General features: G+C 40.0%; 1 pseudogene; it reads right to left on the bottom strand.

Moving 5' to 3' along the window:
- Positions 1 to 2,135: 2,135 nt before the first annotated feature.
- LOC114685188 lies at positions 2,136 to 54,094 on the bottom strand (annotated as a pseudogene).
- Positions 54,095 to 57,991: the final 3,897 nt, after the last annotated feature.

Below are 57,991 nucleotides of genomic sequence, written 5' to 3'. Positions count from 1 at the left end.
GATCGCTTTCACAGTTCTGCATGTATCCCATCGACTCCCCATTAGTCACTGAACTCTTAAAACTGGTATTGTAACATTACCACAATGTTTTGCGCCAATTTTATAAACTTTACAGTGCAATATGTGTTCCTTTTCTGAGGCAAACCAAAGGTGTATTTCTCAAGGTTCTGCTGCTATCAGCAGCATTGATGGAGGATTTTTTATACATTTGTAATAGATAGAAATAAACCAGTAGCCAGACGGTGGTGGCGCACGCCTTTAATCCCAGCACTCGGGAGGCAGAGGCAGGCAGATCTCTGTGAGTTCGAGGCCAGCCTGGTCTACCAAGTGAGTTCCAGGAGAGGCGCAAAGCTACACAAGAGAAACCCTGTCTCGAAAAATCAAAAAAATAAATAAAATAAAATAAAAAATAAAATAAACCAGAAAAAAAGAAGAAAAAAAAAGTGGTGGAGGAAAAAGTGAACACTGCAAGAATACTCAAAAGGGCTGAGAGTTGCAAACACCAAGAATGGCTTTGCATAGCAAATGGAATAGAACAGCTCTGAACTATAGCTTACTTTTCCTGGTTTGGTCTGACAGAATGATTGAATGCTTTTGTGCAAAAATCAGAGCCTTAAAAACAAGGATTTGGTGAGATTGTAAAATGGTGTGCCACTTTGGCAAAACAGTTTGGTGGTTGGTCAAAATGCAAAACATTGTTACTCTGTTACTCAACAATTCTACCCTTAGGAATATATCCTCAAACTACTGAAAATGTGTACCTATAAAACATGTACATGAAGGTTTACAGCAGTGTGTTGCTAATAGTAAAAAAGTTAAAACAACTCAAATAGCTATCAAATACTGGAGAGAAATAAAATGTGACTTATTCATACAATAGAATATTATTAAGACATAAAAATGAATGAGAAACTGACAGATTAAATGACTTTGGTGAACCTTCATAATTTCATTTGTAGATCTTTCCATTTCTAATTTATAAATACATTTGGGGTTATAAATTATAAATGTACTGCCTCCTGTCAACATTGTATACTTCTATTTGATGATTTCTGTGTCAAACGTTATATGGAAATGTTTCCAAGTATTTTCTGTATTAACTGTGAATGAATAGAACAAAATAAATTGCCTGTGATGGAAAAAAAAGAATTTATACTGTATCAAACTGATAATAGAAAAATAAATAAATTAATAAAAATTTAAAATAAGAAAGAAAAAAAAACATTGATTACAAATGTAGAGCTTCTTTCCAGTATGTGTTTTTATGCATCTGAAAAATACTGAGAATTTCAAAGGCTTTACAACAATAATTACACTCATAGGGTTTCTCTCTAGTTCTAGTGTGGGTTCTTTTATGCCTTTGAAGAGTAAAGAGATGTGCAAAGGCTTTACCACACTGATTACATTCATAGGGTTTCTTCCCAGTATGTTTACTTTTATGTATTTGAAAAGTACTGAGACATAAAAAGGCTTTACCACATTGCTTACATTCATAATGTTTGTACCCAGTATGTGTTCTTTTATGATTATGAAGATTAGTGTATTGTGCAAAGGAGTTACCACAACCATTACATACAAAGGATTTCTTTCCAGTATGTGTTCTTTTATTCCTTTAAAGATGACAATTTAGTGCAAACTGTAGCCAGAATTTTCCTTCCTTGCCCACAGTCAGGACGAATCTTTGTCAGGCGCCAGTCCCACAGCCGCTCAGACCCAACGAAGTAAACACAGAGACTTATATTGCTTACAAACTGTATGGCCATGGCAGACTTCTTGCTAACTGTTCTTATAGCTTAAATTAACCCATTTCCACAAATCTATACCCTGACACACGGCTCATGGCTTACCGGCATCTTTTCATGCTGCTTGTCATCGTGGCAGCTGGCAGTGAGTCCTTCTGCCTTCCTGTTATTTTATTTCTCCTCTCTGTTAGTCCCGCCTATACTTCTTGCCTAGCCACAGGCCAATCAGTGTTTTTTTATTGACCAATCAGAGCAACTTGACATATAGACCATCCCCCAGCACAGCCAAGTGCAGACCATCTCAGACACCTGCACTCAGACCAGTGGTCCCAATCATCCTCTATGCGGACCTACTGGGTAAAGCCACAAGGAACCCGGGAGCAGGCTCCACAGGACATACAGAACATCCCACAGCAGCAAAGGCTTTACCACATTGATTACATTCATAGGGTTTCTCTCCAGTGTGGGTTCGTTCATGTATTTGGAGACTATTATGATCTGCAAAGGCTTCACCATGCTGATTACATCATACAGTTTCCTTCCAGCATGGTTTCTTTCATGTATTCAGAGATGATAGTGGTCTGTAAAGGTTTTATGACACTGAATAAGTTCATAAGATGTCTCTCCAGTGTGTTCTTTTATGCCTTTTTAGACGACTGTAATCTGCAAAGGCTTTACCACATTGCTTACATTCATAGGGTTTCTCTCCAGTATGTGTTCTTTTATGCACTTGAAGATTATTATGCCTAGCAAAGGCTTTACCACATTGATAACATACATAGGACTTCTCTCCAGTATGTGTTCTTTTATGGCTTTGAAGATTACTGTTTTGTGCAAAGGCTTTACCACAATAATTACATTCATACGATTTCTCTCCAGTATGGGTTACTTTATGTTTTCGGAGAGTACTGTCGTCTGCAAATGTTTTATCACACTGATTACATTCATAGGGTTTCTCTCCAGTATGTGTTCTTTCATGTCTTTGAAGAGTACTGGCATGCGCAAAGGCTTTACCACATTGATTACATTCATAGGGTTTCTCTCCAGTGTGTGTTCTTTTGTGCACTTGAAGACTTTGTTGACAAACAAAGGTTTTACCACATTGAGTGCATTCATAGGGTTCTTTCCAGTGTGTGTTGTTTTATGCATTTGAAGACTTCTGTACCATACAAAGGCTTTACCACACTGAGTACATTCATAGGGTTTCTCTCCAGTGTGTGTTGTTTTATGCATTTGAAGACTTTTCTGCCATGCAAAGGTTTTACCACACTTATTACATTCATAGGATTTCTCTCCAGTATGGGTTATTTTATGTACTCTGAGAGTACTGTCATCTGCAAAGGTTTTACCACACTGATTACATTCATAGGGTTTCTCTCCAGTGTGTGCTCTTTTATGTCTTTGAAGATGACTGTCTCGAGCAAAGGCTTTACCACATTGATTACATTCATGGGGTTTCTCCCCAGTATGTATTCTTTTATGAATTTGAAGATTACTGTATTGTGCAAAGGCTTTACCACAATCATTACATTTAAATGGTTTCTTTCCAGTATGCGTTCTTTTATGTCTTTGAAGATTACTGTATCGTGCAAAGGCTTTACCACATTGATTACATTCATAGGGTTTCTCTCCAGTGTGTGTTCTTTCATGCATTTGAAGATTTTTTTGACATGCTAAGACTTTACCACATTGAATGCATTCATAGTGTTTCTCTCCAGTGTATGTTTTTCTATGCATTTGAAGATGACTATAATTTGCAAAGGCTCTAACACATTGATTGCATTCATAAGGATTCTCATTAGTATTTGTTCTTTTATGCCGTTGAACAGTACTGGGATATGCAAAGGTGTTAAAACATTGAGCATGTACAGAAGGTCTCTTTCCAGTTTGACTTCTTTCTTGCCTATAAGGATAATGAGACATGTAAAAGCTTTATCACATTTAATACACTGTTGAATCTTTATGTCTGTATGAAATAATTTTACAATATGGAATAAGACCATCAGGTTTTACCACTGTGTTTACACTCATGTTTTTTCCCTTCATTAATGGTTGTTTTGCATCATTGATGGTAAGATCATTTACTACAAGGTTCACATTTACAGAATCTTTTTTCTATATAAGATTTTTCACATATTTGTAGAGAACTGGAAAAACTCAGAGCTTTACTACCCTTATTACATTTATCAATTTTCCTGTACTGTGAGTCACACTACATTTGCTAAGTAAACTAGGACAAACAAATATTTACACAGTCCTAGTATTCACAGGACATTTGTGCAGTGTCTGATAATGCATTAACAATGAAACTGCAAACCAACTATTTTTATACTTGAATCAAATTCAACAAGTGTACTCAAACCAGGAACTGCTATATATCTTCTAATTTTTCTGAGAGAGATATATGTCATGTCTTTCCATATGCCTGTGCTCATATGGCTTATATCCAGAGTCATATATGATATACCTAGTAACAGAAGTAATAAATAAAAAATTTCCACAGTGAATTCAGTTTTTATTTTCTGTCCTCATAGACATGTGGAACAGGGATTAAGATTTCTACACAACAACTGCCCCTTGACTCCTGACTCTAACTGCCCCTCTCACTAAACAGCACAGTCACAACAAGTATGTGAGTAATGTCAGCTTTACTATGAACTGTTTGCTTATTAGAAGGTTATGGAGATATGCTTATCACATCTTCAATGTGTATCCATTTTGTAAAATGAGTGGTATAAAATAAATGGAGTGACAGATGCTATGGGATGTCTTTCTGTATGCTGTGAATTTTTGTTGCTCCCATGGCTAGTAAATAATGTTCTTCTGGCACATGGCAAAGGAGCTTAGAGGCAAGTGGGGAAATCCAAGTAGAGAGATAGGAAGAAAGTGGAGAGAGGCCAGTCACCACTGAAGGAACAACATGCCAGCAGACAGGTAAGCCACAGAACAAGTGGCAAAACATAGATTAAGAGAAATGGATTAATTTTAGCTATAAGAGCTAGCTAGCCAGAAGCCTGCCATAGATCATGCAATTGGTAATTAATATTAAGCCTCTGAAGAGTCATGTGGCTGGGTGGTACTGGAGAAATTCTCCAGCTACAGACAGATCTACACCATAGCTCTAATGTTGCTATGATTCAAATTGTGATATCACCGAAGGCATTGTTTCCTTGACTTCTTTCTTAAAAGAATGGCCTGTAAATGCAATTAACCCAGGCTACTTTTTTTTTTTTGGTTGAAGATGTTTAATGACTGTTTCTATTTCCTTAGGGGTTATTGGTCTATTTAAATAGTTTATCTGATCTTGATTTTACTTTGGTATTGGGTACCTATCCAGAAAATCATCCATTTCTTTCAGATTTTCCAATTTTGTGGAGTACAGGTTTTTGAAGTATGACCTGATGATTCTCTGGATTTCTTCATTGTCTGTTGTTATGTCTCCCTTTTCATTTCTGATTTTGTTCATTTGGATGCTCTCTCTCTCTGCCTTGCTACTCTGAAAAGTAGCAAGTGAATACCTAAATAAAGATAACTTTTAAATTAGATGATACAAAAATTGATTAATTATGTACAGTTGTAGATGATGACTTATTTTTCTCAGAGAATGTATCCTACTTGTTATAACCAATCAAGGCATAGAATGGCCTGAGTCTATAACACTGGGATTGATAGGCAAAACATGATGAGAGAGTGATTGACAAATAAACCAGGTTTTGCTCTAACAAAAATGCAAATCACCTACCTAAAATTGAAATATGTGGTTTTGTGAGAATTTAATAATTATCAATGCACTTTAAGTGGTGCTTATTCATGCTTTACTTTTATCTAAAACCTCCAGGACATATTATAACTTACTTAGTGAAACAACTGTATTAGCTTCCATATGAAAATTACCTTTTATGTCTTCTAGAACTTTCACAATATTTTTCAATATTATGGTCCTCCCAACTGTATCCTAAAATATAATAACAGAAAATGTATGTTATATTATTGACCATTGTGCAAAATTTTAGTTACTATCCTCAGTGAACCTTAGAACCATGCCTGATTTATTCACATCATTCTTCTTCTTTCTCAATCAAATTATAGAAGAACATCAATAACCAGGGAACTGTTGTTCCCTTATTTTAAAATATGAAGGAAAATTTAGTCTTACCTATAGTAGTGAGGTGCCTGTAGGTCTCAAGCATCACATCTTTGTAGAGATTCTTCTGGGAAGGATCCAGCAAAGTCCACTCTTCCCGTGTGAAATCAATATGTATGTCATCATAGGTCACTGCATTCTAAAATATGCCATATATGTGTACAACAGAAAACAGAATACATTGTAAATGTATACTTTGACACTATAGTCATATAATTCTGGTCCTCCCCACACTTATTTCATGACGTAGACATTATAATGTAATCACCAAGTCACTTTAGAAGGATACAGAATAGGAGGTTCCCCTCTGTCATTTCTGTAACCTTTGCAAGAGAAAGGACTATTAACAAGCATAGAGAGACAAGTAAACAGATCAACAGTACAGAGTACACATGAGAGAAACTTTATGAGCAATTACTAACTAAAAAAAAATGAAAGAAAAATAAGGTGGACAAATTGGGTGCATGGCCTCATGCCTTTAACCCCAACATTCAGAAGGCAGAGGCAGGTATATCTGCCTCTGGGGTTAATGCCAGCCTAGTCTATGCAATAAGGTCCAGGACAGCCAGAAGTACATATTGAGACCATGTCTCTCATGCAAAAATCAGTCAAACAAACAAAAATGAAAGAATTCAGAAGTTTTCACTGAAGTTCCTACAAAGAGTTACATATTCCTTCCAGTTCTGTATTGATCTTCAGAAACCTGAAGTGTGTCAATTAAAACTGTAATATCAATAATATTTTACTAAAAGGAACTATGTGTTTATACAGTTACAAAAAGTCAGACAAAAACATTAGCAATATATGTTGATCATAAATAATCAACACAGGGCAGAAGATAGCTCAGTAGTAAAGAGCTCTTGATGTCCTTTGTATATAGGTGGGCACAACTACCAGTACTTACATGGGTGATCAAAACTATCCACTGTTTCAAGTTAAGAATTTCTGAGACTATCTTTTGATCACTAGGAGGACCAGGTACCCATGTGGTGCATATCACAACTATTACATACATGGTGTATATTGATACATACTGGAAAATACTCATATTCATTTAAATTTTCAAAACAAACAACAAGCAGGAAGATGGTCATGCACCTGCAATCCAAAGACCCAAAAGGCTCAGGCAGTATTAATGTCATGAATACATGCAATTATGAAAAACAGAATGAACCCTCTGCAAATTTTAAAATTCAAACTATGGGTGAACCTCACTACAACATCATATGCCCAACAAAAACCTACATTCCCAGCCCATCACCCAATAACAGAAAAACAAAAAAATCCAGGAATGTGGACCAACTGTTTATTCCTAGATCTTTGGAGTCAGAGTCAAAGGTATCTCTGAATTTGAGACCAGCCTAGTGAACAGAGGTGTACTTCTAGAACAGCAAAGGCTATAATGACAAAACTTGTCTTCAAAAAACAAAGAAAATCATTAAAATATCAGGCTAACAAACCGCCTTAGCATTGAATACCAAATATTTCTACTGTATCTTATGCAATTTAGAGATAGAGTCAATATGGTGATGAAGGCATAAAGCTGGCTGATTAGTTTCAACCACAACACAGCAGACAAAAGAAACAGGAAATGAGTTGAGGATATAGATACTCTTATCATATCCACAATGAGGAATTTCATCCAGAAGGTCTCCTCCTACTAATGTTTTTATAATCAATGGGAAGAAAGACACCAAGGAGAGACACATGTTCCAATACATCATCCTATCTGGGAGGTTTATCATTCAATCAACTACATTCCGTCTCAGGTCACTATAGGCTCATGGTCATCTATGAAGAAAATGCATTTACTCACTTCCTTGATTGTCATAGTCTACAACAGTGCTAACACTGTTCAAATGTCCAAAGTCTCTTCTGACACCCAAGACAATCATTGACAGGGACATCTTATAAAATCAGAAAACAGGTTACATTTTTCCATTATACAATGACACAGAATACTATTTACATTTCAAAAGAGATAATTTGAGACATAGTAAGGGAAGATTGAACCAAAGCAAGACTGAAGAACGGAAGTACAAAGATAAAATTTTGTATCTCTGTCTCAGAAGCATGGGGCTTCAATTTCAAAGGGCTTACATGGCCCTATCCCTGAAACTTCACATAAATCTCTTCCTTTGGTTACTGCTATTCCCTATATGCAGCTAAGTCTCCATGGAAGATATCTCATAGATTAGGTAACTCAATATATTGTGATCCCAAAATGCAACCCAGGCTGTTGTGTAATATTTTAAGATATGTTATACTCTTTGTGCTGTGGAACTTTAGTTTTAATGATGCAAAGATGTGTTGCATTCTTTTATGTTGCATTTGTTTAACTCTTGAGTCTGTGATACTTCTAAAGCCTTTCTAAAATACATGACTGGTTTAATAAAGAGCTGAACCACTAATAGCTTGGCAGGAAAGGATAGGTGAGGGTAGCAGGCAGAGAGAATAAATGGGAGGAGAAATCTGGGAGGATAAAGGAAGGAGGAGCAAGAACAGGAGAGGACACCAGGGGCCAACCACCCAGCTATGCAGCAAGCCACAGAGTAAGAAGTAAAGAAAGGTATACAGAATAGAGGAAGATAAAAGCCCATGGGCAAATGTCAATGGGATAATTTAAGTTAAGAAAAGCTGGCTAGAAACAAGCCACGCTAAGGCCCAGCAAGTATGAGAAAAAAATTAAGCCTCCATTTGTGTGATTTTTTTTTGACAGCTATGTGGCAGACTCCCAAAGAATAAAGAGTAGAAAAACCACCAACAATACCAGGCTTTAATCCTCACAGCTGCATGCAATGAAATCTTAGTCTACTCACTGGGTTTCTGACTCTACCAAATATAGATGCCTGCAACAATGCTGGACAGTGAACATAGACTAAGAATCTATGGCCTGGCTGGGCAGTGGTGTTGCATGCCTTTAATCCCAACACTTGGGAGGCAGAGGCAGGTGAATCTTTGTGAGGTCGAGGCCAGTCTGGTCTATGGAGCAAGATCCAAGAAAGGTGCAAACTACACAGAGAAACCCTGTCTCAATCCGCCCCCCCCCCTGCAAAAGAATCTATGGCCTTAAATTTTGAATTTTTCTTGTTTCCAGGACCAGCACATGATGGGTGATCCTGCAAAGTTTGATTTCATAAATGGGATGGACATTAACATGCTTGGTTCAGCAGGTTTTGTATGAAGTTGCTTCCTGGGACTAGGAATCATTTTGCTTACTCCTTATAAATTGAAGGTTTAGCTAGGGGGAGTCTTACGCTTAGGTCATCTTGCTAGGCTTCCATTCCATAGCAAGGGCCTTGTCTATAAATGGTGATAAACTCCTTGAAAATTCCTGCCTGTTTCAGTGCTTGACTGCCCTTTGAACTTACCTTTTCATTTTCATTTACCTGTTGTTTTCTTTTCACTGTAGACATGAATGAGTCATTACTATTAACCACCCAACAGATTCAATATTCCATTTTAGGAATTAGCCCATTAATTTTTATCTCTGCCTTACTAAATTTCCAGGGTATAAGCAAAATAAGAAAGACTTTGAAGCCAAAACATGACATAAATGATCTTTAGCCTAATTTTCTGTGATGTCTATCTATTTCCAATAGATTGAAATTCTATGATCTCAAACTACACTTACTGCCATTCCTCTTAGCATTCCCATTTTCTGGTCCTAGAAGAACAGTCAATTAAGTTCTGTGTACAACTTTCTATGGTTTTTGCCACCTAATATCTTGATATCTTCCACATTCTTCCAAAAAGACAACACTCCAGGTTCTACCTAGCAACAAAATAACTTTTTTGTTCCCTTTCTCATGTTATAACTTGCTTTTATCCTGCTGTGATTGAATCCTCTAACAAAAAACATCTCAGGCAATGAATGTGTTTTATTTGGCTGATTGTCAGATCACACTCCATCATTTTGGGAGATTAGGATAGAAATTGAAGCTAACAATGCAAGGCAAAACCCATGGGTCAAGATTGTTCCTGGCTTTCTCTCTTGCCCAGTCAGTGTCTCATGCTCAGTTAGCTCCACTTTGTAGCCCAGGCACACTTTCTTAGGGATATTGTCATCCTAGGTGAAGGAGCCTTCACATGCCAGCCTAAGTGAAGGACCTTCTAACATCAATCATCAATCAACACAATCTCTAACAGACATGACAGTATCGGGCTATTATGGGATAAAGCCACTATGTACATAGTTGAGGAAGTGTCTTTGTTGTAGGATAGAGACATATTTTTGGGTATATGTCCAAGAGTGATATAGCTGGGTGTTAAGGGAGATGGACTCCTATTTTCTGATGATTGCATGACTTCTGCAGTAGCTATACAAGTTTGCACTTGCAACAGCAATGAATCTCCTTCCTCTATGTCCTTGCCAGCATTAGCTGTCACTTGTCTTTTTGATCTTAACCATTTTGACAGATATAAGAAGAAATCTCGGGCTGGAGAGATGGCTCAGTGGTTAAGAGCACTGGCTGTTCTTCCAGAGGTCCTGAGTTCAATTCCCAGCAACCACATGGTGGCTCACAACCATCTGTAATGAGATTTGGTGCTCTCTTCTGGCCTGCAGACATACATGCAGGCAGATCACTGTATACATAATGAATAAATAAATCTTTTTTTTAAAAAAAAGAAGAAACCTCAAAGTAGTTTTGATATGGATCTCCCCAATGCCTAAGGATATTGAACATTTTTTTCAAGTGCTTCACAACCACTTTAGATTCCTCTACTGAGAATTCTGTTTAGAGCTGTAGCCCCATATAATTGGATTATTTGGTTTGTTGTTGCCTAGTTTCTTGAGTTCTTTATTATCCTGAGTGAGGCAACCCAGACGCACATAGACAAACATGGTATGTACTCATTTATAAGTGGATATTAGTAGTTAAGTAAAGTACAATCACAGTAATCACAGTTAATCACAGTACAATCTGTAGATGCAGAGAGGCTAAGTAACAAAACATCTCTAGGGGAGATGCATGGCTCTCCCCTAGGAAGGAAATAGAGGAAAGAGATTGTGTGTGCACTGGAGGCAGGTTGGGATGGGAACAGGAAGGATCAGGTGAGTAAGGAATGGACAGAATGGGAGAAGACAATGAGAGATGACTGCAATAGGAGATCTCTTAGCAGTAGATATGGAAACAGTGCAGCAAAATCTTCCTGGAAACTATTAGGATGACCCTAGTGAGGATTCCTAGTAATTAAGAATATGGAAGCTGAACCAGCCATCATGGTGGGATTGGGACACCAAGCCAGCCACAAAACATTAGATCCACACTTTTCCTGCCTGCTACATATGCTAGGGCAATGGTGGCTGAGAGATTCTGTAGTGGCCAACCAATGACTGACCTATCTTCAAGCCCATGCTCTGAGAGGAAGCTCATGTGTGACACTACATGGAAGGCCAGGAACCAAAACTTGGATGACTCAGAGAACTAGGGTAGTACCAAATACATGTGATCAAGCAAAAAAAAAAAATCAATGAAATGATTCATAACTATATTCTGCTATAATCATAGACTTGTGCCTATCACATTTGTCATTGAAGAGGATTCCTGCAGTGGCTGATGGGAGCACATGCAGAGATCCCTACTCAAACATTACTTTGAACTCTGAGAATCCTGTGCAAGGAGTGGTGAACTTGTTGGATCCAGAGTGGTTGAGGAAACCAGGAGAATATGACCCAAAGAATCAACAAAACAGGTTCATAGGGCTCAGAGAAACTGAAGTGTCAATTGTGGAGAATGCATGTCTCTATCTCAGGTTCTCTGCATAAGTGCTATGGTTCTTTAGCTTGCAATGTTTATGGAGTCCTAATTGTAGGAGTGATGGTGTTCTGGCTCGTTTGTTAAGCGATTGTGACTCTTTTTCCTTTTATTGGGTTACTTTGTCCAGCCTTGATAGGAGGGCTTTGTGCATAATATTATTGCGTCTTGTTCTGATGTGTTTGTTTAATATCCCTGTGAGGTCTGCTCTTTTCTGAAGGGCAACAGAGTAGCAGTGATCTGAGGAAATGGGGATTGTGGAAGAGGGCACTAGAGGAAGTGAGGCAAGGTAGGTGGGAGTGAGGATATATTGTATGATAGAAGAATAAATGCAAAGAAAAAAATGAAAATTCATTAAGTCTAAGTTCAATGATCCTCACAATCTGTAACAGCCCAAACTGTGCAAATGTCCAAAGTCTTTTCTGACCTTGACTGTCAAATCTTGTAAAATCAAAGAAACAAATGAAGGACTTTCCAACATCACAATGTCACAGGATATATTCCATTTAGAAAAAGAGGAATATTCTGTATTCCAGCTCCCAAATAAGGCAGACATCCCTGCTGATGCCATGGCACACCAGCCAGAATAACAGGTAGGCAGGCCACTAGCCCATAAAATTTCTACACTCCCTACATTTCCACAGACACAATCCCATTACAAGCCTCCAGCTTTACTACCCCAATCACGTGGATATCTAATACTCAAGTACAGCCAATCATCTAGTGAATAGTAGGCAAACTGAGCAAGCCATGTCCTACCCAAATCACATGGATATCTTATATTCAAGTACAAGTCAATCATCTAGTAGAATAGGAAGGCAAACAGGCAAAGCCTCCCTGCTGGACAAGAGGCCATGCCAGCCATCAGAATTCCACATAGGCTGCTCACCTGTGGATCTCTACCTTTCTTTCAATAACTCCAAACACTATCCCCAATACCACTTCCTCCAAATCTATGCTTTGAATCCTCCACCTTGGGTGGAAACTACTTGCTCAAACAAAAGACACACCATCTGACAGATGTCCATGTAGGCCACCTGTCCACAGACCTCCCCACTCTCTCAGTCCTCCCTCTACACTAACAAACTCTCACCCTCTTCCCTTTTTGTAAACCTCAAACTTGGGCAGATACTCTCTGCAAGAAAAAAGGGCCACACCTACTGCAAGATTTCAGCACCCAACTTGGGTTTAGAATCCCTATTCATCCAGAGACCACATAGACCAGAAGAACAGAGGGCAGGAACCAAACACCCATCTAACAAAGACAAACTGAGAAATTGGCACCTAAACCCCCATTCACCTCAAACCCAGATACCTGGACAGCATCCTACGAACACAATCAACAATAGCAAGAGCAATATATCACTACCAGATGCTGTGGGATGTTCTGTATGTCCTGTGGGAGCCCTTCTTGGGTTCCTTGTGGCATTACCCAGCAGGTCCGTATAGAGGATGATTAGGACCATGGGCCTGAGTGCAGGTGTTTGAGATGGTCTGCACTTGGCTGTGCTGGGGGGATGGTCTGTATGTCAAGTTGTTCTGATTGGTTAATAAATAAAACCTGATCGGCCGTGGCTAGGCAGGAAAGATAGGGGGGACTAGCAGAGAGGAGAAATAAAAGGACAAAGGCAGAAAGAGACGCTGCTGCTGCAGCCGCCACAATGACCAGAGATGCTGCAGCCGCCGCCATGACCAGAGACACTGCAGCCGCCACCATGACTAGCAGCCTGTGAAGACGCCGATAAGCCACCAGCCACGTGGCGAGGTATAGATTTGTAGAAATGGATTAATTTAAGATAAAGGAACAGTTAGCAAGAAGCCTGCCACGGCCATACAGTTTATAAGCAAAATAAGTCTCTGTGTTTACTTGGTTGGGTCTGAGCGGCTGTGGGACTGGCGGGGCAGAGATTTGTCCTGACTGTAGGCAAGGCAGGAAAACTCCAGCTACAACCAGATTCCAGCTATCCTACTACTGCAAGCCCTGAATATTCTAACACAGTTAAAGCACAATTAAGTTAAGACAAATTTCATAAAGATGATAGAAGTCCTTAAACAGGAGGTGAGTGAATCCGTTAAACAAAGCAGGGAAAGGATAAATGAAATATTGGAGAAAATTAACAAATCCCTTAAAGAAAACAAAAAGCAAACAAACAAGCAAACAGTTGATGGAAATGAATGAATCTGTTCAAGACCTGAAAATGGAAGTAAAATCAATGAAAAACAATGCAAACTGAAGGAATTCTAGAAATGAAAATCCAGGTATTTGAACAGGAACTACAGAGGCAAGCTTCACCAAAATAAATAAATAAATAAATAAATAAATAAATAAATAAATAAATAAATATGGGGCTGGAGAGATGGCTCAGTGGTTAAGAACACTGGCTGTTCTTCCAGAGGTCCTGAGTTCAATTCCCAGCAACCACATGGTGGCTCACAAGCATCTGTAATGAGATCCGGTGCCCTCTTCTGGCCTGCAAGGATACATGCAGACATTACACTGTATAGTAAATAAATAAATCTTTAAAAAAGTAAATAAATAAATAAAATAAAAAATATCAGACATGGAACAGAGAATTTCAGGCTTTGGGTATATGATAGAAAAGATGGATAAATTGATGAAAGAAAATGTTAAATCTAAAAATTTCCTGAAACATAACATCTAGGAAATTTGGAACACTATTAAAAGAACAAACCTAAGAATGATAGGGACAAGAAATAGAAAAATCTCAGCTCAAATTCCAGAAATGTCATCAAAAAAATTCATAGTGAAAATTTTTTCTAACTAAAAGAAGATCACAGGAGAACATAGCCTACAAAATCACTAAGCATGGCTCATAGGCACTCACAGAGTTGGAAACAGCAATCACAGAGTCTGCAGGGGTCTGCACCAGGTCCTCTTCATGTGTTACCATTGTGTAGCTTGGTGTTTTTGTGCAACTCCTAGATGTGGGGGTGAGGGGGGTTGTCTCTGACTCTTTTGCCTGCTCTTGAAACACTTTCTTCCTACTGGGTTGCCTCATCCAGCCTTGATATGATGGCTTTGTACCTAGTGTTACTGTAACTTGTTACTCAGGGTTCTTTCGGTATCTCTGGGATATCTTCTCTATTTTGAAGGAAAATGGAGGAGGAGTGGAGCTGGTGAAAAGGGGAGCAGTGGAGAGAATTGGGAGGAGTGGAAGGAAGACAAAATGAAGTTGGGGTGTATTGTATGAGAGAAGAAAAAATTTTAAAAAGAAAGAATGAAATGTGGACACAGTGAGAGAAGACAAGAAATCTTGTAGCTCTGTTTTAGACAGGAGACGCTTCCTTCTCAAAGGGTTTGTTTGCTGTATCCATGAAAATTGCTACTTCTACTCCCTTATGCAGCTCTTCTTAGCAGATGTCTTTTAGCTTGAGCATCTCAACATCCTGTCATCTCAAAATACAATACTGGCTTCAACTTCACAGGTCCATGCAATGAACTCTCAAAGTACCCTCACTGGGTTTCACAAACATAAGTGGGTGCCACAATGCTGAACTGAAACCACAGAGGAAGAATCTATGACCTATACATTTTTCATCTTTCCTTTTTCCAGAACCAGTACAACATGGGTTATCCCTCCAAATTTAGCTTCTAAGTTGTGATGGATGCTACCATGCTTGGACCAGGGTTAGAGCAGGTTCTGTATGAAGTTACTTCTTTGGATTAGGAAACAAGTTGCCTGTTCCTTCCATATATTGAAGGCTTAGATGGATGGAGTCTTATCTTATGGTACCTTCCTAGGCTTCAAGTACCAACAAGGGCCTTCTCTTTAACAGTGTTAAACTTCTTAAAATTTCCTGCCTCTGCTTCATCACAGCATGGCCAGTTGAACCTATCTAGTGCTGTGTTTCTCTACAAAAATGACTTTTCATTTCTTTCTGCACCACTTGTTTCTTTTCCACTGTAGACCTGAATAAGTTTCAGCAATAAACACCCAACAGAATCAATATTTTGTCCAGGAAATCATACAATTATGTTTTTATTCTGTCTTACTCAATTTCTCAGGGAATGGAGAAAATAGGAATTATTTGTGGACAAAATATTATACACATGACCTCTAGCTAAACTTTTCCTGGAGTCTATTTTCCACTGAAATATTATGACTTCAAGGTCCACTGTCTGTACTACTTTCAACACTTCCATATTCCTAGTCCTATAAGAATAGCTGATTAAGCTCTGTGTGCAGCTTTCTGTGGCATTTCCCATCCAAAGTCCTAATGTCTTCCACATTCCTCCAATAAACAACATTCCCACATTTTACCCAGCAACAAAATCACTTTTGGTGTACCACATTTTGATCTAACTTGCTTGTTTCTTGTTGTGATTAAGTTATCTAACCAAATGCATCTCAGGACATGATCAGGTTTATTTGGCTGATACTGCCAGATCACAACCCACAACTATGGGAGCTTAGGACAGAAACTCAAGCTAGGAACTGATTGATGTAGGCAAACACCACAAGGAAACTGTTTATTGCGATTCTCTCTTACTTGGTCACTGTCTCATCCTAAGCTAGATCCATCTCAGGGCCACTTGCTTGGAATATTGAAACTTCAGTGGAAAAGCATTTCCACATCAATCATCAATCGACACAATTTCTCACAAACATAATAATTAGCAATTCTGATCTGGGCAAAGCATCAATTGATGATGCTCTAGGCTACATAATGTTGACAGTTAAAGCTAATTAAGACAGGACACAATAATATATGAGAAGGTTTTAAAAACACAAAACAATTATACTAACCTATCAATCACTTAAGCAGCAAAAACCCAAAACATGAAGATAGTAGTAGCAACTTGGAAACACAAATATGTCAAGAAATGAGGAGAAGTGAGCCTCTAAGATCAAGAAGAGGAATCTAAAACTCTATCTCCACAGAAACTTCCCAAGCCAACAAAAGCTCAAGGAACTCATAACATTATATAGTAAAATTTCAGGCTTTAGACAGATAGTTCAGCCTCAATTTGCTATGCATAAGTGTTGTAGGTTATTTTGCTTTTTGGGGTACCCACCACCCAGCTCCCAAATATATTACACATGAAGGTTTAACTATAATTATAAATGCCCATCCTTCATTTGGCTTGTTTCTTACCAGCTTCTTATAATTTATCCCATCTATCTTTTGTTTTTGTGCTTTTACCTGTCTCTTCTGTAAATTTTACTTTCATTCTTACTCCTTGGCTGCCTGTGTGGCTGTGTGGTCTGGCCCCTAGCATGCTCCTAAACTTTTTCTCTTACTCTTTCTTCTTTTCCTCACACACTTTTTCTTCTATTTATTCTCTCTGCCTGAGATCCCTGTCTATCCTTTCTCCTCCCTCACTATTGGCCATTTGTGTGTTTATTAGATCATAAGGTAATTTAGACAGGCAAAGTATCACTGCTTCACAGAGTAACACAAATGCACCGCAAAAGAATGCAACACATCTTTCCATCATTAAACAAATGTTCCACAGCAAAAACACCTTAAAAAATATACTACAATGAGTGAGGAAATGAAAACTTTTTCAAACCAAATGCAAGATAACAGATTTTTAAAGAAGCAGTATGTGATTTGTTTTATACACTTAAAGCTCTAATTGTTTTATGAGTCACAAGAACTTTTGAAAACAAGTTTATCCCCAGATTCTGTATGTATTTGTGGGTGAGAGAGAATGTCTTCCCTGTATAAACAAGTGACAGAGAAGAAAAAAGGGGATCAGAATCTTTGGATCTAGAGTGCCAGGTGGTTATGAGCCTCCCAACTTATATATTGGTATATGAACTCAGATCATCCTCAAGAAGAATACATGCTGTGACAAATGCCCAGCCAAAGAATACTTTTTATGCAATAAAATAAAGGTCTTTCATGAATTAACAACAAAAGCTAAGTAAGCCAAGAACTAAATAAATGATCCATGGAAACATGATGCATCAACATTAACCGGTTATATATGGTAAATTTGCAGCATGAATTGAATACAATCCAAATAGAATTCTCAACAATTTATCATAGGATTCCTGATTCCAATGCTACACGTAAAGTGGAAGCACTCAGAATGCTCAATAGGATTATGAAAATATAATACACAGAGTGATGCCATGCGATTTCTATATTTACCACAAAGCTACAATAATCAAGAATGTGTACAACATCTGTAAAAGAATAAAGGAGACAGAAAGAGCCAAGAAAAAATCAGAAAAGTATAGTCAACTTTTAATCAAAAGACCAAAGGAAATTCAGCCAGGAAATGCGTGATCTTGACCAATGTTACTCAACTACCTATAATTGTATGTGTATAAAAATTAACATAGACTACACAACTCCCACAAAATTAACTCAAAGTGACCCCTAAAGTGTTATGTTCTGGACAATCCAGCTACTGATATTTCTTTCAAACACAGAGGCCCCAAATGATAGAGCTCTCTTGACAAATGGAGGTAATTTCATGCTATAGCTGTGCAAACTCTCATGTCTCCTTGTGGGTATCAGGCAAACCCAGTGCCACTGATGCCAAATCACAAAACAGTGTAGAAGAACAATTCAATGTTTATGTTCTGGTACATGAGTTATGGCATATGATGTAGAATATGCCCTATTCACCTGCCCAACATTATGCAAACTTGAAATATTTCTACAGGTAAGAAATTGCTTTCCCCACCGGAACTGGAATTCCCTGAATCAGGTAGCAACAGGTGTCAGAAAATTTAAAACATTCTAATCACATACTGCTGAAGGATGACCCCCAACACTTCTTTCTACCAGTTGTTAAACCATCTGTAACTTTTATGAGACAAACATGAAAGTTGAGTGCAATGCTCAGAACTTGTAGAAAACAAGACCTTCAGTTTTCCAATCTGTCTTCTCACTGCACACTAAAATAAAAGCAAAGCCGATGTGTGCACACCAGGCACATATATTACAAGTATCACAGTTTCCCATAGGCAGCATGGTAGAACCTCCCCTCTGCTAAGAATCCACATTCAGGGAGTCTCAGAGAAGGGCCACTGCCCAGGTCACCATATGGACCAACAGAATCACATCTGGCTCATGATCCATCCCAGTCATAGAAGCTCTATCTGCTCAGCAGAACTGCTCCTCTTGGTCCTGGGCCTGTGTTCCCCACACTCACCATGGCATGGCTTGTGGTCTCCCTTATACCTCCCTACATCAGAGCTAGAAGAGAATCCTAGAAAGAACCTACAAGCTACCTAGAACTGGTACTCCTAATTGCTAAGCCTTTCCAGGCTCCCGTATTAGCTAAGGTCACCCAGCTGGGACTCAGGACAGTAGCAGCTCCCCAATTGGGTAATCAAAGATCAAATGACACAGACATCACAGGCCCTCCCAGCTCTGCCCTTCCACCCTAGGGACAAGACAGGACCCTAATCTGGGAAATTTGTTATTTAGTAGAAATTCTTCCAGTCTCCCAGAGCAATTTCTGTTCCTCTTGCAAGGCACACAGTACTTTGTGCACAAATTTGAATACACACCAACTGCCTGGTTGAGTCAACCCTTTGCTTCATAGCTCAAAGTCCTGTGGCCAAACATAGGTCTCACTGAAAAAGTAACCATTCTTACTGTGTAAATGTTGTTAAAGAAAAACAGTTCGGGAATTAAAAAAACAATGAGTCATCAATGGTAGGGCTTATAGGAAGGAAGGAGACTGCCAGCATGATACAGTCATAAACTCAAAGAATTATTCTGAAAACTTGAAACAGATTTGATGGCCATGTGTCCCAGAGATTAATAATTAGTATGAGATCCACACAAAGATCACGCACATCTTTTATTTTTCCCTGAGGATATACATCTTAAACAAGGAAAATAACAGTCTATTAGATGGGGCCACAACATTTTACACAGGTCTTCTATATTGGTTGAATCACTGGAACTACAGTAATTTCATTTCACTATAAAGTCAATCCTTTATCCAGATTATTGTATGCTCTGGTCTATGGTCCCCAAGAAATGGCCAGTGAGGACATTTATGGATCATCTAAAATTGATTGCATGACTCCACATTGATAATCTCGACTACTGTGGAAGCAGGAAAGCTCTCACCTTCTGTCCTTCCCCTGCATTTCTGCACTTTCCCTACATCAGTTTTAAAGTTGATGAGTGAACTTAATTCTTGCACAGGTCCCTCTTCATTTGTTATGTCCCCCAAAAGACAGAGAGACTGGTGGACATTCATTAATTACCTGGTCCATTTTTACTTCCCACTGGGCTGACAAGGCCCAGTCTGGAAGGAGTTGCAGGATGGTCTTTCCAGCACTGGGCAGCAGAGGCAGGATTAACTGTTCAATGAAATTCACAATTAAGTAGCATGAGTCAAGCATATACTACAGGAGACATTCTTCTGCACATAAATCAATAATTTACAGCACTTAAAAGAAAAGGATGGAGAAACATTAGATAACAGAAACAAGTAGAGATAAGAGCAGTAATGCACTTGAAGAAAATGTTAAAAAATAATACCAATAAGTGATATTTTAAAATGATAAAAATAATGTATTTTTAAGATTAAAAACTTAGGTATATTGACTGCAAAAAAAAGACCTTCTTTAGTGGAGGGAATGTTATATAAGAGATAGATTGATTATACACATATTCACTTATGGGCTGCTGAGATCTCCAAACTTACAGTCAATGGCCTTTTCCTAAAATCTCTGAGCTGACATAATGGTGTCAAGCAGGATTGAGTATATCTACATAGGAGTGTTGCCTAATTGAAAATTTCAATTTTGGAATTTGACCTTTGCAGCATAGTGGTTCCAAGCCCTGACTTCCACCAGAAGCACAGATCTATCCCAAATGGGCTGAGGATATGTGTCAAATTCAACAGCAAGTCTCTTGCTAATATAAACCAATGGATTTTGTTTTAAAAGGACACATACAAATTCAGAAGGAGGCTAATTGGACAGTGATGCACAGGAGGAACATAGGATAACTCGAGAACATTATAAACAAAGTCTACAGTGGCCTTGGGATTGAAATCCACAGCTCTATGTGTGCAAAGAATTGTGTTCTTAGGATCTGAAACAAGCACTCCCCAAGGGCCCTTTCCCAGACCTTTCCCAGCTCCCAAGCATATTCCTGGATTTAGAATAGGAGCTTTGTTTCTTCCTTATATATCAGGGTTTTAGAGAAACCTCCCAAGGTCTAGGAACATTGCAAAACTCAGAGAGACCTAGTTTCTCAAGTATCTTCTGGGATTTCTGCACTTTGCATATGACATTTAGGTGTAAGATCCATTTGGAGTTAATTGGTGGAGGTTTTAAGTGGCATCTCTTTTGTTGCAAAGCGTTCCACTACTAAGCTATGATACAGAAGGATAGAATAGGGGATATAAAGGATTTACCAATGCTTAGGAGATGGTAAGCCACAGAATGTTTAACCAAAGAATAGGAGAATTGGTAAAAACCCAAGGGATTTCACTCCACAGTGTTACAATTAAGTCTACATGAGATGTTATTTAGACAGCCAATCTCACTGTATTTTCTCCATAAAATGATGTTGTGTAGATTGAGATGTTATACCTTGGCTCCAAATGATGCTAAATACCCTTTATCTCCCTATTCAGAAGGCACATGGGAAGGGCATCACGCTGAATTTTGGCTGATGAAACAGCTATGAAGGGGTCTGAAAGCTGGCTGTGGGTTCTTCACTCTGGAGACCAACACTAGAGGTCAAAGGGGAACATCTAAAAGATGGGGGCTACTGTGATCCCATCAAGAATGTCTTGTGGACTTTGAACAGTTAATTTTTTCCAGTCACTCGTAAAAGAATTCCTCACCAGCCTGTATCTGAGAGTTTGGAATTTACAAGAGGCCCACTGGAAGGATATCCAGGTTTCAGGATACAGCCACCTGGTACCCCAAGTTCAGATGGAATAAGCCAGATCAGTCATTGCTCCAATTCCATAATGGCAGTTAGGATTACCTCACCAGGAGGAGAGGAGGTAAAAATGGACTAGGCAGTTTAGAGTAAAAAGACCCCAAAGGAAACTGACCAGTTGCTTTCTTGACTAAGAGCCAGAAGTGTCATTGGGACTCTTAGCAGTTTCATACTTGCCAGAGGCCAAAGATGCTGAATTTATTTTGGGAGTTCTGATCTCTGATGCTAGGTGATCCTAGGGGCTAAGAAGGAGTAAAATTAAATGTAGTAAAGAAGGTCTGTTAAGACAGAAAAAGAGCCTTGATCAAGAGAATAGGATCCTGTCTTGAGCACAGACCTCACATTTCAATGGGGACAAGGAATCTGCTCTATAGAACCCCAAAAATGGCCACTCTGGACATTTATACATCACCTACAACCAATTAACTAATTGCATATTGGTAATCCAAACTGCAGAGAAAACTAGAAAATTTTAATGCTCCCTACTGTCCCTCACTTTCTGTACTGTGACCAGCTTATAATGTGTGGACAACAAATTTACATTCTTACACAAGAGTATAGCCTCTCCCCAATAAAGGCCTGGGCTGCATTAGGACACTCATTCCTCTGTCTCTTTTTCTTTCTAGATGACCAGTCAAGGCCCAGCCTGGAATGACTGACACACTTGGACTTGGAGGCAGGAAAGAGAAGGTGGAAATGATACAATTATAATCCCCCCAAAACAATGTTAAAAGTTGAAACAGGCTTTAGGACCATGTGCTCCAGAGACTAGAGATTTGTATTTGAGCACACCAAGGTTTACTCAGACCATTTCTTTCAGGCTGTACAAATCTTAAACCTAGAAAATAACAGTCCTGTAAGGCAGGGCCACACCATTTTATACAGATCTTCTATTTTGGTTGAACTAGGGTAACTGCAGCAATTTGGTTTCATAAAAGTTCAGTTCCTTATCCAGATTCTTGATTGCCTGTTCTGTGGCCACTCAGGACACTTACTGATCATCTAAGATTGATTAATCCAGTACTCTTTGCTAATGTCAGCTACTGTCACATCAGGAAAGTGTTCACCCTCTTTCTTGCCCATCCATTTCTGTGCTGTGACTACACCTGCTTTAAAGTTCTTCAGTGAACTCAATTATTGCACAGGTCTCTCTTCATTTGTAAGTCCCCCAATAAAAGCCAGAGAGATTGGAGGATTCTCATTCAATGGTCTCTTTTTCCTTCTCACTGACCAATCAAGGCCCAGACTAGAAGGAGCGGCTGGACTGTCTTCCCAGCCGTCAGCAGCAGAGACAGGATTAAATGATCAAAGCAATTTCCAATTACATAGTGTGAGGCGTGAGGAAGCTACAGGAGAACCTGCTCTAAACAGCAATAAATAACCAATAGCACCTGAGAAAAATGGAAAGAAATTCCTAATGTCTGGGAAGAACTGGAGAATAAAACAAATAAGAGATTAGAGCAGTGATGCATTTAAAAGAAAATCAAATTTAAAAAGTGAAACCAGTAATTGACATTTCCCGGTAGAGCAAATGACATTAATAAAATACTGTTTGAGCTTGCCCCTATGTGCAACGTTAGCTACTGAAATCTGTATGTAACCTGACACATAGCTACAGCCACTGGCCTGCACCTCAACACTCTGGGCTGACTCCACTGTAGCAACCAGAATTGCACACATCTGCAAAGGAGAGCCACCTACTTAGAAATTAGATGTTAATTAACCTCCCCAAATTGTACACCCATTAATCTGGTCTGCCTTCATTCACATGACATGAATTAATATATGCTGTGAAATGAAAAAACAATCACTAACCCTGCCACAATCAGGTCCTTTTCCTTAACGGTAACGCCAGCAGCTGATTGCCTACCCTGTTTCCCCCTGCAGTCTACACAATAAGCTATTCCTCCAATTTTGATCTGAAGGCAGAAGCCATACTCGACATGCAAATCCTTTTCCTGTGACTGCAATGGAGAGGTGACCTCAGGACTCAAAAGGGTAATTTTAAAACTCAGTGGTGGTACAGGCTGTTAATTTAGAATTTAGTTGTTTTAGTCAAGAGGAAAGGAAGTTCCTGGCCCTGGGGAACAATAGGCTGGGATCAAGGACGCCTGAGTCAACACAGGAGAACTTGTCTCAGAAACATTTTCTAAAATGCTGGAGGGACAGATGTTCTAGAATTAATATGCCTTCCCAGAAGAATTCACTCCACACACTTAAATGATTAATAAACAAAAATCTCTTTAATAACTGCATGCATCAACTCTGGCTAATGCTCAAGGAGCAGCCAGCTTAGAACAAATTTTGTATCCCATATATGATAACATCCTTTATCTTTTTTAGTCTCTTTTAGGATCAGGACCCAGGTTATACTTTGAACAATTTAAAGAGGGACAGGAGACTACAAGTCCAGCCACTTTGGCAGATGACCTACAGAGAAAAAGCTATCTTTTGGATAATTCATTATGACCTATAGTTAAAAGATGTGTCAATACATTTAAAAGATATATCATTGCCTTTAATTCTCACCTATACAAGGAGCAGAGAACACAAATACAAGAAACATCAAAGAAAAGTCAGCTCTCGCCAGGCATCAGTGGTGCATGCCTTTAATCCCAGCACTTGGGAGGCAGAGCCAGGTGGATCTCTGTGAGTTCCAGGCCAGCCTGGTCTATAGAGTGAGATCCAGGACAGGCACTAAAACTACACAATGAAACCCTGTCTCAAAAACAATCCAGGCAGTGAGACCGGGTCCTGTGCTCATTGCATGAGTTGGCTGTTTGAAACCTGGAGCTTATGCAGGGACGCTTGACTCAGCCTGGGAGGAGGGGATTGGACCTGCCTGGACTGAGTCTACCAGGTGGATCTCAGTCCTTGGGGGAGTCTTTGCCCTGGAGGAGGTGGGAATGGGGGGTGGTGTGGGCGGAAGGGGAGGGGCACGGGAGGGGGGAGAACAGGGGAATCCGTGGCTGATATGTAGAACTAAATTATATTGTAAAATAAAATGAAATTAAATTAAAAAAATAGAAGTAAACAGCAAAAAAAGAAAAAAAAAAGAAAAAAACCCTTCTTTAAAATGTGACTGGAGAGCTGGCTCAGCGGTTAAGGAAGGGCACTTACTGCTCTTTCAAAGGATCCAGGTTCAATTCTCAGCACCCACAAGGCAGCTCACAACTGTCTGTAACTCCATTTCCAAGGGATCTGACACTCTCACAACAGACATACATGCAGGCAAAACACAAATGCATATAAAATAAAATAATTTTTAAAAAAGTCAGCTCTCAGCATTGTATATGCTGTTCTTAGGTGAACAGTCCTGCTGAACTATTTTAACCTCAGAATAAGCCTGCTTTTTGCCTCTGAGCATGCAGCCTCAGACCAAGGCTGTCATAAAGGACCAGAAGGACTTCATTATAACTGGCCCTGCCTGCTGTCTGTTTCAGGGCTCTGACATCCCTGTAGAGAATTCCATTTTTTTAAAGATTTATTTGTTTATTATGTACACAGTTTTCTGCCCACATGTATGTCTGCACATCAGAAGAGGGCAACAGATCTCCTTATAGATGGTTGTGAGTCACCATGTGGTTGCTGGGACTGAACTCAGGAACTTTGAAAAAGCAGTCAGTTCTCAACATCTGAGCCATCTCTCCAGGCACCAAGAATACCATTTTTTAAGCTTTATTTTATTTTATATAAATGGGTGTTTGCCTCCTGGCATCTGTGTGCAGTATCTATAGAGGCCAGAAGAGGGTATCAGATCCCTTGCAACTGGAGTTACCATGGTTTCTGGGAATTGAACCTATGTCCTCTGTAGCAACACCCAATGCTCTTAACTGCTAAGCTATCTCTCTAGGTGGCTTCTTTACTAAAAATGTATTTTCATACACTTTAATTAAAATGTATTACATAAATTTCCTCCTAACTTGTCTTCTCCCCATCCCTTCCCAAACTCTTCCCTTCTAATTTCTTCCTGGTTAAGCATGTGTGAATATGTAGGCACAAATACATAAATGAAACCTGCTGAGTCCATTTGTATTGGTTGTGTGTATATGTTTTCAGGGCTGAATACATTAAATTGGATATGCAATTAGGGATCTCATCCCTGTCTAACATTAATTCTCCCACCTAAGGAGAATGCCACTCTTTAAAAATCAACAAGAGCTGGGCGGTAGTGGTGCATGCCTGTAATTCCAGCATTCGGGAGGCAGAACCAGGCGGATCTCTGTGAGTTCGAGGCCAGCCTAGTCTCCAAAGTGAGTTCCAGGAAAGGCACAAAGCTACACAGAGAAACCCTGTCTCGAGAGAGAAAAAAAAAAAAAAAAAAGCTGGGCGGTGGTGGTGCACGCCTTTAAACCCAGTACTTGGGAGGCAGAGCCAGATGAATCTTTGTGAGTTCGAGTCCAGCCTGGTCTACACAGTGAGATCCAGGACAGGCACCAAAGCTATGCAGAGAAACCCTGTCTCGAAAAAAAAACAAAAAAAAAAAAAAAAGAAGAAGAGAGAGAAAAAAAGCAACAAGAGTCAAACCCCAATGTGATCTGGGCTGCCTTGGACAGAGATCATTATCTTTTTCTTTGGTTTTTTTGAGACAGGGTTTCTCTGTGTAGCTTTGTGCCTTTCCTGGAACTCACTTTGGAGACCAGGCTATCCTCGAACTCACAGAGATCCACCTGCCTCTGCCTCCCAAGTGCTGGGATTAAAGACATGCACCACCACTGCCCGGCAGGGAACATTATCAAGAATAGAAAACATTGGCCAGGCAGTGGTGGTGCACACCTTTAATCCCAGCACTCAGGAGGCAGAGCCAGGCAGATCTCTGTGAGTTCAAGGCCAGCTTGGTCTACAGAGCAAGATCTAGGACAGGCACCAAAATTATACAGAGAATCCCTGTCTTGAAAAAACAAAACAACAACAACAACAACAAAAAAAGAATAGAAAACATTACCAAAAATAGAAAACTTGGGGTGGTAAATACCTCAGCTAACAATTGATGGAGCCATGGCTCTGAAGTTCTGGTGCTACAGCAAAGTTTATGGACACTGTCCTGAACCAATCACAGTCTCCCTTGGTTCTATGGTTCTCCCACCATACGCCATTTATCATTTTCCTCTTAGATGATTTTGAAAGCCTTAAATTCCTACCTCTACTTTCTAAGTACCCAGATTACAGGCTTGTGCCACCATGCCTAACTTAGGTGGCTTCAACAACTTCATTTGGTGAGGCATTAGATTGATGGGATGAGTAACATGATGAGTTACACTTAACTATGTTCAAAAGACTACTTATCTCTGTGAGCCTGGGTTTCACCCCAAGTTTTGTTCTAACTCATTTGTTTCTTGCTGTTAAATTTTCCAACCAAAAGCATCTTAGGTAATGAACAGTTTTATTTGGCTGAAATTGCCAGATAACAACCCATCACTGTGGGAGCTTAGGATAGAAACTCAAGTTAGCAGCTGAAGGCAAAATCCATGGGAAAACATTGTTACTAGCTTTCTCTCATGCTTGGTCACAGTCTTGTGCCCAGCTAGCTCTTTTATCCAGCCTAGGCCCACTTGCTAATGGTTATTGCCATGCTCAATGGAAGAGCCTTCCTACATTTTCATCAATCAACAAAATTTCTCACAGACATAGTAACTAACAATTCTCATCTGGGGACACCCTCAACTGATGTCCCCTCAGATGACTCTAGGCCTTATCATTTTGACAGCCATACCCAATTAAGACACAGAGACAATAATATCTCAGAAGGTTTTAGAAACCCAAAACTAATGTATTAACCATATCAATCACTTAATCAGAAAAAAATCAAATATGAAGATAGCAACAACCCATATGCCTAAAAATAAGGATAGGCAAGACTCTAAGTTAAAGAAAAGAAATCTAAAACTGTCTCTCCAAGGAAAGTTCACATATGGAAAAAAAAACCCTCAAGGAACTCATAACATAATATAGAAAATTTTAATTCATAAATTGGTAAAGATCCATCATTTTCCAGAGAAACAACAATATCATTAGATGGCAATAATCTGGTTTGTGTTCATTTACATGATATTGATTAAAAGATGCTTGGATATGATAAAATCACTCCTCCTCCCACAATCAGGACCTTATTCATAATGGTGACTCCAGCAGTTGATCACCTGCCCTATTTCCCCCTGCAGTGTACAAAATAAACTATTCCTCCTAGTCTGATCGGAATGTAGAAGCCTAGCTCCACATGCAAATTCTTTTCCTGTGACTGCAATGGAGAGTCTAGTATATGACTCAGATGGAAAAATTTAAAACTCTGAGGTGGTACAGTCATTTAATTTAAGAATGTTGAAGGTGTAAAATAGAGGACAGCAAGGTCGTTACCCAGGAGAGCAACAGGCTGGAATCAAGGCCACCTGAGTCAACATAGGAGAACTTATCTCAGAAACATTTTTTTCTAAAAGGCAGCTGTTCTAGAATTAATATGCCATCTAAGGGAGAAATTACACCACAAACATACAAGATTTATAAGAATCACTTTACTGATACTATGCAAACCTAGCGCTCAAAGAAAAGACAGCCTAGACAGATTTTGCATTCTACACATGCTATCATCCTTAACTTTCTTTTAGGTTCAGGCTCAAGGTTGCACTTTGAACAATTTAAATATGAAGAGGAGATCACAAGTCTCACCACTTAGCAGATGGGAAACTGAAGGAGCAAAGATATTCCCATAATTACTTCTTAAGTACACCAGTGACCTGATACAACAGGTCATTCTTCAGTGACAGGGTCATGAGGTGAAGGTGCCAAGGGATGAGAAAGATAGGAAAAGTAGAAAGTAAAAAAAGCCAAAAGCTCATTTGGAGAGGTCTTGCACAAGTAAGATTCTTATGAAGAATAGCATCCTGGATGCTATTTCCAGTGTGGGGGAGGGAATGGAAGGAAATGGATGACTTCTACGAAGCCAGCAGAAACTATCAATGGGACAAAATCAGGAGGAGGCTAATCAAACAATACTGCATAAGGGGATCACAGATTATCACAAGAACATTACTAAGCCCACAGTCGCCTTGGGATTGATAATCATATTCCTATGTGGTGGGAAGAGTTGGGGGTCTCAAGATCTGAAGCAACCCGTCCAAACAGCCCTGGCTCCAGACCATTACCAGTTCTCCCAAACATATTCCTGGCTTTAGAGAAGGGACCTGTTTTATTGTCAATACTTCAGATCCTTAGGGAAAGCTCCCAAGGCCTAGCAAGGCTGTTATTTGCTCTCCCAAGAATGCTGCTACTGTCTACCTGAGGGCCTAAATTAAATTTCGTTTGATTAGGTCAGTCCTTATCACAATAATGTTTTATTTTTCAAATAGTTGTGACCTGGTGTCATATTGCCCATCTCTTAGAATGATTCTTTTCTGAAGAAGAAAACTGGAATTTTATGACATAAAATGCCTTAAGTTTGGTTGTGATCCCATAATGCCTCCTTGAGCAGTGTGTTTGAGACCTGTTGCTTGATATAAGGATGTGCCTATTGGCTGGTTGTAAAGTCAAATTTCAGGACAATCCTGATGAATAAATGTATATAATAACATCCTAATCTCTAACCGTCCTGGTTAAAAATACTCTTCTGGTGGAAGCTCCACCTCAGCCCCTGGCACCCTGACATCCCTATACCCAAAGAGTCTGAAATGTTCTGGTGGAAGGTCCACCTCAACTCCCCTCCCCCATCTCTTTCAGCAAACCCTTCTTCTCGAAGTCTGCCAAACATGGCTTCTCCCCTGAAGATGCTCAAGACCACACCCATACGGTTTTTGAACTGCATTCCAGACACATGGTTTTCTGGTCACTCATCCCTATCTCCTCTCTGGAGGACCAGAGAATCACTGGAAATGCTTCCAGGGATTTTTCTAGTTAGGTCTGATTTTGTTTGATTTGGATTGCTGCATTGGCAGAGAGTCTTATCAGGGCGCAAAAACTTTTCCTATATTACTTATCTTTTTTAGAGGTAGCTTTCACTCAACTAAATTGTACTTTTGGAGCCTTATTAACTCCTAAGCATTGGCAAATGCTTTATATCACCAATTCTACTCTTCCATATCACAGCTTCATAGTGGAGTGCTAATTAACACATGAGGTGGTTTTTACAACCTCCACAAAATTAACTATAAGTGCATTTTATAAGTAAATGTTAAATTCAAAGTGGCCAATGTCTAAAAGATATTGGAGAAACAAGGCCTGTCCAAATTTCGTCACCAGCCTTCCATGGATTCACCAAAAGCATATGGACCTTGAGTACAAAGGTGTTTCTACAAGCAGCTTCCTGCTCCCAGAGCTCTCCACAAATGCAGCAAAGATAAAGAGGCAGGCACCTGCACCCAGGGAGGTGCAAGGAACACATGAGACCTCACAAGACACTGAATTGGCCACTGGGTTCCATTAAACCCTAGTGAAGACCAGGAACACCTGTCTCTGAGCTCACCAGTTGCCCTTCCCTATCTGGGGACAGATGGCACTCCCTCTCCATCTAGTGGCTTCCCAGTTCACCGAGGCTCCCTTCACAGCTCCCTGCAGCAGTGCTCACAGAACAGCACACAAAGCCATTGGTGCCTGTTCTGCTACAAAGTCAAGCCTGCTGCATGTCACCCAGAAGAGCCCTGGACCACTGCTCACAGGCAGGTCAGACTGGAGTCCCTAATTGGCTTCTGGGGCCTGAGTGACGAGAGTACCTCCCTGAGGGTTACAGTGTGCTTACAGAACACAGCAGAGTGGTTCCTGGCTCAGTCTTCCACAAGGGAACAATGCCTTTTCCAAAGCCACAGAGATTTGCATTTCAATAGCATTTCTCCCTGGCTCCAAAAGCTGACCCTGTTAGCTTCCTACACTCTGCAGGCACTTCCCCTTCCTCTCCTGGACACAAGGTGGTTAGATTACACAGCCAATGAACAATGTGGAGTGGAGCAAGTCTCCTCTCCCCCAGCTGGAAGAGTGTCCAGAATATTAACAATTGAAGAGAGATTTTAGGACGCAACAGAAGATGTTTGTTCTGTGCCTTCACATTGAGGAGAGGTGAACTGAAGAACTTTTTACCTAGCTAGTTGTCACAAGGACTTCAGAAAACCAGGAGAGAAAAGCAGAAACCAGATCAGTCTTTCTCCCACCAAAAGGCTGGATGATAGCTCCATTGCTTTAGGAGTTTTTTTCTGAAATTCATTTCAATCTCTTTCCAATTTAATAGTAAGAAGTGAAGTCTTCAAAATAAGTTGAATACTTAGAGAGAAATCGAGCAAGGAAGAATGCATCTATGAACAGTATTGTTAACTAGCACAATTTCCTCAGTGGGCGGGTGAAAAACAACAAAACACAGCAGTATTAGTCAAGGGACATTCTTAACTCAAAGTCATGCAGGAACAAATATAAATTATGAAAATGATAGAAAGAAATGCCTCTGGCATGTTCATCTTGTAACCACAAAGTCTTAGCTGAAAATCAAGGAAATGGCACAGTGAAATTATATTGCTTTGGTGTCTATAATACCTGAGAATCATGATGTTTTACCTAAAAGACAGATGTATCAATGCCACAATTTTGAGGCACAAAAAAAGTCAGTGAACACAAACATAGAAAACATCAAGGAAAAGCCAGCTATCAGCACTGTGGTCACCGCTCTTACTTGGATGGCTCTGCTGAGCAATTTTGAGCTCAAAACAAGGCTGAATTTGCCTTTGTGCAGGCTGTCTCAGAAGGCCACAGCTTCTTCCATGCAAAGCAAGGAGTTCATTTTAACTATCCCTGGCTGCTGGTTCCCCTAGGCCTGTGGCATCACTGAAGAGAATTCCACTCTTTTCTTTTTTTTAAATGCTACTTTTAATTTTAGTTTTGTGAGTGTTTTGCCTACATATGTCTGTGCACGGTACCTATAGAGTCCAGAAGAAGTCAGGGGATGCCTGGGACTGGAGTTACAGCAAATGGTTAGCTACCATGTGGGTTCTAGGACTAGAAACTGGGTCCCTATAACAATATGCAGTGTTATTAATTGCTGAGCCATCTCTCTAGCCCCCCTTTATAATTAACATTTATTTTACACATTTTATTTAAAAGATATTATACCACATTACCCATTTTATCTTCACTCCATCCCCGGTGAAATACTTCCCTTCCAACTTCTTCCCTGTAAGTTATATATGAATGAGCATGCTGAAATATATGAAGACAACCTGTTGAGTCTGTTTTTTGCTGGTCGTATGTATGTATACGGTTACAGGGCTGATGATGTAATAGAGAGCAGTAAAGAAATTATACATTAGTGACACAGAAGAGGACTCAAACTTGTATTGGAAGTATGTTACAGGAGGAGGTGTTAGTTATTTAGTGGCACTCTTACCCTGTGAGGAAATGCCACGAAACACGACAGAATCCACTAACAAGAGTTTTATTAAGATAGGAAAGAGAGACAGATGTAACAGGCCTGTGAAAAGACACATGAATAAAAATGAAGCTGGAAACATGGCGCCCGGCTTATAAAGGCTGGGCTGTGCCCCTGTGCGAGCGCGCGCGCGCGCACACACACACAGGCCCATGTGGCTATTCCACACATGCGTGTAGATCACATGGTTGCACTGCATGCTTTACGCAACCACGCAAAGCCACAGGATCCTGGTCACACGAGACGTTTTGACCCGGAAATGGCTAGGCAGAAGTGTCTAGGTCCACAGGGCATGCACAATCATGCCCAACCATGAGGGCACATTGTGAATCCCTATCAGGAGGTATTGCAGATGTCCATGAATTGATATCCAGGTTCTTTTCATTTTGAGCAGCAAACAGAGCAGTGGAGTAGTCTCATTTCTATTAAACTGATAAAATAACCTGACCCAAAGTAACTTTGGCGAAAAACATTCATTTGACTTATAATTTTATTGTACATCCCTATCAAACAAGACATTTCCATCCATGGTCCCCAAAATCTTATGTTAATCATAACACAAAACACTTTCAACTTCTTAGATCCCATAGTCTTTAAAAATTCCAACATTGAAGGAGTCTATAGTTTCTTGAATATATTCTATGGGTAAAAATGAGTAACAGCCCACTCTTTTCAAAAACAAAAGAACAAGAGCATAGCAAATTTTGGTTGAGATATTGTGCACCCCAATAAACTTATCTGGTGGTCAGAGAATAGAACAGCCACCATGTTAAACATAGGTTTAGGCAGTGGTAGCACATGCCTTTATTCCTAGCATTCCAGAGGCAGAGATCCATCTAGATCTCTGAGTTCAAAGCCACACTGAAAACAGCCAGGTGTGGTGACACATGCCTTTAATCCCAGGAAGTGATGGCAGAAAGCAGAAAGGTATAGAAGGCATGAGGACGAGGAACTAGAGGATTCTTAAAGCTTTTAGGCCTTTACCAGCAGTTCAGCTGAAATCTATTCCAGTGAGGATGTAGAGGCTTCCAGTTTGAGGAAACAAGATCAGCTGAGAAGCTGGCAAGGTGAGGTTAGATGTAGCTTGTTCTGTTTTTCTGATCTTTCAGCGCTCACCCCAATACCTGGCTCCGGAGTGATTTTATTAAGACCTTTTAAGATGTGTGCTACAGCAAACAATTCCATTTAAGGAAACTAAAATCTAACAGCTTCATGTATCATATTGTGCAAATTCTGAGACTCTTAATCATATTCTGGTCTTTCATGGGAAAGCTCCAGGTTTCAGGCTTTGCCAACCCTATAACACACAGCTTTCCTACCATGCCAGTTCTATTCCACACCTAGAGCTGTACTTGGTTATCTCATGGTTTTAGAATCTACCTGAAGGTGTTCACTATAAGCAGTGTCCTCTCTGCAAGTGTTTCAAATCCGTTACAGGGTCAGCAGCTTTCCATGGCCCTTCAATCTTGGATTGGCAGTCAAGACACTGAAACAGAAGAACCCCAGCAAACTCCCAAATGGTCTGGGCTCTATCCACATAACAACCAAGGGTAGTTTCTATTCCTGCAGCTTACTGAATTTTGATTCTACTATTAACCTGACAACTTACTGAATTTGAGAGGATGCAAAGGGGGGAAAGGAGACCCAGTAGACAGGAGTAGACTTGAAGGAGATGGGAAAGGATGGGAAGAGACAGAAGAGGACCTGAGTGGCCTGGACACTGGAACTGCTACCAGGTCACTGAATTCTACTATCAGATCCCTGGAGACCCTACCATCTGAGTCACCCAGTCATGATCTCCTGGAGATGGTGTACTGGGTGGAGCCTGAAGAACTGCTCCTGTTCCCAGCCTTATAATTAATGTTTGTTTCTCAAACCTCCTTGGCTTACCCTCTGTCAAGTGGTAAGTACACTGGGATTTGAGCACGGAAAAGGCAGAAAGATGTCTCCTCCCCATCCCCAAGCCCCATGCATCCTGAGACCCTACCACTGTAGAAACGTTGTGATCTTGGATTTCAAGGCAACTGCCATGATGTTGGGATTCACAGGCCTCATGGAAGAAGATACCCTAGGGGGTGAGATTGTCTAGAGGCCCATGGGCTTGCTCTGGTCTGGTGAAGACAAGGGACAGTTGTGTTGTGGGAATTCTGCCATTCAGCCCAATGACCATTTGGATGGATTGTTATGGCTTTGTGGGCATGGTATTCTCAAGGATACATGACACCTTAATAACTGTGTTTCAGAGGTCACAAGCTCTTTTGGGTGTTTGGAGCAGGGGCAAGCTATGAAGAAACATGGCTTGCAGTTTGGTTCCTATCACCCTTGGGCAGAACGGCAGGTAAATGACAGCTGGATCAGCAGCAGTGTCTACCTTGTTGTGTGTTGTGAGAGTACTTTATAGATCTCAGTCCTTAGTAAATATTACCTGGCCTTTTGCCTCCGTGTCCCACATTACAGCTGCCTGGGCCCATCATAGTCTCAGCTGTTCCTGCAGACAGGCCTCCATAACCCTTTGTGTAATCAGTCCTTGGATGATGTTGAATCTTTAGAACTCCAGCCTTTTCCTTGGATGTTTTGTGAGCAGGGGATTGGGGCACCATGACAGGTTTGGGTGACTTCTTATACAACTTTACTGAGTGTCATGGTATGAACATGTGGACACACAAAACATAAAATTTTAAAAGTGAGTAAAAAGGTTTATAAAATGTAACCACAGTTCAGCGGTGGTGGCTCACACCTTTAAACCCAGCACTCTGGAGGCAGAGCCTGGCAGTTCTCTGTGAGTTCAAGGCCAGCCTGTTCTACAGAGTGAGATCCAGGACAGGCACCAAAACAACACAGAGAAACCCTGTCTCAAGAAAACCAAAAAAAAAAAAAGCAACCACAGTGGCAAGTAATGGTGTTTCATCACATGGTACCCACAGTCAGGAACCAGAGAGTGATAAATGTTGATCCATAATCAAGTAACAAGACCATGGAATGAAATGGTGATATCACTTCTGGAAGGGAGAAGAGTCTTCTCATTGCAATGAACTTAATTGCAAGCTAATCTCTCATAAGCAAAACCCAGAGAATAACATGATGTAGATAAGCCCTCAAAGGTGTGCCTGGAGGAGTGTCACTTGGCTGATTCTATGGTGACATTTTATTTGTGTTGAAATGTGATTTTATTTGTATGTTAATAAATAAAGTTGCCTGGGGGTCAGAGCTAGAAGCAAGCCATATCAGAAGTCTGGCAGTGGTAGCATATGCCCTTAATCCTGATCACATGACAGGCAGATCTCTGTGTGTTTGAGGACAGCACCAGTATAAAGACACACGCCTTTAATCTCAATACCAACCATAGAAGACCTGGAGGTCTGTATAGACAGGCAGTGATAAAGAGGTCATGTGGTTGGGTTTACAACCAATGAGAAGGCAGAACAGAAAGTCAATAAAATGACAGATACATAGGAAGTAGCTTTTTCTCAGGGGAAGGATGGCAGTGGCAGCAAAGAGTAAGGAGGCGGTTTTAAGTCTTAGCTCTTAGCTACTGCTCTGACCTCTTGGGCTTTTTACTCTGCATTTGGCTTGTGTTCCTTATTTAATAAGACCATTACATTGACATGATTCTAGATCTTATCAGGTTGAAAATCAATATTAACCATCACACAAAACTAATAGTATTTGCTGTGTAGATAGAAAAGACATTCCTTTTTTTTAGTGGTATATCAAGTATCAATGAGCCATGTTTGAGGCCAAAGTATATAAAACCTTTTGAGTATGGACTTATTCCTTCCCCAGATGTAAGCAACAATTTTCTGAGGATTGCCAGGGCAGAATTATGAACCTCATGTAGAGTAAGGCACAGTGCAGAACTCTTCTGACCCATGCTTTTACCTTGTTAAATTAGAATCCCTCCCAAACCTCCTCAGGAACTAACTGATAATCTTGTTACCAAAGAAAAGGAGAGGAAGGCCAGGTGGTGGTGGTGGTGGTGGTGGTGGTGGTGGTGGTGGTGGTGGTGGTGCACGCCTTTAATCCCAGCACTCGGGAGGCAGAGCCAGGCGGATCTCTGTGAGTTCGAGACCAGCCTGGGCTACCAAGTGAGTTCCAGGAAAGGCGCAAAGCTACACAGAGAAACCCTGTCTCGAAGAACCAAAAAAAAAAAAAACATAGAGGGGCTCCCCATGAACTCACTGAAATGGAACTTACAGAGTAACCAGAACTGTAACAATGCTCTTTATCAATTCTTAAGTGTGGCTCTCCTTCACAAGACCACACTTTCCCACTATTCTTTCTTTCTCCTAATATCTGTGCTAAAACTACGATGAGCATCTCTTTTTACCTTGGTGTCATCACAGGAGGCAGAGGCAGATGGACCTCTGCAAGTTCCAGGCTAGACTATCTACCACATAGTGAGTTCGATAGGATTAGAAAGTGAGACTGTAACTGAAAACAGACTTACTGCAAAAAGCTCTACTTAATAAACTTTAGTGTTGTGAAAATGGTATAACAGAAAAACTACTCACCTTGCAATTATCCCTTTACTTTTACATTATAAAGACAGTTGCAACAGTGCGTGCCTATAATCCAGTGCTTTAAGGCAAGATAAAAGGCAGGCAGAAGAAATCCTGCAAGCCTATTTACATGTGATAGCAAACTAGTGGCTCGGTCTCAAACACACTGAAGGGAAAGGACCAGCACCCAAAATTGTTCTCTGACTTTTACACTCAAGCCATGACACACATGCACCTTCCCACACATAAGTAAGCACATACATACCAACAGTCATAAGTAAATAAATAATAAAATTACAATGGGATGATATGGCAAACACCTTTTCTTCCAATACTTGAGTGGCAGAGGCGGCAGAGTTCTGGGAGTTTGAGGCCAACCTCATTCACATTCTGAGATCAAGGATAGCCAGAGATACATAGAGAGAGCCTGTCTCAAAATAAAATTGCAACTCTGATTTGTATTGACTCATCCTGAAATCCTTTTCCAAAATTCACTCAAGTGTTCCAGTTTGAACCTCAGCATGGGTCCTGAGGTTCAGCACAATGTCTTTTAAAGTCATTTCAGGTGTCAGCCACTGGTCCCTGTCAAATCATTCACAGAAATTAAATTAGCAAACAAGGATAGCCAGGCAGATCTCCTTGAATTCAAGCCAGTTTGGTCTACATAGGGAATGTGATAGCAAGACATTTCTCAATAAAACACACACACTCACAAATAAAGTTGAATATAATTTTGTTTTCTTGTTTGAGACATTAGAAATCTCCAGCTAGCCTAAAACTCACACTATATATTATAATGAATAATATATATTGAATATTTATAAATATTCCAGTAAACATTTCATTCTATACTATTGGCTGAATATTCAAAGCAGGACAATTTTCTATATAAGAGGGAGATTCCAAACAATTGCCTTTAAAAAAATTATATATACAGTGTTCTGTCTGCATGTATGCTTACTCACCAAAAGAGGGCAATTATACTGAAGAGAAGATCTCATTATACATGGTTGTGAGCCACAATTTGGTTGGTGGGAATTGAACTCAGGACTTCTGAAAGAGCAACCAGCAGCCAAAGCTCTTAACCTCTGAGCCATCACTGCAGCCCCTAATTGTCTTTATATTTACAAAAATTTTATGAACTGGAAGTGGAAAAAATTTTATATTGTTTACATTTCCAGGTTGTTTTCCTTCATACAATCAGTACATGAATCCATTGTCCATCTTTTCTTAAACTTCTTCTTAACTTTTTTTTATTTAGAAACATTTTAACTACTTTATTTGCAAGTTGAGGTTTTTGCAGTTTGTTTTAATGCTAAGACTCCATCTGTGGAAGGTGAAATAACATCCATTAAAGTAAATATTCCAACTACCAGTAAGCCAATGAATTTTTAAGAATATTTTTCTAAAATAGTTAGAAATTTTCCAAGTATTGTATTGAATTTTTTAGAATACCACTTTATTTTTAATTTTACTGGGATCAAAAAATAAAAGAATGTTTTGACACACAATTGTGCTATTATTTATTGTATTATCAACACAATGAGTTAAATAGCTGTTATTGCATGTTACATGAAATTAAGAATAACTACAGTGGATTACTAGAATTTCTATTAATAACACATGAGCAACTATACAAGCCTATGCATAATATGATTCTATCAAAAATAAAATTAGCAGTGTTTCTCATAATATTTCCTCTCTAAAGGGTAATGAAGCATGTACTGCTTTAGTTAGGGTTTTTATTCCTATGAAGAGACACCATGACCATGGCAATTCTAATAGCATAAAATCATTTCATTGAGGTGGCTTATATTTTCAGAGGTTTTGTTCATTATCATCATGGTGCAACATGGTGGTGTGCAGGCAGACATGGTGCTGGAGAAGGATCTGGGCATTGTATGTCTTGACACACAGGCAACAGGAAATGGTCTTGGACACTGGACATGGCTTGAGCCTATAATGAGACCAAAAATCCCACCCCCACAGTGACACACCTCCTCCAACAAGGTCATACCTACTGCAACACAGCTATACCTCGGTAATAGTGCCACTCCCTATGAGCTTATGGGGGGTCAATTACTTCCAGACTATCACAGATATGAATTATTACTGTTCACAAGGAAGTATCATATGTCCTCCCATATGAGGAAACAGTGAACCCATACTGCTGAGAAAGACTAAAAGTATAAGTTCATTCCCACATCACAATTTATTAGACCATGAAATATTTGGCCGGGCCCACCTAAGGCCCCATGATAGATTACATGAGGTATTCAGCTTCCATTAACCCAATGTGGGAATAATGACAAGGTTGCTCCTTGTCCTTGAATTGGATAGCAAGGCTAGTGATTCCCTTCTTTAATACCAGGTATGCTTTCTGAGATGCCTGTTTTAGTAACTTTGCTTCCAATAACTTATAGTGATATTTTATTTGTACTAAAATGTTACTTGTATGTTAATAAATAAAGTTGCCTGGGGGTCAGAGCTATTAGCAAGCCATAGGAAAGCTGGGCAGTGGTGGTGCATGCCTATAATCCCAGCACTTGGTAGGCAGAGCTAAGTCGATCTCTGTGTGTTCAAGGATACAGCCAGCATTGGAGACACACACCTTTAATCTCAATACCAACCAAAGAAGACCTGGAGGTCTGTACAGACAGACAGTGATGAGGCGGTCATGTGGTTGGGTTTACAACCAATGAGAAGGCAGAACAGAAAGTCTTTATAAAGACAGACACACAGGAAGTAGGTCTCTTTCAGAGAGGTAGGACCACCGCGAGAGGAAGGGTAAGGTTTTTAGCTCTTAGCTCTGACCTCTTGGCTTTCTTCTTTGCATTGGTTCTGTGTTTCTTATTTAATAAGATGATTGGTTACATCTACAATAACTTTTACAGGTTAAACTTTTACTTCTCCCATTTCTTGAGGTGCATAATGAAAAGCCAAATCATTACTAATTCCAAGGCAGCTTGATGTCTTATTTGGTATTCATGGTCAACCATATATGTGAATCAGAAGCTTAAGTGTATAAAGCACAGTAAAAAATGAATTAGCATGTGAAAATAGCTTAGTCAGTAACAACACTATACCCAAGCCTGTACCTGATAAGCAGAACCCAGTGACATCACTCACTCAAGAGAAGCAAACACAGTCCTAGAAGCCCATGACACCCACTGGACAGTATATATGCTGAAACCACAAGCAATGCTCTTCTCTGTACATCTGGAGAGACATAACCTTGATCTGCTCAGCATCTGGAAAGTCTCCCCCAGGATCCTGACACTCAGATGTCTGTTAGAGACTAGACCTGACCTTCAGCTAACATACTTAGTGCAGGTGAGTGGCCTTGAGGAAGGAGGCTTAGGACCTCAATTAGGAATTGAGAGTGTGAACCTTGTATGATGACCATCAGCATAATAAAATACAACTTTTGTCACACTAATTACACAAATATGCCTTCTTGCTTATGACATTACTCTTTCCCCCACTTCCTTTCCAGATTTGTTGTCAGTTGTTTGCCAGTTCTTTGTTATTCTGCCTGCAATTACCACAACTCTTACCAAGAGACCAAAACCACAATCTATGGAAACAGCAGCAATTCATAATATTAATAAGATCCACAATTCTAATAATAAACAATATAACTATTTTTTAAAATACAAAATAGTAAATGCCTCAAAACAACAGTTATGAGTTTGTTTGCCTTAAAATGCTTCCAGTTTTACCATGGAGCTCACCTATGAGGATCACCCATCCTTTCCCAGGAGTATTTGTCAGAAGGCAATGGGGTATCCCATGAGAAGCTCTGTAAAGCAGCTGGTCACCAGGAATTCTTTGGAAGGCATTTGGGCTCAAGGAAGGGTTTGAAGACTGGCTTAAAGGCTAAAAACTCAGAAAGCAACTTACTGTGCTTTATACAATTAAGCTTCTGATTCACATATATGGTTGACCATGAATTCAACACATATTCTAAGTTTTCTTTAAATACTAATACTGTTCTTGAAAGTTTCCTTGTGTGCATATGTGTGTGTGGTATGTGGTTTAGGTGATGTGTCTATTTGTTTTTGTTGAATATGTTTGTGTCTTTATGTTTTTGTGTGTATGTATGTATTTGTGTTAGTATGTATGCTTGTGTGTGTGTGTTTGAGTAGTGTGTGTGTGATGTGTATGTTGTGTGTACATTTGTGTATATAAAACAGAGAGAGAGGTGTGTGATATGGGTGTCTGTTTGATATGTGAGTACGCATAGATGCCAGAAGTCATATGTGTGGTGATATTGTGTTCCCCAATATATTGTATATCCCAATGAACTTATCTGGCATCAGAGAACAGAACAGCCACTAGATATAGAGGCCAGAAAATGGTGGCACACATGCCTTTAATCCTTGCATTCCAAAGGCAAAGATCCGTCTGTGAGTTTAAAGCCACACCGGAAATAGCCAGGCATGGTAACAAGAGCCTTTAATCCCAGGAAGTGATGGCAAGAAACATAAAGATATATAAGGTGTGAGGACCAGGAACTAGAGCCTGGTTAAGCTTTTAGGCTTTTGAGCAGCAGTTCAGCTGAGATCCATTTTGGATGAGGACTCAGAGGCTTCCAGTCTGAGGAAACAGGATCATCTGAGGAACTGGCAAGGTGAGGTAGCTGTGGCTTGTTCTCCTTCTCTGATCTTCCAGCATTCACCCCAATACCTGGCTCCAGGTTTGTTTGTATTAATAAGACCTTTTGAGATTTGTGCTTTACACAGGTAGTATCCAGTGGAGAATTTTCAATAGAGGACTTCGTTCTTTCTACCATGGGTTCCCAGGAAAAAGCTTATTGCACTTGAACAACAAAGTGCTTTGACATGATGAGTCACCTCACAATCTTACAAATACATATAAATAAGCTTAATAAAATAATTGCTGATACCTAAAGTCAGTGCAAAAATAGTGTTGTGTATAATTATTTTTTCAAATATAGAATTAGTAACTCAGGTTCACTATTGAGCCATCTTAGGTCACTTTCATGTATAGATGTAATTCTGATGGTCCTATTAAATAAGAAACACAGAGCCAAATGCAGAGTTAAAAGCCCTAGGGTCAGAGCACTAGCAAATAGCCTTTAGCTTACCAGCTGCTGCTGTCCTTCCCCTGAGAAAAGAGACCTACTTCCTATGTGTCTGTATTTTTATTGACTTGCTGTTCTGCCTTCTCATTGCTTGTAAACCCAATCACATGACCTCCTTGTCACTACCTGTCTATACAGACCTCTAAGTCTCTGTGGTTGGTATTGAAATTAAAGGCGTGTGTCTCCATGCAGGCTGTGTCCTTGAACACACAAAGATTCTGCCTTTCATTTGATCGGGATTAAGGGTGTGTGCTACCACTGCCAGACTTCTGCTAAATGGCTTGCTATTAGCTCTGATCCCCAGGCAACTTTATTTATTAACATACAAATAAAATCACTTTTTAGCACAAATAAAATATCACAATATTTCCCCTTTCTATTCTAATAAGAAGAAAAAAGAAAAAGGTTATAACTAAGAAAAACTATATACAAAAAGTACAATAACTACATACAATATATACAAGCAATAAATACCTAAATAATGTCTAGTCCATTTGCATTTGACAAATTCAGAGAAAATAATTCCATTATCTATCCTATTTGGGTAAGTCCAAAATGTACCTGATTCATTTTCTATCCTAACATATTATTAACAGAACTATCTTATAATGTCTTTCAAATTTATACACTTATACCTCTTTAGTGAGTTTCTTTTCTGAAATTCTTAACGAGGAAAACTATAAGTATCTAATCTTCAACTGTAAGTATTTAATCTTCAACTCCCTCAGATACCCAAGAAGGAAATAATATTACCTAAAAAAATAAAAACAGGAAGTGCATGCAAGCGGCTTCCAAAAAAATGTGTGTTGATAAAAATAGCCAGCTGCCTGGACAGTCACCTGAGGTTTCTCTGCAACACTGGGGCATCATCTTCAGCCTATAGGCTTAGTGTATCTGACAGACTCATTTGTGAAGTAGGATGAACACAAGGCCTACACTTCGACCTCACATTGGGTGAGAGCAGTCCATGTGCCAGAAACACCTGAATTCCACTAGTGTCCTGTCATGATTCAGGATTTTAAATTCTGGAATTTGTTGATTTTTTTTTAATTTAGCTGTCCATTCTTCTTGGCTTGTGTATGGCTTCATCTTGGCATCCCATTCTTCTCCACATCCCATTCTTCTCAGCTTGTGAGTGGCTTCAATTCTTTAATTAAATGCCAGTCTACCATTGAGAGGTTAGACTCCATCAGCTTAGTTAATCTTTCAAGAATAACTGTTTTGGCTATTGTTCTACTGCAGCCCAGAAGCCATCGGTCCACTGCCTGTTCAGCTGCCTTCAAAGAAAAGGGGCTCTGTACCTTTTCCAGATTTCAAGGGCCACTTCAGGGATGGTGCCATATTGTCCTGGCCTCAGAGGATGCCTGTTGCTAAAGCCACAACCACACTTGTCTTGGCAAGAGTTGGTAGTCCTTTGTTTCGTGTCCTGTCTGTCCTGTTTGTCAGCAGTCAATTCGAGGATACTTTGTTGTCCAGTGGCTAACTTTTGCCACAGTGTAAATTAACTCCATATGCAGTTTCTTCAATGCCCATATTTTCTCTGAAGTACATTGGTACTGCCAGGAGCCGATATATCTCATAATCATTAAAAAAGAAAAAATTTCTAAGTTATTAAAACATTTTAAATGCCATATTCTGTAGATCTCTGAAAGGTTTGAAGATGACCTGTCTATCTAAAATATATGTGTTTGATCTTGAAAACATACTTAATATGACTACCAGTTCGAGTGTAGTGTCTAACTACTAACTTTCATTTCTTTATATCCTAATAGTTAGTAATAATAACATTCAAGGATCAGCAAATTGCATTACATTGTTAAATGAATTGTATAAGAACAATATCTTGAACAAGATTAGAAATATATGTATGGCATTTTCTAACAATATTAATCTCAATATATATAATTTGTATACAATATACAAAAATCCAATCCAAAGTAAAGTATTTAAAACTAGTAATTGTCTTTTAAAAGTAGATTCAATAATCTATCTTTTTATCTATTTTACATCTATATCTTCTCTTTATTTTTCCAAGTAGATTCAATAATCCACTCTCTATTCTATCATTTCTATATATCTTTTTTTTAAAAAAAAAACAAGAACCTTAAATCTAGACTCCTTTGCTTAGCCCTTTTCTTAGCCCTTGACAACAACTTGTAACCAACTTGCCTAAACAATGAAAATTATCCAAGACCCAAAACCCATCAAAAGACCAAAAAACCACCTGTCCCACACCATCTCTTTGGGAATGTGGGTGTCATATTCTTAAAATTGCTTCCTGCTGGATATGGGCAAAGGCATCTTTATTCTGAAAAGAAAAATTTTGGGTTAATTGTCAAATTCTAGGAAAGGTAGATATATCTTGTGGGCTCCTGTCATCTTTTTGTAGATTTCAAAGTCGGCGTTAGGCATGGTCATGGTTCCCTGCAGATTCATGAGTGGGGAGATTTTAGTGCTTAAAATAATTTTATCTAAAGCAATAGTGTATACAATTCCCCAAATTCACTATATCCACTAGTCTATGCAGTTGGTAAAACAACAGTTTGAAACTTTTTCAGTGGTAACATTAGCTAGATGCCTTTGCCACAGGACACAGTTGACAATTTAAGAGGCATACAAATTATAATACCATTGTTTGGCATAGACAGGTGACAGGGAAGTCCTTAGACTTTAAAAAATACAGAATACATGCAATAGCAAATAACCCCTTAAGTGTGAAGATTCCACATGATGCCAAGTAAAGAGTTGCTTCTTTGGTGAAACTGTCCAGAGCTACAAATTATAAATACCAACATTAAATCATTTTTATTTAAAATTCCATTTTCAGGTCTCCATCTCCTAACTGGTATGAGTCAGGGTAACTCAGATGATGTTGAATAATCTGGAGTAAGCTCTTATTGCATTCCTGACAAACAGCCAAATTTGGTTACCATTATTCCACATTTGTTGAGTTTTTGTTTTAAAATCCCCTATATCATGCCCAGCCCTTAATTGTGTGAATGGCACAATGGATGTGACCAAATGCCCTCAGTCTCTGCAGACTCTGTTTCATAGCTCTCACTGACAGAACCACTTTCAATTCCAAGTCTACAAGAAGCAGTAAACCTAGCCCTTCTGATATAACACTAACTTTTTACAACTTATAAATCCAGCACTCTCAACCTGTGAGGAGAGCTGACATGTATAAGTGGCCTCCCTTGGCCAGATAGTAAAACAACAAAACAATTCCATTCAGGATTGTAAGGGCAGGCTTAAGACTTTCAAGTTCTTTGCAGCAAGAAAAAAATCACATCTGAGGTACCATTTCTTGTTCCAACTTTCTTCTCTGTTGCTGTGTGCTGCAGGCCGCAGGAATATATCATAAGAACTCAGCTGGTTATGGCAAAGTCACTACCTGGAGGAATCAGGGAATTCCTCCAGAGGAAGCCAAATCCCAAGGAGTTTTTGGTGTTACTTGGCTTGTTATATATCAGCTGTATTCTGTTATGAAAATCATGTGTGCCTTCATAGCTTTCCCAATTGACTTTTCCCTAAGAAGGGCTAACTGTGGACTGATCACTCTCTGGACATACACATTTCAGGTATTTGGAGAACTGCCTCAGGAAAGGCCTTCTCTGGAATCAGATATCTCCCTTGGCCACTTTCAAGGACTAGCAGTAATAACAGTCCACATGCAAGTCTCCTGCTTTAAGACAAATTCCACAAGGAGACACCACCTAGGCCAGGTGAATGTTCAGTAATAGCTTAACACAATTTAGCTCAGACCCTCCTTTTTACAGACTTACTAACTTTATAGAGCTCTAACTCCTTATCTAACCACTTCTAGGAATATTTGGATAACCTTCTGTGCTGACAGCTATGCTCAGCCAGAACCCCAGTTCAAGCCCCCCTGTAATTATCATCATTGGCAGCATCCAGCCAGGTCCATACCCAGATGGAGGAATGTACTTTATCAGAGATACCTCTGTACTTTCTAAGAACAGACTTAAGCATCCAGGCTAACTGTTTGAGAAGGCTTGGCGGATGTGCCAATTAAGCTTTACTTTTTCCTTTCCCAAACCTTACCTCTAGTTCCAGATCTCCCTTTAACCATCCAGCTGTACAGGTGGCCTAGTGACCGAGCACACTTTTCCCCACCCTGTAGAAAAATGGCAGATAGCTTGGACAGATATGAGTCACAGGAAAAAAAAAGACAGTTTTATTTTCTCCATTGATCTAGCAACTTACAGATTCTTAACATTTTCTATCTATCATGTTTAAGATTATAGTTGAGCACATAAGAGCCCTCTTCTTAGATATTACCTGAATTTAGCCTTTAGTTAATTCAGCTCCCCATGGGTCACTTCCCTTTGGGGTTGCAAATGATAACTAGCAGTTATTGCCTCCCTATGTGATTCTTATCACCCCTCCATTTGACCCTGGAAGCCTGGCTTTGCACTGCTAAGGGATTACTGCTTGTAAGTGTATATACATCAGACATCCAGGACAGAGAAGAGAAAAGAGAAGAGAAAAGAGAATGGAAGAGCTAGATGGGTAAGAACTTGAGAGGAACAAGAGAGAGAAAAAGATGGGAGAGGAGATGATATGGGAAGGAACAAGATGGATGAAAACCTCGAAGGGGCAGAACTAGATGAAGGAATTAAGACAGAACCTAGAGGGGATCGCAGACAAGTGTAGAGAGAAATCAGGCTAAAAATGATCTAAATATGAGAGCAGAATATGAGCTTTTAACTGACACAAAATAATAAAGTATATGACTAAGGAGTTTCATGTACATAGATTCATTTCTTCTCATCAAAGATTAATTATCAGCTGGTTTGTAGATTCTTCCCAGACCCTGGGAGGGGACTATTGAGGGACTGGACCCCCATAGTCCCTAAAAGCTGTGATTAAATTATCTTACCAAAAGCAACTCAGGTAATAAACACGTTTCTTTAATTGATCCCCCTAGGTCACAGTCCATCATTATGGGAGCTTAGGATAAAAACTCAAGCTAATAAAAGGCAGAACATGAGGAAACATTGCTTCTTATCATTCTCTCTTGCTTTGTAACTGTCTTGTACTAAACTAGCTTTCTTATTTAGCCCAGGCCCACTTGGTTAGAGATATTGACAACTCAGTGAAAGAGATTTCAAATGTCAGTCATAACCAACACAATTTCTCTCAGACACAGCAATCAGATATTCCTATGAAGGCACATCCTAAATTGATGTTCCCTCAGATGACTCTAGGCTATGTCATGTTGACAACTCATACTAATTAGGAAAAAGAGACAATAATCTATGAGAAGGTTTTCAAGATCTAAAGCCAATATATGAATTATATCCAGTCACTTAAGCAGCAAAAACCCAAACATGAAAATAGCAAAAACTGGAAAACAGATATGCCAGGAAATGGGATGAGGCAAGCCTCTAAGATCAAGAAGAGAAAACTAAAACTAGCTCTCCACAGATAATTCCCAAACCAACAAAAGTCAAGGAAATCATAACAAGAAATTTTCTGAATACAAAATTAGTGAAGATCAATCATTTTCCAGAGAAACAACAATAATATAAATAGATGAAAATAAAACTAATAGCATAGATGGCACCACTGAAAACAATGAGACAAAAGGACATACCTATAAAAATATATCATGGACCCTTAAATGAAAACGACTAGATTCTAATCAAAATCAAGCGATAAGAAATCACTGGCCAAAACTCATCCTGTACAGAGTTCTCTCCTTTGCCAATAATAGAAAATGGGTTGTGTGAGGAGGGTATTCCACCAGAATTGGAGAGATTCGCTTACAGCCTTCTGAGTTAGACAGGTTTTCTGTATTTTGCGCTTTCTGAGTCACTTGTAGAGGTGCCTCGAACTCACAGAGTCTCTGCTCTACTCCAGTGCTGGATTAGCTGCCCACCGCGCACCTTCTGAGGTTTTTAACATTGTAGGAAATAATTTTGACCACTAAAAGCATCTCATTCTTTTTTGATAAAGAAAAGGATGTCAGCTAGGATCCCTTAGACAACATTTTGTTTCCTGTGATTGATGATTGACTGTAAGTCTGCATCAAAGTGAGGAAATAAAAACTTTAAAATAAAATGCAAGACAACAGATTGTTAATAAATCAGTATACACCTAAAGCAACTTGATTTGCTCCAATTGCTTTATAAGTCACAAGCACTTTTGAAAACAAGTTTATTGCTATTTTTGCACATGTTTGTACATGAGAGACCATGTTTTCCACATGTATACAGAATATGGAATAGTAGACAGTTATGAGCATCTCAACTTGAGTGTGGTATCTGAACTCAGGTCATCTCCAAAAAGACTATGTGCTGAGGTACCTGCTAAAATGTTTTATCCAATAAACCAAAAGTCAGTCACAAATTAACAATAACAAGAACAACAAAACCTAAACAAATAAAGAGGCAAATAAATAATCCTTGGAAACAGGCACCATCAAAATTAAAATGTTGTGTGTGGTAAATTTGCAGCATAAAGTGAATACAATCCAACAACAGTGCCCAACAATTTATAAGAGGAATGCTGATTATAAAGCTACATTCACAGTGGAAACACTCAGAATGATCAGTGGAATTATGAAAAATTGTACACAGATTGACTTAATATGACTTCTATACTTAAAATAATGCTACAACAATCAAGAATGTGAATAATATTTGTGAAAGAATCCTGGAGATAGGGAGAAAAAGCCAAGAACAAAGGAAGGAAAATATAGTCAACTATTAATCCAAATGATCTTGACCAATGTTACCCAGCTACCTATGATTCTATGTGTATAGAAATTAGACAAACACAGAGTTCATACCTTTCATGAAATTAACACAAAATGACCCTTAAACTGTTGTTTCTGACTCTCCAGCTACTGATATTTTTTCTACATACTGGGTCCCCATGCTCTAGAGCTCTCTCTGCAAATGGAGGTGATCACCTGCTGTGGCTCTGTAGCCCTTATGCCTTCTTTTGGTTTCAGGTAAACAAAGCCCCACTGATGCCCAATCTCAAAATGACAGTAGAATAATTTAAAGTCGGCTTCCTATCATGTGGATTATGATAAAAGATGTGGATTCTGCCCTATCTACATGCTCAACAAGATGCACACCTAAGAAACCTCTGCAGCTGGGAAGCTCGTTTTGTCTCTTGGAAGTAAACAACACTGAAACACACCTTTACAGCTGATGGTGGCAGAAAGAAGCATTCTAATCATGTATTGCAGAATGACAATCCACATCACCATCTTCCTACCAGTTTCTAAACTATTTCAAACATTTATGAGGCAATCTTGAAAGTGCAATGTAATAATCAGAAGTTCTAGAAACCAGATTTTCAGTTTTCCAATCTGTCTTCCCACTGCATACCAAAAACATCCCTATGTGTACACACTGGACAGTGATATTACAAGCATCATATCCAAACAGCCAGGACTGCAAGAGTCTCTCCCTATCCAGGAAATCCATACACAGGTAGGCTCAGAGGACAAGGATGTTTGCCCAGGTCACCACATGGGTGAGCAGAACCACAGTCTGGCTCATCCAAACCCCAGCAGAAATGTCAGCTCAGCAGACCTTCTCTGAACACCCTACACTCACCATGGTATAGCTTGTCTTCTTTGCAACTCATTACAACAGACACAGAGGAGAAGGCTAGAAAGAACCTACCAGCTACCTGCCACTAGTACCCCTCATTGCTAAGCCTTCCCAGAGTCCGTGAAAGGCTAGGGCCACCCATCTGGGCGTCAGAATATTAGCAGGTACCCTGCTGGTTGATCGGAGATAAAATGACTCAGACAACACAGTCCTTCCAGCTCTGCCCTTCAACTCAATAGATAGGACCCTAGTCTAGAAAGAATGTATTTTATTAGACATTCTTCAACTCTGCTAGAGTGCATCCTGTTCCTCATCCAAAGCCAAGTGTTCTTTGTATGACATTCCTGTACACACTCAATGTGAAGTGCAGCCTACCCATTGCCTCCTAGCTGGGAGTACTGCAGCCAAACATAGGTCACATTCACACAGTAAATCTTGTTACTGTGTGGCTATTGTTACAGGCCATGAATTAGAAAAAGGTGAGAAATCATAGTGGGGAAAAAGGAAAGAGAACATGGATATGATGTAGTTATAATCTCAAAAAATATTTTGAAAAATTTAAACAGGCTTTATGGCCATGTGCTCCACAGTCTAGCAATATGTATTAGAGGACAATTTCTCAAGCCTTTTATCTAAGAGACTACATCTAAAACCAGAAAAACAACAGTCCTGTTAAGCAGGGCCACATTTGACTCAGATTTATCTTGATTGAACTACTATAACTATAGCAATTTGGTTTCATGATAGTCAGTCTTTTATCCAGATTCTTGATTGCCCTTGTCTGTGGAGCCCAAGAAATGGCCAATCAGGACATTTACAGAGCATCTAAAATTGATTTCCTAATTCCACATTGCTAATCTCAAGTAATGTTGAAGTAGGAAAGCTCTCAACCACCATCTTGCCTCTCCCTTTCTGCACTGTGACTCTACCAGCTTCAAAGTTGGTCTTATGCACTCAATTCTTGCACAGGTCCCTCTTCATTTATAAGTCCCCACTAAAGGCCACACAAATTGGAGGTCACTCATTAACTGGTTTAGTTTTCCTTCTCACTGATCAGTCAAGGCAAAGATGGAAGAGGTTGTGGGACTGTCTACCCAGCACTGGGCAGCAGAGGCAGGATTAGGTGTTCAAAGCAATTCTCAGTTACATAGAATGAGGAAAGACTCAATTACCTAGCAGGAGGCAATGATATTTCAAGCTCATGGTTTCCCATGCCCAGATTGAAAAGCCTTCCCCTCCCCAGGGAATCCATACTCAACAAAGCTCAGAGGCCAAGGGACATTACACAGGTCACCACAGGGACAAACAGAACCTCAATCTGGCTCATGATCCATCACAGACCAAGCACCTCTGACAGCTCGGCCAACCTGCTCTTCCTGGTCTGGGGACCATGGTATGCTAGTGGTCTTCCTTACAGCTCCCTACAACAGAACAAGAAAAGAATCCTGAAAAGAACCTGTAAACTACCTCCTATTGGGACTCCTGATTGCTAAGCCTTCTCAGAGTCCCTCATTAGCTAGGACCACCCAGCTGGGCTTCAGGACACTAGCAGTTCCCCTACTGGGTAAACAGAGATCTAATGACTCAGAGAGCAAAAACTCCAGGTTGGTCCTTCCACACTATGGCTGGCTGCACAGGACCCTAATCTGAAAAAATTTGTAGTTTAGGAAAACCTTCTAATCTCCCAGAACCCTTTCTGTTCCTCTTCCAAGGCACAGGGTCCTATGTGTGCACATTCCATTACACACTCAATGTCCAGTGTAGCCAGCCCTGTACTTCATAGCTGGGAGATGCTTCAACCAAACAAACATAGGTCACATTCAAAAACTATCTGAAGTTAAACAAAAAGAGGCCATGGATTAAAACACAAGGCTCTATGGGAGGGGTTGGAGGCAGGAAATAATACAGTGGAAATAATATAATTATAATCCCAAATAATTCTGGTAAAAAGTTACAACACGCTTTATGGCCATGTGCTCCAGAGACTAGGGTTTGTGTTAGAGCAAACCAAGTACTACTCACATCATTTCTCTCTGGGTATACATCTTAAACCTGGAAAACACAGTCATATTAGGCAGGGACACATCATTTTATCAGGTTCTTCTACTTAGGTTGAACTGGTATAACTATAGTCATTTGGTTTTATGAAAATTCAGTTCTGGGGGCTGGAGAGATGACTCAGAGGATAAGAGTAGTGGCTGTTCTTTCAGAGGTCCTGGTCCTGAGTTAAATTCCCAGCAACTACATGGTGGCCCAACTATCTATAATGAGATCTGGTGCCCTCTTCTGGTGGGCAGACAGAACACTGTATACATAATAAATAAATAAATCTTAAAAAGAAAGAAAGAAAATTTAGTTTTTTATCCAGAGTCTAGATTGCTATGCCTATGAACTCAAGAAATAGCTGGTCAAAATATTTTTTGATCATCTAAAATGGATTACCTAACTACTCATTGCTAACGTCAACTACAGTCATAGTAGGAAAGCTTTCATGTTCTTTCTCACCCATCCCTTTCTCTGTTGTGACTACACCTGCTTTACAGATGGCCAGTGAACTCAATTCTTACACAGGCCCCACTTCATTTGTAAATTCACAAGAAAATTGAGAGAAGTTGAAGGATGCTCATTCACTGCTCTATTATTGACTTTGCACCAACCAGTCAACGTTCAGCTGAGAAGGAGTTCAGGACTGTCTTTCCACCACTGGGCAGCAGAGGCAAGAGTAGGTGTTCAAAGCATTTCTCATTATATAGTGTGAGGCAAGCCTGAACTACAAGAGACACTCATTTAAACCTGTGCTTCTCAACCTACCTAATGCTGTGGCCCTTCAATATACTTCCTCATGGTGTGGTAAACCCCAAATATAAAATGATTTTTCACTCCTAGTTCATAACTATATTTTTGCTACTGTTAGGAATTAAAGTATAGATATCTGTCTGTGCTTTCTGAAAGTCTTTGGCTTTCTGAGAGGGTCATTTGATCTCCCAATGGGAGCCAAGATCCCCAATGTTGGGGAACACTGCTCTATACTGATATAAACAAATAGATTAAAAAAATAAAGAGCATTAAGAAAAAATGGAATGAAATTCTGAAACTGAGAAACATTCATAAATAGAAAAAAATTACAGTACTGCATTTAAAGAAAATGAATTTTTAAAATGATACCAATAATTCATATTTTATAAAGATAAAAATAATTGGAAGGGCAATTAGGTATACTGATGATGAAAGGGAGGAGGTAATACCCTGGTAGAGAGAATACCATTAAGAAGAGACTGTATGACTTTGTCCCATGTAAAGTATTAGCCACTGAGTGTTCCAAGCTAACACATGGAATTACAGTCAATGGCCTGTGTCTCAAACATCTGAGTCAACTGTGTCAGCCAGGATTGCACATATCTACATAGGAGAGTTCTCTAATTGGAAACTGAATACTTGGTAGTTCAAGCTATCTTCCCAAAACTGTATGCCCACCAATTCAGTCTGTCTTCATTCACATGGAAGAATTAATACATGCAGGAAGATTACACAGAAAGTCACTCACCTGACCCATCAGTCCTTCTTTGTAATGGAGAGCCCTGCAGCTAGCTCACTGCCTTCAACTTCAGGCTGTGACCAAGCTATTGTCTAGTCTGTTTCCCCCTGCAGTGTACAGAGCACACTCTTCCTCTTCTTCTGGTCTGAAGGGAGAAGCCATGCCCCATACACAAATCCTTTCCCTGTTCTGAAATGGACAGTCCACTATGTGACTCAATCTGGCAACTTTAGAACTCTGTGGTGCTGTAGATGTAAAATACAAGATTTAGGGTGGTTAGTCAGGATGACAACAACGCAATGTCCTGTGGGGCTACAGACAGGGTTCATGTCCACCTAAATCAACATGGAAGATCTTGGCTCAAAACTGCTTTCTAAAAAGCCTGGAGAGGCCGCTGTTCTAGAATTAATATACCTTTATGGCACACGAGGACTTAACGTTGGTTGGGACCCTATAATGGTCCCTTGAGCAGCATTTAGAGGCTGTTTTTTTCATCGTGGATGGGCCTTTCTGCTGGTTTTAAATCAGGATTGTTTCCTAGTTATAGGAATGTAACTGGTTAGTCCTGGGGAACAATTACACCTTATGCTAATTTCTGGCTGGTAGGTTAGTATATTACTTACCTTTGGGGTATTTGTGATGCAGACCTCCCTTATCTATATTGTATTTTGTGAATTAACGTCTCCTAACAACTGGTAAGACCTTGTACCATCATTTCTATACCATCAATTCTACTTTTCTACATCACAGTTTAGCAGTAGAGTGCTACTTCACACAGGAGATGCTGACTACAAGCTACACAAAATTAATTGAAGATAGATCCTAAAACTAATGTGAAACGTTCAAACTGCAGTACTTCTGGAAGATATGGAAATTATGGGACCATGGCTCTCTGAATTTTGCAAATCTTTGTTCCATAGCAGCAACATAAGCCTTAAGGGCAGCGGCATCTCACAGTGATGTCAACAACAAGGTTATTTCAAAGCACAGTCCCATTCCCAATGCTCTGTACAGCTGCAGCCTGCGGTGTGAAGTACAGAGGCTGCCAGATGGCCCAGGAATGGCAAAGACCACTCAGAACTACAATGGATCATGCTGGACCAGCAGGACCACAATGGACCAAGCAGGAACAGTCAAAAACATGCCGAACTCTGTGTCTGGCCACTGGCTTCAGCCCAGCCAGGAGAGAACACACCACCCTGGCTCCCTTGACTCAACTGGCCACTCCTCCCAGTCTGCGGATAGGCCCCTCGCTCACCATGTCGTGGTTTTCCAGCTGGCCCATGCTCTCTGCTCAGCTCCCTGCAGCAGCACTCACAGCACAGCACAAAACCACTGGCGCCAGCTTCTCTTCAAAGCCAAGCCTGAAGCTGGTGACCGGAAGGACCCTGCACAAATTCTGACTGGCAGGTCGCATGGAGGGCCTGATTGGCTAGTGAGGCCTGAGTGACAAGAGCATCTCCCATAGGATTACACTGTGCTTAAAGATACAGCACAATGATTCCTGACCCTGCCTTCCAACCCAGACCCAAACCTTTTCTGAACCAGCAGAGAGATGCATTTCAATAGCACCTACCCCTGGCTCTAACAGCAGACCCTGCTCTCTTCCTGCCCTCCATAGGCCCTTCCCCTTCATCCTCCTGGACACAATGTGGACAGCTAGCTTTTACAGCACACTATACTATGTGGAGTGGAGTGATTCCCTGCCACACAGGTGGATGGATACCCATGTGATACCCCCCACTCTATTCCCTACAGACAAAGAGAAGCTTAAACCAGGATTCCTAAGTGTAGATAAGAACTTAGACCCCCTTTCCCCAGGTGGCTGTATCTGCTATAGGGACTTTGAAAAACACAGAGTCAGGGTATTCGACCAAAAGACGAAAAAAAAGCGAGGTGGGTTGAAATGAATTATATGGTCTGTGCTTTTAAGAACTAGCCTCACAAAGAAAGGGGAGTGCTCCTTTCAACCTCCTTGCTTCGCGGGAGAGATTTGGAAGGAGCCTCCTGCTGAGCCTCATTGCCAAGGCTTGTAAACTTAGAATGCACCTTGCTTTTGCATTCTGTACCTAAAGTCTCTTAGTGGCAGCTTTGGGGACACGATCTGGGCATAACACAGGCCTGTTAGGCTATAAAGATCCTGTCTCAAAACCAAATGGGTTGGGAATATGGTTGCACACGCCTTTAATCTCAGCACTGGAGTTAAAGGACCCAGACACAGTTTCCCCAGAAACCCAAAAGAGCTGAGGAAAGAGATATCTTAAAACTGAGTCAGTTCCCCCTCCCTGGAGAGTGTGAAGTCAGGTATTTTCAAAAGACAAAGTCAGGATGTCTGATGGTAACAGATTAACCACGAGATGCCCCTCTCCAGAGATAACATGACCAGACTCTGGAGAGGAGTTGTAAAACTCCTGACAGGGCAAACAGATAAGCTAAAATAAGACAAAGTCCAGGCCCGGGAAAAACTGGACCAATCAAGGATGGACCCATACTAACCCCCTCCCCTCTAAGAAATTTTATGGGTTTTGCCTATAAAAACTAACTTCCCCAAGAAAGAGTAACTCTTCCCTGCCTCACTTAAGATGGCTTGAGATGCCTTCCCTGTCATGACTTGCAGCAGAAGTAAACCTTGCTTTTGCATTCTGGTATGCTCATCCTTGGTGGTCTCTCTGGGGGTTACAATCTGGGCACAACACCCAGAATATTAACAACTAAAGAGAAATTTTAAGCATACAAAAAGAGATGTTTGTTAGGTGGTTTCACACCAAGGTCAGGTGAATTGAATGTACTTTTAACCTACTAGTCCCAGGGACTTCAGACAATGAGGTAAGAAAAGCAGGAACTAGATCACAAACAAGATAATTGGTCTTTCTCCCCCCAGAAAGGTGGATGATGGCTCCACTGATTAGGAGTTTTTATTAGTGAAGTTCAGAGCAAAGTGTTGGCAAATTGAATAATAATAATGAGTAGTCTTCATGGAAAATTGAAAACTTGGGGAATAATGGAGCTAGGAAGAATGCGTTTATGAGCATCAATTTAGCCAGCACATCTTCCTCAGTGAGCAAGTAAAACAAAAACACAAACCAAAAGAAACAAACAAACAAAAACAAAACCCAAAGCAAAAGACAACTTTATTATTCAGGCTTCTCTACATGAACAAGGCTGGTAGAATGAATCTCTCCATGTATGTACAAAGTTGATTTAATAGAATGTGTTACAAGCTGTGGTCCAGGCAGTGTTGTACCTATTTCAAGAAACCTCCAGACAACACCAAGGAGCCAGTTTCTAATGCAAGCACATAAGGATTCTTTTATTCAGGTTCAACCTTCACCACTGCATGGCAGATGGAAGGAAATATGGTGACAGCCTAGAGTCAGGTGTACAGGGTTTTTATAGTGAAAAACCACAAGCCCGGAATTGGCCGCTTGGGATTGGGTAGAAGGGGCAAGGTGATTTTTTGAAACTATTTGTCTAGACTTTTTTTTTCCGGGGGGGGGGGGGGGGTCGGGTACCACGACCCGCTGAACTATCTGGACTGCTCAGGAGGATTATCTAGAAATCTCCAAGGGCCATAATCCACAGACAGGTTCCTGTTAAGCTTTCCTTTTCTATATAAACAGCAGACAGGTTGGCTGCAGAAGTATCTGGATCCTCTTAATCTTTCCTTTAAACAGCAGACAGGATGTCTGCAGGAGGATACTGCTCTGTGTGTTATCATCGCATATTCCTGAGCCTGTAAAGTTAAGTCTAGGCCTTCACAGTAGTCCAACAATGTCTGCCTACCAATGGAAACTTGAGGAGTCCAGTAGTTGTGTGGTTCATGAGGAATGAACTCAGTAGAAAAAAAAACAAAGAAAGTTTAAGATCTACATTTAATTTGGATTGCAGCTCCTTTTGTAGCTTACATATGTAAAGTATATTGAAGGAGGAAGTTCTCTCTCTCTTGTTGGGAACCAAAATATGGATAACTGCGCCTTGACCTTTCTTGCCTGGATGATCTGGCATGACTACACCTTTGATAAATGTCATTAACTTACAAATACATTCGTTCCCAAAAAAAACACAAAATGAGCCAGGCGGTGGTGGCGCACACCTTTAATCCCAGCACTTGGGAGGCAGAGCCAGGCAGATCTTTGTGAGTTCAAGGCCAGCTTGGTCTACAGAGCGAGATCCAGGAAAGGCGCAAAGCTACACAGAGAAACCCTGTCTCAAAAAAAACAAAAACAAAAACAAAAAAAAAAAAACCCACAAAATGTACTTTTAGAATAACTTCCTGAAACATGTCGGTTGCACAAGCTTTGGACCAAAGAAGACCTCACCCTGATCCTATTCTTCAGAAATTTTCCACCACCCCCCTTCCCCTATTCACTTCTCCTATCCCCCAGTATATATAAGCCTGCCTTCCCTTGCAATAAACGAGACCTTGACGAAACTCAGACTGACTCTGTCTTTTTTACGCGCTTGGTCTCCTTTCTCTCTCGCCCCCATTGGTTTTTTAGGAGGTGCTTCCTCGAGTCACACCTAATAACCTGGCTGCTGGACGGGACACTCTCTCTCTTTGCATTCTTGCCCTAGCACTGGTGACCAAGTTCATTCCTTTGCCAGCATTAGAGCCTACTTCCTTGGTATTTTGGTGTATACTGAAGAGGAACTAAAATATCTAGCCTCATGAACTGAACAACTACTGGACTCTTCAAATTTCCATTGGTAAGCATACATTGTTGGACTACCTGGACTACAGCTTGTAAGACAGTCTAAAAATCAACTTTGTACATACATGGAGAGATTCATTCTACCAGTCCTGTCCATGTAGAGAAGCTTGAATAATGCAATTGTGTTTTTTTTTTCACTTGCCCACTGAGGAAGATGTGCTGGCTAACAATGGTTCTCATGAATGCATTCTTGCTTGCTCCATTATTCTCTATGTATTCAACCTGCCATGAAGACTACTCTTTATTATTATTCAATTTGCCAACACTTTGCTCTGAACTTCACTAATAAAAACTCCTTAAGCAATGGAGCCATTATCAGGCTTTCGGATGGGAGAAAGACATTTTCTTGTTTGTGACCTAGTTCCTACTTTTCTTTCCTCATTGTCTGAGGTCCCTATGAGAAGCAGGTAAAAAGTACATTCAGTTCACCTGAACTCAGTGGGAAGCCACCTAACAAACATCTCCTTTTGTGTGCTTAAATCTCTCTTTAGTTGTTAATATTCTGGGTATCCATCCACCTGTGTGACAGGGAATCACTCCACTCCACATAGTATAGTGTGCTGTAAAAGCTAGCTGTCCACATTGTGTCCAGGAGGATG

The sequence above is a fragment of the Peromyscus leucopus genome, chromosome 1, assembly GCF_004664715.2.
Source record: "Peromyscus leucopus breed LL Stock chromosome 1, UCI_PerLeu_2.1, whole genome shotgun sequence".
In the NCBI taxonomy this organism is placed as follows: Eukaryota; Metazoa; Chordata; class Mammalia; order Rodentia; family Cricetidae; genus Peromyscus; species Peromyscus leucopus.
This window is presented reverse-complemented; position numbering and strand designations above follow the sequence as displayed.